The 72,089-nt window shown below is 39.1% G+C and overlaps 2 protein-coding genes and 1 pseudogene across 2 annotated transcripts; 2 read left to right on the forward strand and 1 right to left on the reverse strand.

The window, feature by feature from the left end:
• The first annotated feature begins 6,934 nt into the window (after window positions 1-6,934).
• Window positions 6,935-23,563, forward strand: LOC107813713 (uncharacterized). The gene is made up of 6 exons (XM_075243345.1): window positions 6,935-7,018; window positions 10,426-10,490; window positions 19,150-19,224; window positions 22,448-22,577; window positions 22,662-22,784; window positions 22,929-23,563. The coding sequence occupies exons 1-6, from the start codon at window positions 6,935-6,937 to the stop codon at window positions 23,070-23,072; spliced, it is 621 nt and encodes a 206-aa protein (XP_075099446.1). The 3' UTR covers window positions 23,073-23,563.
• Window positions 23,564-23,713: 150 nt separating this feature from the next.
• LOC142176223 (protein BPS1, chloroplastic-like) lies at window positions 23,714-27,686 on the reverse strand (annotated as a pseudogene).
• On the forward strand, window positions 24,426-26,329 carry LOC142176225 (uncharacterized). The gene is made up of 5 exons (XM_075243346.1): window positions 24,426-24,504; window positions 25,221-25,412; window positions 25,495-25,616; window positions 25,771-26,051; window positions 26,107-26,329. The coding sequence occupies exons 1-5, from the start codon at window positions 24,426-24,428 to the stop codon at window positions 26,327-26,329; spliced, it is 897 nt and encodes a 298-aa protein (XP_075099447.1).
• Window positions 27,687-72,089: the final 44,403 nt, after the last annotated feature.

Genomic DNA, 72,089 nt, shown 5'->3' on the forward strand with positions numbered 1-72,089 from the left:
AACCAGGATCCAAGGATAGATTTTGACTACCCCTAACCTCACACGTCCATATATGTATTTTGTTCTCAAATCCGAGTCCAACTTGACTCTCAAAATCTCAAATTTCAAAATATAAAAAAAATCCCTAAAATTTTTTTTAGATTCTCATAAATTTGATGTTAAATCTTATATATAATCGTGAAATATAGTTGGAAATTGATTAAAATCACTTCCCCAATAATTTGGTATGAAAATCCCTCCACAAAATTGCCTCCCACCGAGTCTAGGGCTCAAAAAAGTGATAAAATGAGACTAAGCCCCGAAATACAAAACTTATAACCAGCCTCGGATGTCGCATTTGCTACCTGAGGTTCGCAAATGTGAACCCCGCAATTTTGGAAAAAGGATCGCAAAAGCGAACCCAGTTATACATGCTAATGTCGCATTTGTGACAATAAACTTTGCAAATGCGAAGTAGTTTCCCCAACGACTCGTCGCGAAAGTGAGCCTCCAATCTCCGCAATTGCTATACAAATCCTCACAAAATGCAAGGACCCTGACAGCCCATGATTCGCAAAAGCAAGAATGACCTCGCAAATGCGATTGTAGTATTTGCGACCAAAACATCGCAAATGCGATGGAACCAGCACCAACATACAAAATTCTACAAAACCAGTCCGAAACCGATCCGAAACTCAGTGGAGCCTTCAGGGCCCCACACTAAACATCCACACAAGTCTAAAAATATCATATGAACTCGTTCGCGCGATCAAAACACCAAAATAACATCTTGAACCATGAATCGGGCGCCAAAACACATGATTTCCAAAAGAAAACTCAAAAACCTCTAGAATTGCGACCAAGCATCTGAATCCTATCAAACCAACTCCAAATGGCACCAAATTTTGCAGACAAGTTTCAAATAGCAAAACGGACCTATTCTGAATCATAAAACTAATTTCTGAACTCGATAGCCAAAAAGTCAACCTACGGTCAAACTTAGGAAAACTTCTAAAACTCAAATTGCCAACTTTCGGCAAAATAATTCAAATCATCCTAGGGACCTCCAAATTAAATTTTGGGCATACGCTCAAGTCCAAAATCACAATCCAGGCCTAACAACACCTTCAAAACTCCTATCCGAGATCAAATACGCAAAAGTCAAACTTGGTCAACTCTTCCAACTTAAAGCTTCTAAAATGAGAATCATTCTTCCAAATAAGCTTTGAATCTCTCGAAAACCAAAACCAACGATACAAGCAAGTCCTAATACACCATATAAAGCTACTCGAGACCTTATACCACCGAATTGCATTCAAATGCTCAAAACGACTGATCGGATCGTTACGTATATGTTTGTTGTACACAAGTTATATATGTTATTACCTAAATACATAAAATTACTATTAAATTATATCATAGAAGATTTTTTTTTTTCAAGAATTCCCTAATATATGACAATAAAATTATTAGAAAATTATAAATTGGTTAATATGAAATCTTTTTTGTTGACGATGATTAGGCTAAGAAACTTATTATGGAAAAAAAGGAACCAAAATAGGATGAGAGCGTAATATCTCAAACTATAAAGGAGGTTAATATTATAGAAAAAGGAAGGCCTTTAAAGTTTTTCTAGTAATACTTTATACTTAAAATAATTAGGTAAACGCATAATGCATTCGATTTCATACTCTAATAAAATAGTATATTATGTATGGTCAGGAAATATTAGAGTTTGAAGGCCAGAGAGAGGAAAGATAATTTATCTAGAAGGGTAATCTAGTCTCTATGCTTTGATTAACCACTAGTATTAGCACCCGCGCGGATGCGCGGACACTAATTATATTAAATATTTATTTATTTAAATTATGTGTCAATAGTCTTAGAATTTAAACCTTCTTGATAAATATAGATAATTATTGGATACTCCTATAAATTAAGAAACACTACATGAAAAAGACTAACCATTTCTCAAATTTCCTAGTTATAATTCTATTTTCTTTTTTGGTATCATTTTCAGCGGTGTCATTGGATCCTGAAAATAGTCAGGAAGCAAAATAATAACTCATATCTATGGCAAAACAATCAAAGGTTGATACTAAGAAGGATTCTTTGGATACGGCTTGACTCTTATATTACTACTTGAACTCTTATTTGGTGTGTTGATATCTTTCAAAAAATATTTCTATTTAATATTTCAGTTTCTAAAATTTTATTTTTCAATAATAATTATGTTTATAATAATGGAAGTAAAAATATTATCCTTAATTCAAAAACTCAGTTTAGTCGGGTATCTAAAAATTTAAATAATTCTTTAGCTAGTGAATTTATTTTTTCCACTATGACTTCATTTTGATATTTGACACTGACCATATTAAACATCTGAGTTATTTGAATTATATCTAAATAACCTTAAAATTTAAACCTTCTATATAATTATAGATAATCGTTAGATATTAATTAAGAAATACTACATGGAAAAAAAACTAATATTTTTTCAAATCTCGTAGTGATTTTTTTTTGCACCATTCTTATTGGAGTCATTGGAACCTAAAAATAGTCACGAAGCGAAATAATAACTCGTATTTATGGCAAAGCACAAAGGCTGACACAATATGAACGACTTTTTAGTTACGACATGACTCTTTTACTATGACTTGAATTCTTCTTTGGTATGTTGTTATCTTTCAAAGAAATATTTTATTTTGAAATTCTAATTTTATCTTGGTATGTTGTTATCTTTCAATAATGATTAGCTTTATAATGATGCAAGTGAAGATATCATCCTTAATTTAAAATTCACTTTAATAGACTATCTAAAAATTTAAATAATTTTTTAGCCGGCGAAACTTTATTTCAGTATGGCTCTATTTTGAGTTTATTGATATCTTTAGCCACAGATTTTAAATTTTGAATACCCTATATATACAATTTTTTTTCTTTGAATCATTAAATGTTAAATTAGTTGATTGTTATTATATAACATTGCACATATTGTCTTAAAATTATCAAGTAGCTTTTTTTCGACACTATACATGGCTTAACATCAATGCAAACTACTCAAATTGCATCTAAATTCACATTCGAATATCATATCAGTTTGTTAGTAATAGTAATTTTTTGAAAACGACACACAATGTAAATTAGAAAAAAATATATTCTAAGATATCCTTATCTTATAATCTATGTATTTGAGTTGAAAAAAATATTTTAAATCGATGAGATCAGCTTCCAAATTTTTTATACTCAACAGAGATAAAGAGAAGAAGAAATTCGTTGTCATCTCTATTTTCTGGTTCTTAGATTTTCCATATATTTTTTCTATATTTATTTTCTTTTATCTTATTTTTTATGTCTTTCTTTCTTTTGTAACAAAAAATTAATTTATTTCGCTATAAAAAGATGATTTTTAATAGAAATTTTCTACATAAGAAATTTATTTATATTTTTAGTCTTTGGTTAAAATTATTTTATATTTTTCTTTTGGCTTTATCTAATCAACCTAAATATGTGCTCATCTAACCACTTAAATAAAAAAATTAAATAATGTGTAATTTAGATATAATCCATATATAATACGTGTATAATCATGTATCGTCAGTATATCATCTATGTATATCAGCTATAAAAGATCAACGATAAATCTGGCCGGATATTTATATAAATATTCCATAAGATTTCGGTTACTTGATATAGATACTTAGATCTATACTAAGAATTTCAAATTCTTCAAATTCTATTAATAATAAATATTATCTAATTTCTAATTAGTAATTAGAATTCAAATTCTTAATTTAATTATAATTATTACAAGATATCTTTATTTATATAATAACATAATAACAGATACAAATAGTAAATCGAGGTACCCCTTCTATGACAAATTTGAACCTTCCATCTATTTTTGTGCCATTAGTAGGCCTAGTCTTTCCGGCAATTGCAATGGCTTCTTTATTTCTTCATGTTCAAAAAAATAAGATTGTTTAGATCCGCTGGGACCCAATCTCATCCATTTTTTTTTGAAAACGTGGACTTGTATCATCCATGATATGATTTCTATTATAATAATTTAAAAATTCTCTATTAAAATTTAAAAATATCTTATCCTTTTATTTTTAAAATTACATTATATTTTAAAAAATAATCACATTTTGAAATAATCTTTTTACATTTTAAAAATAAATATTTGGTGTCATATCATTTATTTTCAAAATATACTTTTTGTTATACTTGAAAATCGATATAGAAACTACCAATTAGAAATCAATATTCTTCTTGTTGAAATTCGAGAAACCTTTCACATAATTTAATGATTCAAAACTAATATTCTTCAACGAAAAAAATATTATACCCCTGCAATTTTGGCTTGACTGCAGCTAAATGAAAAGGTTTCAGCTTATACCCTTTAATTTCTAAAAGATGCTAAATTAAAAGTAATGATAGCAATTGTATAACCAATATTTTGTTATTTTTTTATGTACATTTATACAATTTGACTCTTCAAACAAACATTCTTCAAAAAAAGAAAGAAAAACAACTTTTTCTTTTGAATATTAACACATAATTGTGATGTTTCTTTCTATACCATGTAGCTTTACTTCATTATATATGTAAGTAAACTTTTATTTGATTTTTAAACTCTTTTTTGTTATTTGAATAAACATAGACATGTACTCTATATATTATATTTATTTTAAAAGAAATCGGCTTTATTCAAATCTAACTATAGTGTTTTAAAGAACTATAATTATAGGGTTTTAGATGTGACAGAGTTTAGAATTATATGGAGATTTTTTTTTCTTTTTTGCCCAAGGCAAAGTAATATTTAAATAATTATTAAAAATTAACAAAAGTTCTTAACATGATTGCATATGATCATTAACTGAATTAAGCATGATAACATGATAACAAAAGATAAATTTCTTTTTATTTTTATTTTAAGTCAAATTTTAAAACTTTATATATAAAATTCAAAATTATCTTTTAATTCAAATTCAATTATATATATTTGTATTTGACTAACATAAACAAATATAGAATAAAGTTACCATACATTATTAGTATTTATTAGTAATATTTAAATAATTATAAAAAATTAACAAAAGTTCTTAACATGATTGCATATGATCATTAACTGAATTAAGCATGATAACATGATAACAAAAGACAAATTTCTTTTTATTTTTATTTTAATTCAAATTCAATTATATATATATATATTTGTATTTGACTAACATAATCAAATATAGAATAAAGTTACCATACATTATTAACATTTATTAGCTTGCCACTTGGCTTAACCACAATGCTAATTATATTTGGTAACTTTATTCCTTTAATATATATATATATATTGATTTATTGTATAATCAATTAAGGAGACTCGTTATAATCATTCGAAACTTGGGAGGTATAAAATAAATTTTGCACTGTCAACTTATCCCAAAGATAATCATAAGTCCATAGTAAATGAAAGTAGGCACTTGAACAATAAGACAAATAACCTACATGGATAGCTTAAAAAATATTTACTCTTATGAATAGTTTAAATGTAATTACTTATTTGTAGTTGGTGTTTGTACCAATTCAAACAATTTAATTGTAAGAGTTACACATTAAAATGAAACACATCACTAAACCATAATTAAGAGATTTAAAGTAATTTTTAGGCATAAAAACAATGGAATTCTAATTATTTTTTTCGAGTCATTTTGTATAATCGGTTTTTTCTTTAAGATGCGTTTTGAAAAAAATAAAATAAAAGTTAGGGAGTAGCTAATGAGAGAAAGAGCAAAGCAGCTCCTACACTTTATTTTTTAGTTATCTTGTTAGGAGATTGATGGAAAAGTATAGGGAAAGGAAGAATGACTTATATATCGTGTTCATCGATATAGAAAACACATACGACAAAGTTCTAATGGAGTTAGAGGTATACCTATCGCATATACCAAGACAATTAAAAATATGTACGATGGAGCCAAAAACCGGATAAGAACAATGGGAGGGGACTCAGGATACTTTCTAGCGGAGATAGGGTTACATGAGGGATCAACGCTTGGCCCGTTCTTATTTGCTTAGTGATGGATGAGTTGACTCGACATAATTCAAGGGGAGGCATCTTGGTGCATGTTATTTGCAGATGACATTAGGGTTGTGCACGGATCAGATCGGATCAGATTTAGTACATTTCAGATTCGAATTTCAGATTTCGGATTCTAGAAAATGCAATCCGAATCCGATCCGATTATATCGAATTGGATCGGATTTTAAAGTTTGGATGAGATCGGATTTCGGATCGTATTATTATGCCTCAAAGTTAAACTAATATATATATTTCTTTTGTAAAAGAGGCAATACATTAGAAAAAATTCATTTTTATGCAATTATGAGAGTACCATGGCTAGCAATTGTAAATGTAATAACTTGGAGGTTGATGTAAATAAAGTACTGACTATCCGAAATTAAAGTGTAGTATTTATACATGCCCTAATAATTTCGGATTTCAGATCGGATTAAAATATACCAATCCGAATTCGATATCCGAAATTTTAATAAACACAATCCGAAATCCGATCCAATCCGAAAATTGAAATCCGAAATTGAATGGATTGGTTCGGATTCCGGATATCCGATCCGAATGAACAGCCCTAGATGACATAGTACTTATTGACGAGAGGAGATGTGGTGTTAACGGCAGGTCTGGAGGCAGACCCTGGAGTCTAAAAGTTATGAGTTGAGCATGACTCAAACAGGATGTTTGAAGTGCAAGTTTAGTGACGTGACTTGAGAGGCTGACATTGAAGTGAGGCTGGACGTACCAGTCATACCCAAGAGAGAAAGTTTTAAGTAGCTTTGGTCTATAATTTGCGAAAATGTGAATGATGAGATGGATGTGTGGGCATACTAGGAAGGATAGGATTAGGAATGAAGATATTCGGGATAAGGTGAGAGTGATATGTGTGGTGGACAAGACACGGAAAGTGAGGCTGAAATGGTTCGAGCACGTGAAGATGAGATGCAGAGATATCTCAGTGAGCAGGTGTGATATGTTAGTTATGGCGGGTCTAAGAAGAGGTAGAGGTAGGCGAAAAAATTATTGGGTAGAGGTGATTAGGCAGGACATAGCACATCTTCAGCTTATCGAGGATATAACCCCTTGATAGGAGGGTGTGGAGATCGAAAATTAGGGTAGTAGGTTAGTAAGTAGTCGAGCCTATCTCTTTCCCAAACCTACACTTACTTTCATAACTGTAGTACTAGTGTTATTCCCGTGTTCCCTATTTTTAGATCGATATTATTACCTGATATTCCCTTTGCTTCGATTTTTTTATTTTTTCTAACCGTTGTTACATTTTTGCTTTCCGCAGTTCTTTATCATAACTGTTGTGAGTTTGTTTTATTGAGCCAAGTGTATTCTAGAAATAGTCTCTCTACCTTTATAAGGTAAGAGTAAGGTGTGTACATATTATGCTCCCAAACCCCACTTATGGGAATACACATGCTATATTGTTGTTTATAGCATGTTTGACCAAGCTTGTCCAAATTTAAAAGCACTTTTTTTTTTAAAGTTAAAGTGTTTGGCCAAACTTTTGGAAGGAAAAAAAAGTATTTTTGAGGAGAAGTAGAAAAAAATAGCTTCTTCCCAGAAGTACTTTTTTAAAAAGTAATTTTGAGAAAAATATATTTGAAGTACATTTTAAAAGCTTGGCAAACACTAATTACTATTTAAAAATATTTTTTAAATTAATTAGCCAAACATAAATTATTATTTACCAAAAGTAATTTTAAAAAAACCACCTTTGAGAGCTTCTCTAAATAACCTTGTTTTTGAAGCTTCGCCAAACAGTTTCCGCTGTTTCCGCTGAACATATTTTCCGCTGTATCAGCTCCTCACTCTTCCTGTTTTCAGTCGAATCAAACACGGTTGAAGGGCAAAATTACACCCCTCATCATTCTCTCCTCGTTTCACCTCACCTTCTTTCTAAAGGAAAACCTAGTTGGACATTTCCTAATTCACTTTTACTGAGCTTACACACAGTCACAGAGAAGACTTTAATTACTGTATTTACCTGATAACATTCTGAAGAGCTGTGAAATTTGCGATTTAGGGTTGTGAAAATGCATAGGTGTTGTACGTCTGCGGGTCGATCGGTGATAGGTAAACGATGGTTTTCTTCATTGAACAACGATAAGATTGTGGCGTCCGTGCTTTTCGAGAGATTACCAGTTGTTGTGCCCAAAATCGATCCAACTGTATATGCTTTTCAAGAATTCTCGTGAGCTTTCCTTTCCCCTGCGTGTGTGTGTTTTTTTCTCTCGAAATGTTTTATATTCATTGTCTACAAGAGTTCAGATTTTTCCCTTCTGAATGATGATTTATTTTGAGAGCAACAAACAATGGATTCTAACAGCTTGTTTGGATGATTGTTACATGTTGTATTGTATCTTATTGTTACTTTAAATATAATATTTGTTTTGATTGTTATTTAAATTTTATTATATCGTATCACTGATTTGGTGTGGCCGCACCGTTTCCTTATGTTTTCTCTTATTTGCTCTTTTTTATTATTAAAAAAATCCTATTTTATTCTTTACCCTACTTTTTTATATAACAATATTACCTCGTAACTTACTTTTTCTTTATAATATTGTTAGTTTATTCTTTGTATTGTTGGTGTATGACATCATGAAACGACGACAAACAATACAAACTATAAACATTGTATACATCAAAACAATATAGTATGATACTATATGATATATTATGAAACAATACATAACAACCATCCAAACACGCTATAAATCATGTCATGCTGAAAAAAGTAAGGCCTCATTTGTTTGCACTTAATGGAGGTCTGAATCTTAATCATTCAGATCTCAGACATTAAGTGCGTTTGTTTTTAAAGTCTGAATCTTTATTATTTAGATCTTAATCATTAAGTGTGTTTGTTTTTTTACTTTACAATCACTTAATGAGTTTGAATAGGTCTGTATGATTAAGATCTATAACAGAGACTTAATTTCATTAAGATGCTATCACATATTCATTATTAACTGCCGCCACCGCCTACCATTATCAACTACCACCATGCCACCACCACCTCCAACACCACCACACCACCATCATCCTCAATCATAGTTGCCACTATTATCGACCATCACCACTCACTATCCCCACCACTCCGACCACCATCATTCTCACCCACAATCAACACTCATCCACCTCAACTACCACAGCTGGCCACCCCATCACCATCAACAACCACAACCAGCACTGTCCATCATTATAACCTACCTCCACCCACCTACCACCTTCCTTAGTCACAACTACTACCACCACCCGCCAGTATTAACTATCACCACCCACCACCACCATCCTCAATCATAATCGCCACCACTACCAATCACTACTAGCTACTAGCATGAACCACCATCATCAACCAAAACTACCACCAACCAGCGTCTCTACTCGGCATTTACCCGTTAGCCATCACCACTAACGATTATCATATTTTTAAAAACTAAATATTTATCGATAGAACATTAGATTAGTTAGTATTTCATTTGAATTTTATATTTATTAATTTTCAAATAAAGATAAATTTTATACATTCGGATGTTAAAAATCAAACAGTCTTAATTATTTAGTATTCAGATCTTAATATACATCTTAATATATTCAGATGTGTATTCAGATTCAGATGTCTTAATCTTAATGCACATCTTGATATTCAGATGTGTATTCAGATTCAGACGTCTTAATCTTAAAAAAAACAAATGAAGCCTAAGTCTTTCAAGTTGGTAAATTTACTGTTTTTGATAAATAGAATGACCAAAATAAAGATTAATGTAGAATTTCTTTTCATTTTCCGAATAATTTTGTGACAACCTGAAGTAGAAAATATAATGGTTAATTTGGGACTTGGGGGAGTTAAGTATATGTGCTTCGCATATGTAGTGCTAATAACAATAACGACAATTAGGTCCTCAATTATAAACAAGTCAGGTGAACTACATGAATCTTGTATAATGGTTATAGTGCTAACCGAAAGTGAAAATATGGCCTTCATGCTGTTTCATTCTTTTGATTTGTAAGTGTGATGAAGTACACTCAAGAGAGAATAGAGTGTGGGAATTGGGAAAGATATTCAAATTTTTAGAGCCCTCTAATGGTAAAAGATAATCTAATAATAAAGTTGAGAATAATGAGGTCATAGATTTGGTTGGTAATGAAGATGTCAGCAACATGTGAAAATGAGAAGGCAAAAAAGAGCAAAGTTTCCTGTCAAAGAGTTGGTGAATGACATATAGATACATTATTAAAACCCGCTAACAAATATTATTGCAGTATTATTATTATTATTATTATTATTATTATTATTATTATTATTATTATTATTATTATTATTATTATTATTATTATTATTATTATTAACTGGGATCGAGTTGCGTTGGAGGCAGCAGTATCAGCGGGAGTATCCAGAAAGTTTTCTGAAGAAGTCTGATACCAGGTATAGTTTTTGTTGCATTGATTGAATTACACATTGTCATTTTATTTTTTTCTTGTAGATTATGTATGTTCGTATGTAGATTTTCTCATAGGTGAATATTATACCAACAAATGGTACCAAGCTTCTACGTGAGACTGCTTGAGGGCCTTCGAGAGCTTTCGAGGTTTTCCATATTTTACTAATGTTTTTTTCTTGATTATCTGGCTTTTTCAAGTCTGAAATTTACTGCTGAAACTAGTTTTCTCAATTTCTGATTCGTCCTGCAATACCAATCCTTCCTTTCTTCCCAATTTTTGGACTTTTCCATAGTTAATCCACACAATGCTGTCAAGCATCCTAAGCCTAATTAGGACCTTAGGTTGTCGGCTGTACCTTACTCTGCAGGAAGACATGAATAATTGTTGCATCCTGTATTGGCAAAGATAAAGAACAAAAATTTGGCATTCTTGCCTTATGAATTTTCCTGTGTTTGAAGCTTCGTTAATAAATGTTTTGGGAATTCCTTGTGTTCAAGAAGCATATGAGTAAAAAAAAAGAACAATTTGTCACAAATTGTTCATACATTTATACATGTTGAAGCATCATGTTTACTCCAGAAAAAGATTATAGGGCATAGTACTCTTAGGTGCTAGGTGCTGGTTCGGTTCTCTCTTCCTTCAAATGTGTGATGATTCATTTCGTGGCAGATGTAGCTCATCAAAGCATGAGGAGTTAGGGACCGTAATAATTCACTGACCACTGATTTTCTGGATGGTTATAGAACCTTTATGATGCCTTTAAATTATTTGGTTCGCGACCCCTAAAATATTCATAAATCTTATTATCTACTATTGTTTCCTTGCACTGGTTCAATATGCTGCCTTTGATGATGTTGTTGAGTCCCACATCGACAATGAAGGGGATGAGTGGTCTCCTTGTATGGACTTGGCAATCCTCATTTCATGAGCTAGCTTTTGGGGTTGAGTTAGGCCTAAGGTCCATTTATCATGGTATCAGGGCAGGACCCATCCTAATTTTCCGATGTTCGGCTCCCATAATTGTCCATGCTCTAGATGTCCAGTCCGGGGCGTGATAGGAGGTGTTGAGTCCCACATCGACAAATGAAGGGGATGGGTGGTCTCCTTGTATGGACTTGGGCAATCCTAACTTCATGAGCTGCTTTCGGGATTGCGTTAGGCCTAAGATCCATTTATCAGATATCATAATGTCCAACGTGTATAATGATCTTGCGGGAATCTCCAGAAGCATTTCTAAAATAAATTTGATTCTGGAGTAAGCAAATCCTATTACCTAAACATCCCATTTGCATTGATATCTCTAGTAATTTACAAGGTGATACTTAAGCTGGATTACCCGCCCTATATGAATGAATGTCTGGTCTTTTCCAATTGCTTCTTCCATGACATTGGCCAAATAATGTATAACGGTGGTGTCCGGTCCAGTTTGCTTGTACCTCGACCATTCCACAGGGTACTTGCACTAGTATAGGTACCGGGTAACTTTGCTCACCAAAACTAAAGCAGACGGGATGAAATCACCGACTATTTTTTGTCTCTACGGAGATTTGAATTTTGGTCTCTATGGTTTGTACCTACTTCATTGACTGCCAGGCCACACCCTTGGGTGCGATAGCGGCCAAATGATTTGAAAGATAATAAAGTAGACACCAGTATGCATTAATACTGCTATGCATGCTTATTACAGGAGTGGGTTTTCCCCTTTTGTAGATATACCTCTTCCATATTGTCAGTTCTTTTCCCATCTTTCAAGTATTTTCTTCTATAATAATGGACATACACCCTATCTTAAGTGGTAGTCTGATCGAGAATCAATATAGCTCACAGCTAAATCCAATAGCGTGCTAGATACTTGTGAAGATCCAATAAATCGATGAGCGAGGTTTGCTCATTATTGTTTCTTTTAGGTGCTGCTGATCCTTTCTTCTTTTTTGGGTATTTGTTTGAATTAGTGGATATGCAACAAATGGGAACTTGCTGGATTGAGTATGATAAATGCATCAATTCAAGGAAAGACACAACTAAAGAACTTATCTGCTTGATTTCAATATCCATGATCTAAAGCCAAAAGAAAATTGTAAAGGGATCACGATTAGGCCTCAGTTTAGCCTCCCTGCATTTATTTATTTTGTTTTACTCTATTTCTTATGACCCTGAATTAACTGAATCTGTGTATCCCGTGAAGATCAAGGGTTTAGCTCTTACAGCCATTTTAATCCTTTTTAGCTCTTACAGCCATTTTAATCCTATCTTTGCTGCTTCTGAGCCATTCAGAATTTCTGGTAGCCTCATTTGTGAGTGAATGAGATTTCCGATTAACCTGTGGAAACTGTTGGCATTCTTCAATAGTATGAGGCCCAAAAGATTTTGTAGTAGATGCCACTGAGTGGCCTTTTGTTATCAATTAAATAAGATAAACTACATAAGAAGGATACCGTGATATATTTTGTCAGTTCCATCCATCAAGAAGAATACCCTTTTGTACCGAGCACTATCTTAGCGCTTGCGGCTTGGCATTTTACAATTTGTATAGTTTTACTTCTTTATTTAATAGAGTAGTCAGAACTCAAAAGCGAAAAGTGCAAAAAGCGCTAAAGTGCACTGGGGCTTTAAGCAACAACAACAACAACAACAACAACAACGACCCAGTATAATCCCACAAGTGAAGTCTGGGGAGGGTAATATGTACGCAGACCTTACCCCTACCTCGAAGGGTAGAGAGGCTGTTTCCAGGAGACCCTCGGCTCAAAAAAGCAACAGGAGCCGATATATTAGTACCATACAAATGCATAATAAATAACAACAATATATAAGAGATATGAAATACAGAATACGAAATACGAAATAGATGGCTGGTATAGTAAAACTAGAAGGTAAAGCCCTGCATCAATAGACGACCAATGACATTCTTAGTCTAACTCCTAACTGGCTAGTCTCACTCTATTGTGCTGTAGAAATATTCCCAACTCTCCCCTAACCTACAACCTTAATGCTCGACCTCCATAATTCCCTGTCAAGGGCCATGTCCTCAGTAATCCTAAGTCGCGCCATGTCCTGTCTGATCACCTCTCCCCAATACTTCTTAGGTCGTCCTCTACCTCTCCGCGTGCCCACTATAGCCAGTCGCTCACACCTCCTCACCGGTGCATCAGTGCTCCTCCTCTGAATGTGCCCGAACCATCTGAGTCTTACTTCCCGCATCTTGTCCTCCATGGGGGCCACACCCACCTTCTCTCGAATATCTTCATTCCTAATCTTATCCATCCTTGTATGCCCGCACATCCACCTCGACATCCTCATCTCTGCTACTTTCATCTTCTGGATGTGTGAGTTCTTTACCGGCCAACATTCAGTTCCATATAACATGGCAGGCCTAACCACTGCCCTATAAAACTTACCTTTTAGTAACGGTGGCACTTTCTTGTCACACAAGACTCCCGACGCTAACTTCCACTTCATCCACCCCACCCCTATACGGTGTGTGACATCCTCGTCAATCTCCCTGATCCCCTGAATAACCGATCCAAGGTACTTGAAACTACCTCTCTTGGGAATGACTTGAGACTCAAGCCTCACTTCAACTCCCGCTTCCGTCGGCTCAACTCCAAATTTGCACTCGAGGTATTCTGTCTTCGTCCTGCTCAACTTGAAACCTTTAGACTCAAGAGCATGTCTCCAAATCTCTAGCCTCTCGTTGACGCCGCCTCTTGTCTCGTCAATTAGAATAATGTCATCAGCAAATAGCATGCACCATGGCACCTCCCCTTGAATATGATGAGTCAGTGCATCCATCACCAGGGCAAATAGGAATGGGCTGAGTGCAGACCCTTGGTGCAACCCCGTAATAACTGGAAAGTGTTCAGAGTCGCCTCCTACTGTCCTAACCCGAGTCTTAGCTCCATCATACATGTCTTTAATCACCCTAATATAGTCAATCGGGACCCCTTTATCCTCTAAGCAGCTCCATAAGACCTCCCTAAGAACCTTATCGTACGCTTTCTCCAGATCAATAAACATCATGTGGAGATCCTTCTTCCTATCTCTGTACTGTTCCACCATCCTCCTAATAAGGTGGATAGCTTCTGTGGTAGATCGTCCCGGCATGAACCCGAACTGGTTGTCTGAAATAGACACCGTCCTTCGCACTCTCATTTCTACCACTCTCTCCCAAACTTTCATGGTATGACTTAGTAATTTGATACCCCTATAGTTGTTACAGCTCTGGACATCACCTTTTTTCTTATACAACGGGACCATTGTACTCCACCTCCACTCCTCAGACATCCTATTAGTCTTGAATATAACATTAAACAATGCAGTAAGCCATTCCAAGCCTGCTCTACCCACACACCTCCACAATTCAACCGGAATTTCGTCTGGCCCGGTAGCTCTGCCCTTTCTCATCTTACGCATTGCCTCCATGACTTCATCGATCTCAATGTCCCTACAATTACTTAATTCATGGTGACTGTCGGCATTCCTCGATTCCCCAAGTATAATATCCTGATCTCCTTCTTCACTTAGAAGTTTATGAAAGTAGGTCTGCCACCTCCTCTTAATCTGGTCATCTCCCATTAAAACTTTGCCGTCATCATCTTTTATGCACCTTACTTGGTCCAGATCCTGAGTTGTCCTCTCTCTCGCCTTATCGAGTCGGAATAACTTCTTCTCCCCACCTTTGTTCCTTAGTTCCTCATATAGACGAGCAAAAGCTGTCGTCTTAGCCTCCGTCACTGCCATCTTCGCCTCCTTCCTAGCTACCTTATACCTTTGACTGTTCTCTCTCTTCTCCTCCTCGTCAGTGCTCCCTACTAACCGCAGGTAAGCCGCCTTCTTTGCTTCCACTTTACCTTGGACAACTGCATTCCACCACCAATCTCCTTTGTGGCCACCATTGTGGCCCGTAGATATCCCTAACACCTCTCTCGCCGCCTTTCTTATACAGTCCGCCGTCGTCGACCACATTGTGTTTGCGTCCCCACTACTTCTCCAAGCTCCCATTGCCGATAACCTTCCTTCCAACTCCTTAGCTTTATCCTTAGTTAAGGCGCCCCACCTAATCCTGGGGCGTCCTTGTACTGACCTCTTCTTCCTCCTTATCCTAATACAAATGTCCATCACCAAAAGCCTATGCTGCGTCGAGAGGGTCTTACCTGGGATAACCTTGCAGTCCTCGCACAACCTTCTGTCACATCTCTTGAGGAGAAGATAGTCAATCTGAGTCTTTGCCACCGAACTTTGGTAAGTAACCAAATGTTCATCCCGCTTCGTAAAACTCGAGTTTGCAATGACTAGATCGAAAGCCTTGGCAAAGTCCAACAGCGCAATGCCCCCTCCGTTCCGCTCTCCGAAACCAAATCCGCCATGCACCTCAGTGTACCCACCTGCAGATGACCCAATATGACCATTGAAATCTCCTCCTATGAATAACCTCTCAGAAGGCGGTATACTACGAACAATCTCATCCAACCCCTCCCAAAAGCGCCTTTTAATATCCTCATCCAAGCCTGCTTGCGGTGCGTACGCGCTAACGACATTTAAAATACCCTCACCCACCACCAACTTAATAGTCATTAGTCTATCATTCACCCGCCTGACCTCTACCACGGACTCTCTAAGATGGCTATCTACCAGGATACCCACTCCATTCTTACCCCTCTGGACACCAGAGTAACACAACTTATACCCATCCACGTTTTTCGCCCTCGATCCGACCCACCTAGTCTCCTGAATACACGCTATATTAATCTTCCTCTTCTGCAGGATTTTCGCCAACTCTATGGATTTACTCGTTAGTGAACCTATGTTCCATGACCTGATTCTCAACCTATAGGCTCCCTTGCCCCCTCTACCTCCCCTGCTACCCGACCCACCCCCTGAACCCAGCCCCACACTCTGCCCCACCCGAGGACATGCCCTTATTCTATATCATCCCAGACTGCAGCCACTACACCTACAACAATCTAGAGAAGACTCGCTAGTGCACAACGTACACAAATCAAACTAGAAGGAAACACGTGGTAACTAGTATCCTAGTTGAAAGGTTTAACTATTGCGAAGTAAAGTAACAGTAATTTAGCTAACACCAAAAGGGAAATAGTAAAACAGGAGGTACCAACTCCCGATAACAAAACCTGTGGCTGATTTGCTGTGCTCGATGTAGTTGTACGCTCACGCACCACTTCCTACCGCCCTTGCTGACACTCGCCCAGGTTGCTCTCCTTTGCCAGTGCTCGTGCGCCCAACTTGTCTCCAATACTCCGAGAATTCCTGAAAACACAGAAAATACCACGACCCAAAAACTAGAAGGAGCTATCACCGCTACCACTGGTATAGCCCCAACAATATAAAATGTACACTATATGAAATGGAGTAACTAATGCAAGAAATTGTCTAGGCGATGTTTGTGAGTACGTCAGTCGATATTTAGGCGTAATTGGAGAAGAGAATTTGACTGAGAGATTGAAGGATGGCCAATAGTGAAAAAGGCGTACGTTGCTGTGAAAGATTTTCTACGTGTGAAGTGGTGATTGCTTGAATTTTCTCTAAGAAGAACAACGAAGGAAAGTGATTCTCCGTGGGAAGGGCCTATTGTATTGTCTTGATGCTGTAAAATGGATGTTACGTAGGTGTTTGCGGAAATGTCAACGAGAGCCGCTGGAATTTACTTGCTGGGGTTGATCGAATCTTAGAATAAAGAGGAATGGAGACCCAAGTGAATCGATTATATGAAATTAGAGAGATTAAGGAAGAGCTTCTAAAGAGGGAAAACTTGAGAAGAAAATGGCGAGAGAAAAGAGTTTGGCAAATTGTTAGATAAAAAATCAAAAGACGGAACAATCACCGAACATGAGTTCAGCAAATCCTCAGTGGAGGAGTAGATCGAAAGAGAGAGTATAAGAGATAGGGAAAATGAACTACCTGGGCCGCTGCTCAAAGAGGCCGGCACCGACTTGCTTGTGGAGGGCGTTTGTCGGAGAGAGAGGGAGATGGTCGTTAGTCGAAGAGAGAGAAAATTATCAACACAAATTTTGAAGGAATTTTCTGAACATTAACAACAACAACAACAACAACAACAACAACAACCCAGTAAAATCCTACAAGTGGGGTCTGGGGAGGGTAGTGTACACAGACCATTACCCCTACCTCGGGGGATGGAGAGGCTATTTTCGAAAGACCCTCAGCTCGAGAACAAGAAAAATAAACAATAGACAAAAGACAATAGATCAGTAACAACAATAGAAGATAAAAAATAGTAACAACATCATAAGAAATAGAAAAATAGATGTAAAAGCAATAACTATAAACAACAATACTACCATAGGAAATAGTGCGGAAACCACATAAACCACTAACAACCCACAGCGAAACATCAACAGGCCAGCCCCGCCCCCGGGACAGAAAAAAAAAACGCTCAACTCCCTCCTAACCTACAACCCTAATGCTCGACCTCCACCCCTTCATATCCGGAGCCATGTCTTCGGAAATCTATAGTCGCGCCATGTCCTGCCTGATCACCTCACCCCAATACTTCTTAGGTCGTCCTCTACCTCTGCTCGTACCTGCCAATGCTAGCTGCTCACACCTCCTAACCGGAGCATCTATGCTTCTCCTCCGCATGTGCCCGAACTATTTAAGTCTCGCTTCCCTCATCTTGTCGTCCATGGGAGCCATGCACACCTTCTCCCGAGTATCTACATTCCTAATCTTATCCAGCCTAGTTTGCCCGCACATCCATCTCAACATCCTTATTTTTGTCACTTTCATCTTCTGGGTATGAGAATTCTTGGCTGCCCACCACTCAGTCCCATACAACATGGCCGGTCTAACCACCGCTCTAAAGAACTTGCCTTTGAGTTTCGGTGGCACTTTCTTGTCACACAGGACTCCAGATGCTAACCTCCATTTCATTCACCCCACTCCTATACGGTGCGTGACTTCCTCGTCTATCTCCCCATCACACAACATTGGGGCTTTAAGCGCAAAGCAAAAAAGTAAAGCGTGAGCTTTAGCGAAGAAAACCCCAATGAGAAAAAAAATAGAAATGTAATGCAAGAAAATGTAGCTACAAATACAAATAGCGGTTTCTTAACGACCAATGTATCACTTTGACAACTATATTTATTGTCTAGTTTTGTATTCTTAAAGACATAGTCAACTGTGATGATGACACTTAAAGCGCCAACTAAGCGAGGCGAAGCGCATAACCTGGACTTCATCAAGCTTCAGGGCTTGAGCATGCTTTAAGCTAGCATTTAATGATGCTGTTACTTAAAAAAATATGTGGTGCTGTAGAAATGGCCTAATTTCATTAAAATATTTCTTAACTTTTCCGGTTCTAAGGAATTGAGTTCTCTTCATGCAAACATTGAACATCTTGGACGACAAACATTGCCCCTCTTTTATACATAAGAGCATTATGACCTATCTGATTTATACTCCTTGACTAGTGTAGTATTACTGCCTTTTCCTTTCATGCACTGTTTCTGGTTAGTCATTAATTATTGTACATGGTTCTTTTTGAAATATCATGGGCGTGTGTGCTAATCACAACCTTTTGTCTAGTTTTTGATCATTGGCCTTTCTGTCTACTATCAAATGCCACGTGGTCAACTGCGAGTGATATCTATATTCATATGCAGGGGAAAAGGTGATTACCAAATTGATTATAAGCCAGCTCCTCGAATCACTGAAGCTAATAAAACTAATGATCGAAGGTAACCAATCTTGGATTTCTAACTTTATGTGAAACATTAGACGAAATTTAAAATAAGAACATTATACTAGATTTTTTTTTTAAAATTTTATATTCAAGTGTTGATTTACTTATGCAGACTCGACATTTCGTGACAGTAGGCAATTATTGACTTCTAAATTGTTTGCCAATAAATTCTTGACGTTGACGTGCCTTAGTTTTTTTATTTTAAGTAATTGATGTAATAGTTACTTCGGACTTGTCTAATGGAACATTAATATTTTAATTTTAGAATGGAGAGCCATTGTCCTTTATCTTTTTCCTTTCTCCTTGAATGCCTTCTTCACCCCCCCTTCCCCCCTCTCCCCCCCACACACTAAGCTTGCCTCTGTTCTTCAACTCATCACTAAGTCTAACTTCGCCAAAAAGTTCTAATCCTCGCTTCACTTTCATTTTTTGGTTTAATCAGCTTAGGGCCTTGGGCTCCAATATGGCATATGCAAAATGTTTGCAGTTGCGTGAATGTGAATAGTATACAATAACAACAACAACAACAACTCAGTATAATCCCACAAGTGGGGTCTGGGGAGGGTAATATGTACGCAGACCTTACCTCTACCCCGAGGGGCAGAGAGGCTGTTTCCAGGAGACCCTCGGCTCAAGAAAGCAACAAGAGACGCTATATAAGTACTATCAATAGACTCATAATAAAATAACATAAATTCCATAACATAACATAAAATACCATAAAATAACAAAACAACAGCAATATAAGAAATATAGGAAATACGAGAAAGATGTAAAGTATACTAATAACCAATAGATAAAGCCCATCATCAGTAGCTGATCAGTAGCATCCTAAGACTAACTCCTAACTGGCTAGTCTCACCCTAGTGCGCTGTAGAAATATTCACAATTCCCCCCTAACCTACAACCTTAATACTCGACCTCCACAATTCCCTGTTAAGGGCCATGTCCTCAGTAACCCTAAGTCGCGCCATGTCCTGCCTGATCACCTCTCCCCAATACTTCTTAGGTCTCTCTCTACCTCTCCTCATACCCACCACAGCCAGTCGCTCACACCTCCTCACCGGTGCATCAGTGTTCCTCCTCTGAATATGCCCGAACCATCTGAGTCTTGCTTCCCGCATCTTGTCCTCCATGGGGGCCACACCCACCTTCTCTCGAATATCTTCATTCCTAATCTTATCCCTCCTTGTATGCCCGCACATCCACCTCAACATCCTCATCTCTGCAACTTTCATCTTCTGGATGTGTGAGTTCTTAACCGGCCAACACTCGGTCCCATACAACATGGCAGGCCTAACCACTGCTCTATAAAATTTACCTTTCAGTAACGGTGGCACTTTCTTGTCACATAGGACTCCCGTCGCTAACCTCCACTTCATCCACCCCACCCCTATACGGTGTGTGACATCCTCGTCGATCTCCCCGGTCCCCTGAATAACTGACCTAAGGTACTTGAAACTACCCCTCTTAGGGATGACTTGAGAATCAAGCCTCACTTCCACTCCCGCTTCCGTCGGCTCGGCCTCAAATTTGCACTCGAGGTCCGTCTTTGTCCTGCTCAACCTGAAACCTTTTGACTCAAGGGCATGTCTCCAAACCTCTAGCCTCTCACTGACGCCGCGTCGTGTCTCGTCAATTAGGACTATGTCATCAGCAAATAACATGCACCATGGCACCTCCCCTTGAATATGATGCGTTATGGCATCTATCACCAAGGCAAATAGGAAAGGGCTGAACGCAGACCCTTGGTGCAACCCCGTAACAACCGGAAAATGCTCGGAGTCGCCTCCTGCTGTCCTAACCCGAGTCTTAGCTCCATCATACATGTCCTTAATCACCCTAATGTAGGCAACCGGGACCCCTTTAGCCTCTAAGCATCTCCATAAGACCTCCCTAGGAACCCTGTCGTACGCTTTCTCTAGATCGATAAACACCATGTGGAGATCCTTCTTCTTATCCCTGTATTGTTCCACCATCCTCCTAATAAGGTGGATAGCTTCTGTGGTAGATCGCCCCGGCATGAACCCGAACTGGTTGTCTGAAATAGACACCGTCCTTCGCACTCTCATTTCTACCACTCTCTCCCAGACTTTCATGGTATGACTTAGTAATTTGATACCCCTATAGTTGTTACAGCTCTGGATATCGCCTTTGTTCTTATACAACGGAACTATTGTACTTCACCTCCACTCTTCAGGCATCCTATTAGTCTTGAATATAACATTAAACAACCTAGTAAGCCATTCCAAGCCTGCTCTACCCACACACCTCCAAAGTTCAGCCGGAATTTCATCTGGCCCGGTAGCTCTGCCCCTTCTCATCTTACGCATTGCCTCCATGACCTCATCGACCTCAATGTCCCTACAATCACTTAATTCATGGGGGCTGTCGGTATTCCTCAATTCACCTAGTACAATATCCTGATCCCCTTCCTCATTTAGAAGTTTATGAAGTAGGTCTGCCATCTCCTCTTAATCTGGTTTTCCCCCATCAAAACTTTGCCGTCATCATCTTTTATGCACCTCACTTGGTCCAAATCCCGAGCCGTCCTCTCTCTCACCTTAGCGAGTCGGAGTAACTTCTTCTCCCCGCCTTTGTTCCCTAATTCCTCGTACAAATGAGCAAAAGCTGTCGTCTTAGCCTCCGTCACTGCCATCTTCGCCTCCTTCCTAGCTACCTTATATGTCGCAATGTTCGCTCTCTTCTCCTCCTCGCTAGTGCTCCCTACTAACCGCAGGTAAGCCACCTTCTTCGCTTCCACTTTACCTTGGACAACTGCATTCCACCACCAGTCTCCTTTGTGGCCACCGGTGCGGCCCCAAGATATCCCTAACACCTCTCTCGCCGCCTTCCTTATATAGTCCGCCGTCGTCGACCACATAGTGTTTGCGGCCCCACTACTTCTCCAAACTCCCATTGCCGACAACCTTCCTTCCAACTCCTTAGCTTTATCCTCAGTCAAGGCGGCCCCACCTAATCCTCGGGCGGCCTCGTACTGACCTCTGCTTCCTCCTTATCATAATACTAATGTCCATCACCAAAAGCCTATGTTGCGTTGCAAGGGTCTCACCTGGGATAACTTTGCAATCCTCGCACAACCTTCTGTCGCATCTCCTGAACGTGAATAGTATGTAAATGGATATTCACAGCATTTATATCCTTCTGCTGGCTACTGTTTCATGTTACTGATTGTGAAATTTGTTCATATGCATAAGGTCATTACAACGAGCACTAGACAAGAGACTCTATCTTCTTGTTCATGGTACCACACATGGCTCTCCTAGTGAAAAGCCTGTCTGGCATTTTCCAGAAAAAGTTTATGATTCCGAAGAGACCCTGCGAAAGGTTAGTGGTATTTATTCAATATTTCCTGTCAAAATTAGGGATTTTAATATTTGAAAAATAAATATAAGTTGCAACCATTTGCAGTGTGCTGAATCTGCCCTAAAATCTGTAATTGGGGATCTTTCACATACATATTTTGTTGGAAATGCCCCTATGGGACATATCGCCGTACAACCCACTGAAGATAAGGAAAAGACATCATTTAAGGTATGGATATTTTTATTTGTCAAAGAAGTGAGAAAAGAACAGTCAGAAATTCTTACCCAAAAAAAAAGCAGAGAAATTCTCTGATAGTTTCTGCCTGCAAAGTGTAGGTGCCACTAATGTGTTTATTTATATTTATTGTGGCAGCGCTTCTTCTTCAAATCCCAAGTTATTGCGACCAATAAATTTAATATTAGGAAGTGTGATGATTTTGTCTGGGTGACGAAAGATGAATTGTTGGTATACTTTCCTGAGCAAGCTGAATTTTTGAACAAGATGATCATCAGCTGATGTTGGTTTCCATTCCAACTTTAGCTTGGTAGCTGAGTTAACTTTGATTATAGGCTGATGTTAAAATCCATTTGTTTCCACCAATGTAACGGGTTTTGACAACTGGAAATGATATTAGATCCTAACTGTAAGATCTGGCTTCAAGTTGCCAGTGCGCCAGGCCCTCCGACAGGGTTTGGACTCATCAAGTTTTGTAGAATTTTGAATATAGGACACTTAAGATTGTGACGGCCTTCTGCGTCCGGGTTCTCCATACTCCTCTTTGTGAGAAGATGTGCTCAAAACTCTGAATTGTCCATGCAATTTGCTAGTATATGCTTGTAGATGCATGATTTCATCTCATGTGATGAAGTAAACAAAATAAATTACGTGTTTGTTGTAGTAGATGTGAGCTTTAGTCCAATTGTCTCATAGCTGCATTGTGCATTGAGAATATTCTGATTATCAAGGTGATTGCGCCTTTAATAGTTAAGTGCATGGTCTAAGTTTGAGGAGTTGTTGATGGATCTTGTGCTTTTCTGGCTTCTTGCTACACGAATAAGCTCTTCTTTGTGGGTTAAGGTGATGTATTGGTATTACATCATATTGACACACACGCCCTGTTTATACACAGAAGAGTTCCTCTTTCCTAAGCTTTCACCTCAGCATTTGTCTTTATTGTTGTTTGGTTGCACTGGTTTAATGACTGCACTACCAACTCTAAGGTTACAAAGCAAAGCATCACGTCCGGTTAGAAGGATCTGAAAGAACTTATCCGTCTCCTTTGTTAGGGGATCTAGTCATTTCTAAAGACTTTCTGCTTGTTTAGTTGGTCTGAAGTTCGAAGTTCAAAGTTCACTGCCTAGCATAAGCAGGGTTTACTCAATCTTGCGGGAGTGGATGTAACTTCTTAGCACTTGTATACACCACCACAAGCTCCTAGTATGCTGTGAACCTTCCTATAGGATATCTGCTAATAACATCGGAAAGGTCAATAAAAGCTTCTGTCCACAAGTAAGTAATGTCCTTTAAATTTCTTTGCAGACATTGGTAATCAGACAGCAAAAGATGGTACCCGTAAAAGTTGTCATCCTCACTCTATTTATTGCCAGCATCTGAGCCTTCCCTTTTGGAATATTCTTGTTCATAGGTAGGTCCAATGATTCAGTGGGATGTTCAAGATGGCAAAGCAATTCTCCAGTCTTGGCTTTGCTAAGGCTGGAAATCTCATAACTGAGGGTGTTATGGTCTATTGTAAGGTATAAGACTCGAGTCCCACGGTATTGCATTGTGCTCATGTGGGGGTTACATAGCCTTTGACTCTCCCTCCTTAATAGCTAGCTTTTGGGGTGTGTCTTTTCCTGAGTTGTATCAATGGTATCAGATCCACCCACCACCCTCTGTGCCCACTGTGCTATGGATGGTGACATCGTTATTGCAATGTTCTCAGGAGGTTAGAAAGGTCTAGTGCACAACTGTCTGAACGATGTATGCGGAGCGTGGTCGGGGCTCTCCCACTTCAATAGCTAGCTTTTGGTGTGTGGTTCTTCTACTTCAATAGCTAGCTTTTGGTGTAGGTTCTTCTTGGGTTATATCAGAGGGCAATGCATTTACCCCCCTCATTCTATAATCCAAGTAGGCATGTCAATCAACGCGACGTTCAAGTTAGATAAGGTAATTGTCCAAGTTAGATAAGGTAAGTTAAGGATCATAGAATGTTTCTCATCGGTATGAATTGCATGAAATGTTGTTAGAAATATGCTTTAGAAGCTACTCTTAGTAAAATTATTTTACTGTTTCAGCTTAAGAGTTATTTACTGCAGTAATTTAGTTTGAATTTGAAATAATTTTGAACTAGTCTTTAGGAGTGAACTAGTCGCTAAGAGTTAGTTATTTTTAGTAGATTTTGTGCTGATTTTTAGGTCTTTTAAGTTAGTATTTCTCTTATAAATTGTAGTCCAAATGCAGTAAAATAACATAGAATTTTCAGCTTCAGTTCCTTTTACATCTATTCTAGCATACTCCTTTTATTTTCTTGTCATCTTCCCCAGTTATTTCCCTTAATTTCTTTTATCAAGAACCAACAATTGGTATCAGAACCATCTTCTTAAGGGACCTAAGTAAAATCTTTTTCGACTGAAATGAGTTTTTCTCAATTGGCTCCTCCAGTCTTTAATGGTGAAAATTACCAATTGTGGGCAGTGAGGATGAAGGCTTACTTGGAGGTTTTAGATCTTTGGGAGGCCGTGGAAGAGGATTATGATGTTTTTCCGCTGCCTAACAATCCCACGGTAGCCCAGATCAAGAGTCATAAGGAAAAGAAAACCAGGAAATCAAAGGCGAAAGCAACTTTGTTTGCTGGTGTGTGCAACAATTTTCACGAAAGTTATGGCTCTCAAATCAACAAAAGAAATATGGGATTATTTGAAGGGAGAATATACAGGAGATGAAAAAATTCGAGGCATGAAGTTGCTGAATTTAATAAGGGAATTCGAGTTGCAGAAAATGAAAGAATCTGAGACCGTCAAAGAATACTCAAATCAGTTGCTTGGCATTGTTAATAAGGTAAGGTTGCTTGGCACTAAATTTAAAGATTCAAGAATTGTTGAAAAATATTCTTGTTACGGTGCCTGAAAAATATGAAGTATCCATAACTACCTTGGAAAATACAAAGGATCTATCCAAGATTACCTTGGCAGAATTGTTAAATACATTGCAGGCACAAGAGCAAAGAAGGCTTATGAGGCAAGATGGTATGGTTGAAGGAGCCTTGGCAACCAACCACAAAACTCAAAGCAAGGGTAATAATGTAAAGAAAAATTACCCACCTTGTCAGTACTGTGGCAAAAAAGGTCATTCACCATTCAAATGTTGGAAGAGGCCAGATGCAAAGTGCAAAGTTTGCAACCAACTTGGTCATGAAGCTGTAATTTGCAAAGGCAAATATCAAAAGCATGAAGCAGATGCCCAAGTCGCCAATGAAGAAGAAGAAGATCACTTGTTTGTGGCAACTATTCTTTCAACCAAAATAATCTGATTTTTGGTTGATTGACAGTGGTTGTACAAACCACATGACATATGACAGAAATCTTTTCAAAGAGTTCACGTCTATAGCAAATAAGAAAGTCAGAATTGGAAATGGTGATTATATTCTTGCTAAAGGAAAAGGAACTGTTGCAATCCCAACAAATTCATGTACTAAGAAAATTTCAGACGTTCTTTATGTTTTTGATATTGATCAAAATTTATTAACTGTTGGACAACTAATGGAAAAATGATTTAAAGTATCCTTTGAAGATAAATATTGTTTCATTTATGATGCAACTGGACTTGAGATTTTAAGGGTTAAAATGAGAGGTAAAAACTTCTCATTTGATCCAACCGAAGATGAAGAATGGAGCCAAAAGAATCTACTAAGTGCAGGTAATTTTCCAACTGAGGACATATGTGAAAACGAGGCAAGGAAGAAGTTTTCAATATTTCAGAAAATGCAAATCTGGAAGAAAGTTGGCAAGTCTCAAGGCAAGATGCAAATGGAGCTGAAAAACGAGCCAACTTATTTCATTGACAATCATGAGATGCAGCAAAATACAGAAGTGCACTCGATTCACTGCAAGTCCAAAGATCAGTTGGCAGATTTACGTACAAAGGCGCTTCCAGTTAAAGGTTTACAAGACACAAATTCAGAATTTGCAGCTTCAAAAGCAAGGGGGAGTGTTAGAAATATGCTTTAGAAGCCGCTCTCAGTAAAATTATTTTACTGTTTCAGCTTAAGAGTTATTTACTACAGTAATTTAGTTTGAATTTGAAATAATTTTGAACTAGTCTTTAGGAGTGAACTAGTCTCTAGGAGTTAGTTATTTTCAGTAGATTTTGTGCTGATTTTTAGGTCTTTTAAGTTAGTATTTCTCTTATAAATTATAGTCTAAATGCAATAAAATAACATAGAATTTTCAGCTTCAGTTCCTTTTACATCTATTCCAGTATACTCTTTTTATTTTTTTGTCATCTTTCCCAGTTATTTCCCTTAATTTCTTTTATCAAGAACCAACAAATGTGCTTTATGCTAGTCTCATCCACAACAGATTGGTGATGTTTAGAGCCGTCAATATGGGCTTGGCCCGTTGGGCCAGCCCAGCCCAGCCCAGCCCGTGATTTAGCAGGGCTGGGCTAGAATTTTTGGAGCCTGTTTAAAAATGAGGCTTTTAAGCCCGACCCGAGTAAGCTCGTGGCCCGTAAGGCTTGACTGAGGCTGGGCCGGCCCGGCCCGTGAGCCTAATAAAATATTTATTTAAAATATGTAAAAATAAAAAGTATACTGCCTTTAGAGATAAAAAGTCAGAATTGAATCTTTACTAAGAGGAACCAAAACTTGATCTTGAGAAGTTTCAAGAGATGATGTTGTCATGTATTGGAAGGATCATTCTAGAAAATATCCCGATCTTTCAATAATGGTGCGTGATGTACTTAGCATTCTTATTACCATTGTACCATCGGAATCACCATTTAGCATTGGTGGCGTGTTCTTACAAAGTACAGAAGTTGCATTTATTATGAAAATGTCCAAACACTTGTTACTACTTGAAATTGGCTGTACAGGTTTTCCCGAACTCAAACTGGTAATATTTTTTTATGTGAATTTAAATATTATTAATTTTTAAAATTTAATTATTTTTAATATTTAACTAATTAATATTGTAGATGAAAGTGAAGATGTTAGACAACCTTGTCACAAGCGGATTCAAATGTGTTTGATGAAGATGGATGTGTTGGATATCTCATAAGCATCATGAGCGTTCTCTTGAATAGTTTGTTTTAAGTTTTGACTTTTAGTGAATGAAATATAGTCATGTCTTTTACTTTTTTTAGTATTTATTGTGATATATTGGAACAATATAAAAAGTTATTAAGTTTTGCGATTTTTTTCCAATAAGATATTTTTTAACTTTTAAATAATTATCTTTTTTTAGGTCAGAACTTAAAGAAAAAATATAAAATTATATTTTTAAAAATGATGGGCCGGCCCGTGAGGGCCCGTAGACCACATAAGGCTGGGGTGGGCTTACCATTATAAGGCCCATCAAAATGGTAGGCTAGCCCAGCCTACTACGGGCTGGGCTAGCCCGGCCCAGCCCATATTGATAGCTCTAGTGATGTACCGGCCCATATTGACAGCTCTAGTGATGTAACAACCCATATTGACAGCTTTAGTGATGTTATCCTTATCTCGGCGCTTAAGGATCTCTAAGGCTCTGCTAATGACTCCTCAAAAGCATTCAAGAGAGCAAGAAGCCTTGGAGCCTTAAAAAAGAACGAACGTAGTCATTCTGCGAGCTTGCCATTGTGCTTTCCTTTACCGTTCTCTTATCAGCAGTCCTTTTCTGCTCGTGAGAGTCGGTGTGCCTCTTTGATTGTCGACCGATTAGCTTTATATCTAAATATCTTACTTTCAGGTTTTCTACGTCCAAATGCTTGTAGAAAGTAACCAAACCACCCTTGACACTTCCCAAGGCTTCATACTTGTCTCCAATGCTTTCTGCTCCGTGGAATGCTTTTGAGTCCTCTGTAGAAAGAGGCTTAAAATGCTGGAAATAAGGGAAATTATCCCCGATCTATCAAGGGAAAAGCAATAAGCACAATGTTGCGCGATTCAAACATTTGTCTCGCACAAAGACTGTTTGACATTCAAACGGTGTAAGGAAACAAGAGAAGTCTGGAGAATGCTTAAATCAGTTGATGCTTATGAAATACAATATATACCTATCCAAAGATTGGAAATATACCACACATTATATTTCTTATACATGGAAAGATACACCTAATATTTCCTAACACACCACACTAACATCTTAATGCGCCCCTAAAAGTCATGCTGAGGAACTTTTTCTTTTCCAGAAAAAAAAAAATAGCTTCTACAAATTAAAGAAAGGCAGAATATTGGAAACTTGACATAGATTATTAGTTGTACACTTGGACTATGAGGAATCTTAATTACCTCCTTGCACTTGGATATTTGATATCTTTTGCACCCTAGAACTATCTCATCTCAAGGATTGATATATACTATCTGTCACATGAAACTTTTTTGTCCGCTTGGCTTTTATATATATGTAAAAAACTTGGCTGGAACTCATTATTTAAGCTAAATCTTTTGTTTGGCTCCAATGATGAAGTTTCAGTCAAATATTTTTACAGGTTTGGCTCGAAAAAAGGAATATATAGTTCAAAAAATAATAATAATCGTTGTATCCAAATTCCAACGAAGATATAAAAAGAAATATGTAGTCGGGACTTCATTATCCTGGCTAAAGCTTTTTTATTTGGTAAAAATAAATAAATAATGGAGCTCTAGCCAAGTATCTTTTTACGGATTTGGTCCAAAAAGAAAAAAAAATTGCACAATTGGAATAAATAGTTATTGCATCTAAAAAAGAAATAAAAAAGTACACTGTTGCAACTCCATTATTTTGACAAAACTTTTTTTATTTGGCAAAAATAATAGAACTCTAGTGGACTTTTTTTTTCCGGATGATTTGCAGAAATAGGATATTTTGGTGCTATATTAATTTTCTTTTACTCCGTTTGCCCCACGGACGGAACTTTAAGTATAACATGTCCCTCTATGGGCAATACCTTTGGCTTTTGACCTTAAAGATTTGCCTATGGAACCAGCGGTGGTAAAAAATTCAAGATCATCAATTTTAAAGGTCATTAGGTGTAATTTTCTTTTTTTCCTTCAACAAGAAAAAATACACGATGGAATTAAATAGTCATTGATCACGCCCAACTATGCCTTATAAAAAGGACAAAGCGGTCATTGCAAATATAATCCGGTTTACAAGTCCGGAGTCGAATCCAACAGAGAACTAAGGCTTAGCTACAACTGTTCAATATTGCTAAGAAGACAAGCTCGAACAGTTCCTATGTTATAAATATTAAAATTCTTGTATCTAATTAACTAACAAATTAAATTAGTAGATTAACAACTAGGGATACTAAGGGTTGGAGAAAAGATTAAGGAGGTCTAGGGTTATGATTTTCCCTATTATCGGAATTCTTCCCGCTACGTTTTCTATAAATTCGCCTAAGTATTCTCTAACGATCATGAGCGCTCTGACTGTTGTAACTCTCTCCCGAGTAATTACCACAATTTATTAGACATATTCTCCCGAATTACGCTAGTTGGCATTAATTACGGCTCACTTGGATTGCACCCAAGGTTTCGTTATCCCTAATCCCACCTTTAAACCCTTGGTTATTGATTCCTCACATACGTCTGGAGTGATGTTGTTCAACAACTACCTAAATATGCACTCTCTCCCGAGTAATACATACTAAATATGCACAGCTAATTGAGGGCCCTTCAATCAACCACAAGAATAATATAGTTGAATAAATAGAAAAAATACTACGGCAAATCTTTATTAACGTAACAGGAAAATCATCCTCCAATAGGTTCCATCAAAACCCTAGATAACAAATTAGCTATTCATAATAGTATGCATAACTACAATACTAGAATTCATAACCAATAATGGAAATAGGAAGAAGGAAGTGAAAAATTCGTGGAAGAATTCTCCGCCTTGCTCCTAGTGTGTTCTTGCCTCCTTAGGTCGAATCTCCGATCTCCACGACGGCTCCGTGCTCTTCCTAGGTCTAAAGTGTGTCCAGAGTCACCAAAATAACGTTTTCCCATGTATATATACCAAGTAGGGTTGGTCCCAAACAATTATACCTTTTCCTACACTAGAAAGGACGCTTTTCCAGGTCAGGACGTCCGCGGCCGCGGATTCGACCGCGGACCTGACCGCGGATTTTGCATAGTGTTCTGTCCGTGGCCGCAGATTCGACCGCGTACCTAATCGCGGATTGTTTGGAATTTGGAAAAACGTAAAACATGAAAGTTGTAGCTCTTTGAATTACCTTTTCCAACCATATATTGTGGAGCCCAAATGGAGTTCTGAACAAATATTTATGTGCATTTTACTAGACAGTGCACAATATGCCTACTCGATTCTTCGTTCATTCTTAACTATCATCCGTTGATCCTTGAACACGATCCCGACTTAATTCCTTGGGCTTTTACTCTGATTTCAAAGCTCCAAATCACTTGAATTCATTCCATAACATCTACATAGCTCGGAATCACTCCTACAAGGCACAAAACACACAATTAGTGCAAAATACTAGCGATTAAAGCGCAAACTCAACTGAAGTGCAGTGAATTGGAATGTAATAATCGACTAAAATACGTAATTATAGCCTATCATCAACACCCCACACTTAAACCATTGCTCGTTCTCGAGCAATCAAACTACACTTTATATAGAGACGATCCTTTTAAACAATTCTCCTAACTCATCACACCAAGAATATTTAAAATAGACTAAGCACAAAAGCGTAACATCTTCACCTCAAGATTTGACTCACAAGTACCACACATTATTCACAACTCACCCACTTATTCTAACATAGAGGTCACTGAAATTACTTTTCCTTCATGAATCAAGTGCTTTCACATAACAAAAGAGAGTAGTTCCACACAATAAAATTTAAGAACAATTAGGAACTCAAGATATAAAGAATTCACTCACTCTCAGAAATAACATTCATATACCACAAAAGATGCAACATAGGCTTTCCCGTATTGTACTCCTCTACTAATCGATGTCATTCAGTTTAGGATTAAGTAGGACTTTATTTGGTTGTAATGTAAGCTGCGGGATAGGTAGGATACATTTAGATATAAGAGTGACTACACCTCCCTAAGCACTTTAATACATATACTTTAACATTTAAAATCCCACACTTATGTCAAACCATGACTCCACCTTCACATCAATATACGTCAACTCCCAAATTACTTAAGCGCAATTACATCAAGAGTTACCACTATCAAAGAATATTTTTCACAGCAATACAACTAATTTTTTCCTTTCTTTTCTTTTTCTTTTCCAATTCAAGTGGCTCTTACTTATTCTAAACTGTGCACCTTTCTCCTTATTTCATTAGTTCCATTCAAAATTCAAACCACCCCACACTTTAACTTTTACAAAGTTCATAACAATTAAAGTGCTCATGAGAGGTGAAAAGGTTCAAAAGATGGTTAATTCAAACAAATGGGTAAGGCTTGTAATGTGGTTGCCAAAGAAACAGGATTACAGGCTCAAAGGGGTTAACTACGATACATAACAATTAGGCGGGTAAAATATAGATATCTGGCTCAACAAAGAAATGCCTATATCACTTCCAAGACTGAACAAAACTACTATTTCGCTTTGCAAACACACAGGGCTCAACAAAGAAACGCCTATATCACTTCCAAGACTGAACAAAACTACTATTTCGATTTTCAAACACACGAGGCAAGTTCTAGGCATCAAATGCAATGCACATAATAACACCCAAACCTCTCACACACATGACACTCAGGATTGGACTCATCAAGACACTCTAGTCAAAGCAGTTAAGTAAAGTTAAGCTTATACAATTTAAGGTGCTTATACAAGAGTCAAAAAATGAGCCTAAGCGTCACATCCAATGTACTCACTATTCTCAAGGCATAACAAAGTCAAGAGATATTGCTTCAATTAAATTCATATCACAATGGATCCTACTCTAAAAAAAAAACTAACTACACCCGGTTCAAACAAAACCCTTGGAAAAGAACCACAACACAAAGAAAAATCAAGGGGGAATTACTACACTACCTACATAGAAAATCTTTTTTTTTCTTTAGACTTAAATCCCTCAAGAAAATTATCTAGGATATCCATCGTCGGGAAAAGTCTACTCTTTTTTTTCTTTTATCTAAAAAAATAAAAAAAATTATTCAATTAAACTAACACAACTAGAATAGCATAAAAAGTCACCTAGACAATCTCCTCACCCTGCACTTAAAATTGTGCATTGTCCCCAATGCACACCATACTAATAATAGGGTAAAAGAAACTCCCTGGTAGGCCAAAGGCCGAAGCACTAGCAGCTCATGGGGTACTCAGACTTCTCCAAGGCCTGGTCCTTCGTGCGGGTACCTCACACTTAGTCAATCATTTGGTTTGCTGTTGCATCCTTCCAATAGCTTTGCTTTCCATGCTCCTAGAAAATCAAAAATCGACACTACAAAAATAATACAATTAAAAAAATTTATAAAAAAATAAAAAATGAAAGAAAGCAGTAAAGCTGGGTTGCCTCCAACAAGCGCTTGATTAACGTCGCGGCACAACGCGAATCACTTTCTGCCTCCACTTTGAACTTATCAATTGGATCCAAGTTTTGATTCTGCTCTATGATCATGCTCCTGGGGTGGTAGAATGAATCTGACTGGCCCAATAAAACAATGTAGTATTCTGCACTTCTTGGCCTTTGGATGAGATGTGTATTCCCGACTTTCAACAAGAAGAATTCCAGAATGTAGGCATCTTGTTCTTTACTCCTTGACTCCTCAAGTGGCTCGGACTACTCTATTTCCATATCATCATCCAAACACAATGTGGAAAAATGCTTGAAATGTGGACCAATGCGCTCAACTATGTAAATATTGGGATTGTCAACATCCTCAACACTAATGACACTAAAGTCAACTAAATATACATGCTCAATATCCTTGGTTGACTCTAGTATCTCTTCTACGACACCGACATCCTCAAAATCTAGTTCGATTGATTGTTGTTGTTCTACTCTAACCTTCTCCTCTAGCTCATCCCCGTATTTTTTTAACTCATCCAGTATAATGGCAATTTCTGTAGCCAATTCATACTCATATTGGTTACTATCCACAATGTCAACTTGTTGTGCTTTACAAGGTTCAATTAATTTATTCGCTTGAGCCTCCAAGTTGTGAATAGTTGCCTCTTACCTTTGTATCTGCCGTGGTTTCTCATCATATTGTTCCACATGGCACTTTAATATATCTTTGATCTCCTTTAGGTCAGCTTCGCTAGGTTCTTTATTCCTATTATCCTCACAAGAAAAAGTAGAACCATCATAGTAAGGGGTTGGGGGAAGATAATAAATATAAGCACAACCATGAAAGTAACCATCTTGACCACCACACATAACACACACATTCCACACATAAGATTGAGTTGGTGCACATAACTCGCTCTCGGGAATATTTTGATAATTTTACCCTGGGTGGTTTCCTCCACAATATACATAAGGAGGATCAAAAGTAGAATTACCAACATCAAAATTCTCATAATTCCAAGATGCCATGTTTTTAAAATCAACAAATAAAACAAAATAAAAAAAATCAAATACAAAAAAGAAATAATAGTTCAAACTTGCAACCTAGAAATATGTACACCTACAGCTACACTGTTAGTTCCCCAGCAACTGCGCCAAAATTTGATCATGCCCAACTATGCCTTATAAAAAGGACAACGCGGTCGTTGCAAATATAATCCGGTTTACAAGTCCGGAGTCGAATCCCACAGAGAACTAAGACTTAGCTACAACTGTTCAATATTGCTAAAAAGACAAGCTCGAACAATTCCTATGTTATAAATATTAAGATTCTTATATCTAATTAACTAACAAGTTAAAGTAGTAGATTAATAACTAGGGATACTAAGGGTTTGAGAAAAGATTAAGGAGGTCTAGGGTTATGATTGCCCTATTATCGGAATTTTTTCCGCTACATTTTTTATAAATTTGCCTAAGTATTCTCTACCGATCATAGGCGATCTGACTGTCGTAAGTCTCTCCTGAGTAATTACCACAATTTACTAGACATATTCTCCTGAATTACGCTAGTTGGTATTAATTACGGCTCACTCGGATCGCACCCAAGGTTTCGTTATCCCTAATCCCACCTTTAAACCCCCCGTATTGATCCCTCATATATGTTAGGAGTGATATTGTCCAACAACTACCTAAATATGCACTCTCTCCTGAGTAATACACACTAAATAGGTACAGTCGATTGAGAGCTCTTCAACCAACCACAATAATAATATAGTTGAACAAATAGAGAAAATACTACAGCAAAACTATATTAACGTAACAGGAAAATCATCCTCCAATAGGTTCCATCAAAACCCTAGATAACAAATTAACTATTCATAATAGTATGCATAACTACAAACTAGAATTCATAACCAATAATGAAAATAGGAAGAAGGAAGTGAAAAACTAGTGGAAGAATTCTCCGCCTTGCTCCTAGTGTATTCTTGCCTCCTTAGGTCGAATCTCCGATCTCCACGACGGCTCTGTGCTCTTCCTAGGTCTAAAGTGTGTCCAAAGTCACCAAAATAACATTTTTCCATGTATATATACCAAGTAGGGTTGGACCCAAACAATTATACCTTCTCCTACGCTAAAAAGGACATTTTTCTTGGTCAGGACGTTCGCGGCCGCGGATTCGACCGCGTACCTGACTGTGGACCGTTTGGAATTTGGAAAAACGTAAAACACGAAAGCTGTAACTCTTTGAATTAGCTTTCCAAACGTATATTGTGAAGCCCAAATGGAGTTCTGAGCAAAAACATATGTGCATTTTACTAGACACTGTATAATATGCCTACTCGATTCTTCGTTCATTCTTAACAATCATCCGTTGATCCCCGAACCCGATCCCGACTTAATTCCTTAGGCTTTTACTCAGATTTCAAAGCTCCAAATCACTTGAATTCATTCCATAACATCTACATAGCTCGTAATCACTCCTACAAGGCACAAAACACACAATTAGTGCAAAACACTAGCGATTAAAGCGCAAACTCAACTGAAGTGCAGTGAATTGGAATGTAATAATCGACTAAAATACGTAATTATAACCTATCATCAGTCATTACATCTAAAAAATAAATAAAAAGAAATACACTGTTGGTATCCATTATTTTTGGCTAAAATTAATTTTATTTGGTTAATTAAATGATGGAGTTTCAGCCAAGTCTTTAACAAAGTTGTCCGAAAAAGAAGAAAATAAATGGTTGAACAAATAGACATTAAATCTGGAGAAATAAATTTATAAATTGAAAAGTTGGCATAAAATATGCATAGTATATTTAAGATAAACCAATGAGAAATAACTTAATTTAAATAACTATTATTGTTAGGATGCGCCTAGACACAAAAGGTGGATGAATTGTATCTTACCAAATGTTTCGCCTGTTGAATAACCCGATTCTTTAACCTAAGTAATTCAGACACAAATAGAAAATAAAGTGCGAAAATTAAACTACTTAATAAGTTTAAGTGAAAAACCTCCTTACTCAAGGGCGTAAAAACCATGGCCTACCCTTGTAGGATTTGTCTAAAAATCTCACTAGCTTCAAATAGCGATTTTAGGTTACAACTCAACAACCAAAGGAACTAACTCTAGTACCTAGCCCTTACAATCAAGCCAATTGTAGCTACCCCTTTCTAACCTAACTCTAACTTAAACATCGAAATAAATTCTCAAGAATTATTCATCTATAATTACATTTTTCAATAAGTAGAATAAGTTACAATTAAAGAACAATTGACTCAACCCTAAACAATTGAAGAACTGGAGCAACTTTGTCTTCGGGAACATGTTCTTCATTTGAGCAGTTTGAATCCTTGAAAACACCTCTTGCTATGAATTGCTATTTTCCTTGAGTGAGTTCTTGAAACTATGTTGTTGTTCTTCAACAACAATAATATGATGCTTTATGTACGAGTGAGGCTGGCCGAATTCTATTTCAATTTTAGTTCCAAGACCTAAAATATATATTATTTCAATTGGAATAAACCTCCTATTAAGTTTTTAACCAGTGGTAAAGTAGTTGGTAATCCTAAGGAGCAGTGGAATCAAGTTACAGACAATAGAGTTTTCAACAAAGGTAATGGGGATGGAGAACAAATAAAATTTGGAAATGAAATTGGTTCAGCTAATAATGGAGAAGGTCAACATGTGAAAACAACCAACAAATATGCAGTTTTGGAGGTGGATAATGAACGGAAGGAATCAAGGAAGCAACTAGAACTAGTTGAGAAGGAAACAACTTTGCGGAATACAAACCCTAGCCCTAGTAAAACTTGGAAAGCTTTGAACCCTCATGTGCCAGTTTTTGTCAAGCCCCGACCTTGGGGAGCATGACCGGTGCTCAACTGAGATACGCAGCCAAGCAAGCCTATTAAATGCCTTCTACCCAAACTTACCCATGAATAAGGTGAAGGTGCATATCCATTAATTAGGCAATAAAAAGATCATGTGAACAACACAATTTCATTACCATTAGTTACTTCATTTATAAGTCTCAAAATACATTACACATTCATAGTTTGAAGTTGAACATGTGATACAAATACAACATTACTAGTTTGACTTTCCAAACACCAATATACAACCCACACTATGTCCACAGAGCCTCTAACAAAAACAAAAGAGTATTACGATAGTGCCAGCAACAAGGCTCCGATTATACCTCAAAACACTATACATAGAGGACAAGAGATACAAGACTCCGAAATGAAGCAGCGCTCACCAAGTCAGCTGAGGAGAGGGTGTACTGCTATCACTGATCAATACCGCCTGTTGTGGAACCACCTGCATCTATTAAAGTGTCACGACCCCAGTTCGCCCTCCGTGAACTATCGTGACGGCACCTAGTCGCTACGACTAGGTAGGCCTAACAAATGCGGAAAAGAAACAATTGCCAAAAAAAATAATTTAAAAACTGAGTTAGAAAAATGAAACAGTATTTAAGATGCCTCCTGGCATATAACAGTACAAAATATCAACCTAACACTCCCAAAATTCGGAACCCCGTGAATCACAAGCTAGGAGATATATAAAAAGCTCTAACTCTAGAAATGTTTAACAACAGGAAAATACAAAAGGACTATACTATTACAGAAAGATAGAAAGGGAGTCCTCGGTTTGCGGATGTAGCAGATATACCTCGAAGTCTCTACAAAAGCGTCTCACCTCAAGGATGATAAGACTGAGTGGAAGTACCTAGATCTGCACATGAAAAACATGCGCAGAAAGGGCATGAATATACCACAGCGGTACTTAATAAGTGCTAAGCCTAATCTCGGTCGGGTAGTGACAAGGAAGGTGAGGGCCCTATTGAGGTTAAATGAAATACAAGGTTTAAAAGTATAGAACAAGACAATATAAATAAGTGCAACAGTAAAAGTAACACATGATAGAAAGAACATCAACAACTACTATAGAGGCAAGGTAAATACGGAAAGAAAATACAGCTCAACACTGAGATAATAACCGGGGATCTCCCAGGATACCATCCTCTAGTCCCAAATATAAATATCCAGTGGATCTCCCGGAATACCATCCCGTAGTCCAACTCAAAATGTGAGGGGATCTCCCGAAATACCGATCCGTAGTCCCAAATGTAAATACTCAGTACATGGGGAATCTACCAGGTGCAGTCCCGTAGTTCCAATGTAAATGTACAGAGGGATATCGTGGAATACCATTCCGTAGTCCCAAAGTAAACATACAGGAGGAGCTCCCGGGATACCGTCTCGTAGTCCCAAAGTAAACACATAGCAACAGCAAGAAGAATACACAGTTCAATTCAAATTCCATACCAAGGTAAAACAGGTATTTCTAGCCTAGCATGCTGCACGTGATCCAAATAGGGTAGTTTGATCAAGTAATGCAATTAAGTCAATTAGACATGCTTCCCTAAGCTAACAACATGCTTAAATTGCAAGTAGTATAAATAGGAAAAGAAAACACAATTGTAATTTCTTAATGAAAATCAGATTTTCAACAATTAGCAAAAGTATGCACTCGTCACCTCACGTACAAGGCATTTCAAATATCAATAATACCAAATCCCAAGGGGGGTTCCCCCACACAAGGTTAGGCAAGCCACTTACCTCGAACCGACTCAAAGTCAACCCGAAACTACATTCTAGCCACGAGTACTCGACTCCAAATGGCCCAAATCTATTCAATTCAATTGAATAATGTAAATAACACTTCAAGTAACTGATTCTACAAATAAATTCTAAGCTAATACGCGAAATTAGGTAAAATGACCAAAACGCCCCTCTGGCCCACGTCTTGGAATCGGGTAAAATTTATATTTTCAGAATCCTCACACTCTCATGAGTTCAGTCATACCAAGAGTACCAAAATCAGACCTCAAATGATCCCTCAAATCATCACTCAAAGCTCTCTAATTAACCAAGCCCTAACCCCTAATTTACCACAGATTTTGCCTCAAATTTCATGCTTACAATGATAAAAATCACCTCAATAACGATTTTAAGGACCAAAGACCTTATCCCAATGAGTTCCTATGAAAATCTCCCTTGAAAATACTCCCCAAAGCTTCTTCCCGTTTGAAAAGAGGTGAAAAATAACTCAAATTCGCGAAGACAACTATTTATATGTTTTACCTAGCGAATCCACTTCTGCGGTCATGGGACCGCACCTGCGGTCCCGCTTTTGCGGAACTAAAGTTGCATCTGCGACAATTCACTAAAACCCAGCTTCTGCACCTGCGACCATATTTACGCAGATGCGGTGCCACTTTTGCGATGAAGCGCCCGCTTTTGCGGCTCCGCACCTGCGGGACCCAACCGCATGTGCGGTTATGACAGAGATCAACAACTTCAGCTGCTTCAAACCACTTCCAATTCTTTCGACAACCCTCCGAAATCACCCCAAGGCCCCCGGGACCTCAACCAAAAATACGAACAAGTCCTATACCACTATCCAAACTTATACCGATCCTCAAAACACCTAAAATAACATCGAAACATCGAATTAACCATGGATTCAAACCTAAGAACTCCAAAAACTCTCAATTTACGCTTTCAATCAAAAAGTCTGTCAAACCTCATCTGAATGACCTGGAATTTTTGCACACATGTCACATTCAACACTACGGAGATACTCCAACTTCCAGAATCCCATTCCGACCTTTAGATCAAAATCTCACTATCGAACTGGAAACTTCAAAAATTTAACTTTCGGCATTTCAAGCCTAAATTAGCTACAGACCTCCAAAACACAATTCGAACATGCCCCTAAGCCCGAAATCACCCAACGAAGCTAATGGGACCAACAAAATTCCATTCCGAGGCCGTCTTCACACTACTCCAACTACGATCCAATTTCTAAAACTTACATCCTCATTTAGGGACTAAATGTCCCAAAACTCTCCGAAACTTAAAATCAAACATCCCGGCAAATCAAAATAGTAGAAACAAACACGAGGAAAGCAGTTAAAAGGGGATCAGGGCATTAATTCTTAAAACAACCGACCTGGTCGTTACATTATCCACACTTAAACATTCATTCGTCCTCGAACGAGCATAGAGACATACCTGAAGTAGTGAAAAGATGAGGGTAACGGCTGCGCATATCCTGCTCGGTCTCCTAGGTCACCTCCTAGACCGGCTGACCCCGCTACTGAACCTTTACTAATGCAACATTCTTTGACCTTAGCTTTCCAACCTGCCTATCCAATATCGCCACTGGCTCCTCAACATAAGATAGATCCTTGTCCAACCGGACTGAACTAAAATCCAATACGTGCGACGGATCACCGTGATTCTTCCGGAGCATCGAAACATGAAATACCGGATGAACTCCTGCCAAGCTGGGAGGTAAGGCAAGCTTATAAGCAACCTCCCCAACACGCCTCAATATCTCAAACAGACCAATGAACCTCGGACTCAACTTTTCTTTCTTTCCAAATCTCATAACGCCCTTCATAGGCGAAACTCAAAGCAGAACCCATTCTCCAACCATATAGGAAACATCACGAACCTTTCGGTCTGTGTAACTCTTCTATCTGGACTGGGCTGTACGGAGTCTATCCTGAATCACCTTAACCTTCTCCAAAGCATCCTGAACCAAGTCTGTGCCCAATAATTTGGCCTCACCCGGCTCAAACCAACCCACCGAGGATCTACACCGTCTACCATATAAAGCCTTATACGGTGCCATCTAAATGCTGGATTGATAACTGTTGTTGTAGGCAAACTCCGCCAATGGAAAGAACTGATCCCAAGACCCTCCAAACTCAATCACAGACACACAGAGCATATCCTCGAGAATCTAAATAGTGCGCTCGGACTGTCCATCTGTCTGAGGGTGAAATGTTGTACTCAACTCCACCCGAGTACCCAACTCATGCTGAACGACCCTCCAGAACTGTGATGTGAACTGAGTACCTCTATCTGAAATGATGGAAACTGGAATACCATGAAGACGAACAATCTCCCGGATATAAATCTCCGCCAACTGCTTCGAAGAAGTAGTAGTACACACAGGAATGAAGTGCGCAGACTTGGTCAGTCGATCCACAATCACCCAAATGGCATCGAACTTCTTCTGACAATTGAGGCACCGGGCTACAAATCCAATTATATCTTTCTTCATCTGCCTCCACCAATAGTGCTGTCTCAAATTCTGATACATCTTCGCGGCACCCAGATGAATGGAATACTGCAAGCTCTGGGCCTCCTCTAAAATCAACTCCCGAAGCCCATCAACATTGGGTACACAGACCCGACCTTGCATCCTCAATACCCCATCATCACCAATAGTCACATCTCTGGCATCACCGTGCTGCACGTTGTCCTTGAGGAAAAGCAAATGAGGTTCATTAAACTGACGCTCCCTGATACGATCAAATAATGAAGATCGAGAAACCACGCAAGCTAGAAGCCGACTGGGCTCCGAAAGATCCAATCCTACAAACTGGATGGCTAAGGCCTGAACATCCATCGCCATAGGCCTCTCCGATGCTGGTAAATAAGCCAAACTCCCCAAACTCTCTACCTGGTGACTCAAAGCATCGACCACCATATTGGCCTTGCCCGAGTGATATAAAATAGTGATATCATAGTCCTTCAGCAGCTCCAACCACCTCCTCTGACGCAAATTAAGATCCTTCTACTTGAATAGAAGCTACAAATAATCTCAAAAGGCACACCGTACAAATAATGACGCCAGATTTTCAAGGCATGAATAATAGAAGCTAACTCGAGATCGTGGATAGGATAGTTATTCTCATGTACCTTCAACTGTCTGGACGTGTAGGCGATCACCCTACCGTCCTACATCAATACTGATCCAAGGCCAATCCTCGAGGCATCACAATAGGCAGTGTAAGACCCCAAACCTGTAGGCAATACCAAAATTGGGGCTGTAGTCAAAGCTTCTTGATCTTCGGAAAGCTCGCCTCACACTCTTCCATCCACTGGAACGGATCATCCTTCTGTGTCAGCCTGGTCATAGGGGCTGCAATCGATGAAAATCGCTCCACAAAACAACAGTAGTAACCCACCAAGCCAAGAAAACTACGGATATCTGTAGTTGAGTATGGTCTGGGCCAACTCTGCACTACCTCCACTTTCTTCGGATCCACTTGAATACCCTCACTCGATACCACGTGGCCCAAGAATGCCACGGAATCCAACCAAAACTCACATTTTGAGAACATTGCATATTACTTCTTTTCTCTCAAGGTCTAAAGCGTTGTCCTCAGGTGTTGCTCATGATCTTTCCGACTTCAGGAATACACCAGAATATCATCAATAAAGAGAATGACGAACAAGTCAAGATACGGCCAGAACACACTGTGCATCAAATGCATAAAAGCTGCTGGGGCATTGGTCAACCCAAATGACATAACAAGGAACTCGTAATGACCATACCGAGTCTTGAAAGCAGTCTTTGGGATACCTGACTCCCGAATCTTCAACTGATGGTAACCTGAATGCAAGTCAATCTTAGAAATCATTTGTGCACCCTGAAGCTGGTCAAACAAATCATCAATACGAGGCAAAGGATAGCGGTTCTTCACTATAACTTTGTTCAACTAGCGATAATCAATGCACATGCGCATAAAACCATCCCTTTTCTTCACAAACAAGACAGGAGCACCCCAAGGTGATACACTAGGCCAAATAAAACCCTTATCAAGCAATTCCTGTAACTGATCCTTCAACTCCTTCAATTTAGGAGGGATCATACGATACAGAGGAATAGAAATGGGCTGACTGCCTGACAACAGATCAATGCCAAAGTCAATATCTCTATCGAGCGGCATGCCTGGAAGGTCAGCTGGAAACACATCAGAAAAATCCCGTACTACTGGGACTGAATCAACTGAAGGGGTATCAATACTGACATCTCTCACATAAGCTAGATACACGTCACACCCCTTCTCAACCATTTGCTAAGCCTTAAGGAAATAAATAACTCTATTTGGAGTGTGATCTAAAGCACCCTCCACTCAACACGCGGTACACTTGGCATAGCCAGCGTCACTATTTTGGCATGACAATAGCATAATGGGGCGACAACCAATCCATGCCCAAGATAACATCAAAATCTACCATGTTGAGCAATAACAAATCGGCTCTAGTCTCAAAACCACTAAGAGCAATCAAACACTACCGATAAACGCGGTCCACAACAAAAAAATCTCCCGTAGGAGTAGAAACATAAATATGGGAACTCAAAGAATCCCGAGATACAACCAAAAGCAGAGCAAAATAAGAAGACACATAAGAATAGGTGGAGCTTGGATCGAATAAAACCGATGCATCTCTATGACAAACCATGATAATACCTGTGATGATAGAATCGGAGGCGACAACCTCGGTACAAGCAGGAAGGGCATAATATCTGGCATGGCCTCCCCCTCTAGGGCGACCTCTACCTCCCCGACCTCCACCTCTAACTGGCTGAGCCGGTAGGGTAGCAACTGGTGCTGTAATCATAGCCTGAGAACTCTGTGGGGCACGCTGTGGCTGAGAAGTCTGTAGAGGTGCACCCCTCCTAAGTCTGGGGCAATCCCTCACCATATGGCATGTGTCACCACACTCAAAAAAATCTCTGGGAGGACGTGGTGGCTGTGACTGTCTTATGCCAGGTCTGCTGGACTAACCATTGAAAGCACCCCGCGCAGGAGGCGCACTAGATACTGGAGGTGCGTAATAAGGCTCATGAGGCCTAGAAGGAGCTGGAATACCACTGGCTGCTGGAAGAGCTGAATGAATGGGGCGACTCATATAACCCCTACCATGACGAACTGCAGCTGGCGCACGGGCACCAGAAAAATGGCCCGACTCTCTAGACCTCTTGGCCTCCCTCTCCTCTCTCTCTCTCCCTAGCATGCATACCCTCTATCCTCTTAGCAATGCTCACCACCTGCTGATAAGAAATATCCATCTCCAACTCACAAGCCATGCTGGACCTGATGTTGGGAATGAGTCCCCCAATAAACCAGCGAACCCTTTCGCGAACAGTAGAAACCAAGGCTGGGGCATGTCTATCCAAGCTAGTGTAGCAGATATCATACCCCGAGATAGTCATAGTACCCTGGCGTAAATGCTCAAACTCTGCGCGCCATGTGTCCCTAAGGCTCTGAGGAACAAACTCTCTTAGGAACATATTTGAAAACTGAGTCCAAGTCAGTAAAGCTGCCTCATACGGACTATCTAACTCATAGGTATGCCACCACTCATAGGCGGCTCCTCGAAGCTGGAAGGAGGTAAAAGAAACCCCACTCGATCCTAATATTCCCATAGTGTTGAGGATACGGTGGCACTCCTCCAGAAATCCCAAGGCATCATCTGATGCTAACCCACTGAATATAGGAGGATCATATTTCTTGAACCTCTCAAGCCTCCGCTGCTCATCCTCTGAAGCCGCTGCCCTATCCTCGGGCTGATCTGGGACTGTAGGTGGTACCAGAATAATCTCTGGAACCTGATCAACATGCAATCCCTGCTCCGGAGTACGTGCGGCGAGAGTCTGTGCTCCTCCCCCGGCCTGACATGTAGCTACAACAAGGGGAGGCAACCCTGCTTGAACCAGAGTGGTGTACATACTCATGAACTGCACAAGAGTCTCTTGAATAGTTGGCGCAGTAGTAGCAATAGGCGTATCTAGTGTCTGGACTCCAGCTGGAACTACTGGTGGAACCTCGGTGGCAGCTCACGCGGGTGCTCTGGCTGCACCACGTGCGCGTCCTCGGCCTCTACCCTGGTCCCCGCCTCTGGAGGCTCTAGTAAGGGGCGCGAGTGCCTGATCATCTCTGGTAGCACGTGTCCTCACCATCTGTGAGAGAATAGAAGACAAAAGTTTAGAATTATGATGTCAAAATCTCGCACGACAAGGAAATCAAATGAAGTGGAATTTTCCTAATAGTTACATAGCCTCTCGCAGATAAGTACAGACGTCTCCATACCGATCCACGAGAATCTAATGAACCGGCTTGTGATTCATGACTCCTATGAACCTAGAGCTCTAATACCAACTTGTCACGACCCCAGTTCACCCTCCGTGAACTATCGTGATGGCATCTAGTCGCTACGACTAGGTATGCCTAACAAAAGCGAAAAAAAATAATTTAAAAACTGATATAGCCAAATGAAACAGTGTTTAATATGTCGTCTGACATATAACAGCACAAAATCTCAACCTAATACTCCCAAAATCCAGAACCCCATGAATTACAAGCTAAGAGATACATAAGAATCTCTAACTCTAGAACTGTCCAACAACAGGAAAATATAGAAGGGCTATACTATTACAGAAAGATAGAAAGGGACTCCTCGGTCTGCGGACGCGACAGATATACCTCGAAGTCTCTACAAAAGCGCCTGGCCTAAAAAATGATAAGACTGAGTGAAAGTACCTGGATCTGCACATGAAAAACATGCGCAGAAAGGGCATGACTATACCACAGCGGTACTCAGTAAGTGCCAAGCCTAACCTCGGTCGGGTAGTGACGAGAAAGGTCAGGGCCCTACTGAGGTTAAATGAAATACAAGGTTTAATAGTGTAGAACAAGACAATATAAATAAGTGCAATAGTAAAAGTAACACATGATAGAAAGAACAACAACAACTACTACAGAGGCAAGGTAAACACGGAAAGAAAATATAGCTCAACACAGAGATAATAACCGGGGATCTCCTAGGATACCATCCTGTAGTCCCAAATATAAATATCCCGTGGATCTCTCGGGATACCGTCCCGTAGTCCAACTCAAAATGTGAGGGGATCTCCCGAAATACCGATCCGTAGTCCCAAATGTAAATGCTTAGTACATGGAGAATCTACCAGGTACAGTCCTGTAGTTCCAATGTAAATGTACAGGGGGATCTCCCGAAATACCGTTCCGTAGTCCTAGAGTAAACATGCAGGGGGAACTCCCAAGATACCGTCCCGTAGTCCCAAAGTAAACACACATCAACAACAACAAGAGTACACAGTTCAATTCAAATTCCATACCAAGGTAAAACAGGTATTTCTAGCCTAACATGCTGCACGTGATCCAAATAAGGCAGTTTGAGCAGGTAATGCAATTAAGTCAATTAGACATGCTTCCCTAAGCTAACAACAGACTTAAATTGCAAGTAGTATAAATAGGAAAAGAAAACACAATTGTAATTTCTTAATAAAAACCGAGTTTTCAACAATTAGCACAAGTACGCACTCATCACCTCATGTACAAGGCATTTTAAATATCAATAATACAAAATCCTAAGGGGGAGGGGGGGTTTCCCCTACACAAGGTTAGGCAAGCCACTTACCTCGAACCGACTCAAAGTCAACCCGAAACTACATTTTTCCCACGAGTACTCGACTCCAAATGGCCCAAATCTATTCAATTCAATTGCATAATGTAAATAACACTTCAAGTAACTGATTCTACAAATAAATTCTAAGCTAATATGCGAAATTAGGTAAAAATGACCAAAATGCCCCTCGGGCCCACGTCTTGAAATGATCACACTCTCATGAGTTCAGTCATACCAAAAGTACCAAAATCGGACCTCGAGTGGTCCCTTAAATCATCACTCAAAGCTCTCTAATTAACCAAGCCCTAACCCCTAATTTACCACTGATTTTCCCTCAAATTTCATGCTTACAATGATAAAAATCACCTCAATAACGAGTTTAAAGACCAAAGACCTTATCCCAATGAGTTCCTCTAAAATTCTCTCTTGAAAATGCTCCCCAAAGCTTCTTCCCGTTTGAAAAAAGGTGAAAAATAACTCAAATTCGCGAAGGCAACTATTTATATGTTCTGCCCAGCGAATCCGCTTCTGCAGTCATGGGACCGTACCCGTGGTCCCACTTTTGTGGAACTAAATTCGTATCTGCGACAATTCACTAAAACCCAGCTTCCGCACCTGCGACCATCTTTACGCAGATGCGGTGCTGTTTCTACGATGAAGCGCCCAATTCTGCGGCTCTGCACCTGCGGGACCCAACCGCAGGTACGGTTATGATAGAGATCAGCAGCTTCAGCTGCTTCAAACCACTTCCAATTCTTCCGACAACCCTCCGAAATCACCCCGAGGTCCCCGCGACCTCAACCAAAAATACGAACAAGTCCTATACCACTATCCAAACTTATACCAATCCTCAAAACACCTAAAAAACATCGAAACATCGAATTAACCATTGATTCAAGCCTAATTCTAAAAACTCTCAATTTACGCTTCCAATCAAAAAGTCTATCAAACCTCGTCCGGATGAGCTGGAATTTTTGCACACACGTCACACTCAACACTATGGATCTATTCCAACTTCCATAATACCATTCCGACCCTTAGATCAAAATCTCAGTATCGAACCGGAAACTTCAAAAATTCAACTTTCAGCATGTCAAACCTAAATTAGCTATGAAGCTCCAAAACACAATTTGAACGTCCCTAAGCCCGAAATCACCCAACGGAGCTAACAGAACCAACATAATTCCATTCAGAGGCCGTCTTCACACTGCTCCGACTACGGTCCAATTTCTAAAACTGAAACCCTCATTTAGGGACTAAATGTCCCAAAACTCTCTGAAACTCTAAACCAAACATCCCAGCAAATCAAAATAGCAAAAACAAACATGGGGAAAGCAGTTAATAGGGGATTGGGGCATTAATTCTTAAAATGACCGGCTGGGTCGTTACAAAAAGATGCAGTGACCCCGATAAAAGGGATGTTAATACATATGGAATAGTACTAGTGTGTAAAACTAAACACCCTCTCAATAGAACGAGTAATAGTAAAATGAGAAAGAAGCATGGAATCAATGAGGGCCTCAAAAACATTAAAGTATCAAGAAGGAGAAAGATTAATTTCAAGTGATTTTCAATACTTTTAAGTTGGGAGATCTTTAGTACCGATGCACCATTGTGCTTTTAGCCTAGAGTATGATCTCAACCTGATCGACTAAGCCATCTCATCCTGAGGCATCCAATCACAACACCACCATGTGCGCAACATGGTGTCCGATCTCAGCCCGATCGGCTAAGCCATCTCACCACAATGCCGTGTGAGTCGACATCACATCACATCCCGCTAGCAATCATCTCATCCTATTTAAGGGAAAATATCTCAACACATCAATCTCATCCCATATAAGGGAAAACAATCTCATCACATCAATATAGGGATTTACCCCTCAATCACTCCTACACCGACACGTGTAGTTTCGGGGTTATGTTATTTCAACCTACCCTTCCTCGGTGACTAAATGATACTCTCAAAACATTTATTATTTAAAGGATTTTCAGATCATTTCATAATGTTTTACATATCTTTTCATTTCATTGGCACTAGTGGCCACAAATATAATATCATCCTTGGCACGTCGACCGTATTTCATATTTCCTACTCTCTTCTTTCACTTTCAAACATCATTATGGATTATCAACAATAAGGGCATTTATGATCGAAACTTTAAGTACACATGTGAGTAAACATAAGTCTTAAGCACATTGAGTTTTTCTTCCACAATTAGGCATACTATCTTGCAATTGAAACATGATTTTTGTATCACAATACCTTTGATACGTTGGTTATGCTAGATTACATTCTCGGAGGGAATCATGATAAGATGGGAACATTTGGAACATATTTTGGGTACATACGTCTTTCAGCACAATACTTTTTTTAGAATGATCCAGTTCATTAGAAAGGACTTGGAACATGAGAAATAAGAAATTGAGCCAATCATAATCTCCACTTACGAGGACATCATGAAAATCGATTCTACAAGAGGAGTTTAGCCAACATACCTCGCTTGAGCTTTCCATAATTTACTACAACATTCTGATACTCCTAGCGAATTCAATCTAATTAAAGACACAAAATTGAACCATAATTAGGGAGAGGTTTATATGTTTAGCCCATATAGGCATTGAATCGAGCACTAGGTGTGCAATTTGATCACAAGGATCTTTTATAGGACCTCTCTCACCCCACAACCCATCCAACACCAAGAGTTTACCTTTACTAGCTCAATGACCTTCACACCATCTTTATTAGCACATGCATGCATCATTAACCAATCTCGATTCTCAAGAATCATTTCCCCTATTACCTATTCCCAACCCAAATTTTGAAATTTAAGGCTAGAGCTAGAATCTTACCTCTTTAGTAGAAAGTTTTGCAAACTTTCCTTGTGAATTCTTCAAGGCTTGTGCAAGGGATCAAAGTGGAAGGTGTTGGATCTCCTATTTCTCTCTCTATCTCCTCCCTTCTCTCTGAAAATATCAGAATTTTCCTTAAAAAATGGTCCATTAAGTCTATTTATTAAAACATGGGTGGGTTATAAAAATTGAAAAATGGACCCTTCGAATTCAACTCTGTGGTCGCAGAGTGGACTGCAGAATAGGCATACGGTCCACATAAAGGACTGCAAAATCACCCTCCAAAACTAGGCTGCTTGAGTTAGGTCTACGGTAGATCTACGGTTCGTAGATCAGTCCTGCGGCCGCGTAATGGATCGCAGAACCTCCTTTCGAAGTTTCTCCTATTGGTTCTACGACGGATGTGCGGCCCGTGAAACTATTATGTGGTCGCATAGTTGACCGCAAAACGACCTCCAAAAATTGGCTTTTTCTTCTGCTTCACTCGCGGCAGATCTGCGATCAACAGAGTAGTTCTGCAGTCTCATAATGGACCACAAAAATGCCCTGTTCTGCAATAATTTTTCTTCAACTCTCCAACACACTGTGGATCTCGAAAAGTCTGTATACGGCGAGCTTCTATAATCCTCAAACACATTAGTCTGCCTCGGCACCATGAAACCCAAGGTTCCGACAGGGCCTTACTGTTTTTGATCCCTATACTACCGGGAATGAGATGAATGGTTAAAAGGCTAGTGCTAATAAAGTACATGGTATTGGCGAAGTTTAGCAACAGGCTACAACTAATCAGTCCATCCAAGATGGGCCATCACTAAACCAAAGAAGAGGAAATATTGAATTGCTTGAGAAATTATGTAGTGATCAGGTGGAAGAAGACTCTGAAGAAGGGGAGATTCACTCGGAAGGACATGGAGACAATGTGAAAATAATTAGTAATGAGTTTGAGTCAGTAGATGAGGAACAACCAATTATAGACGAGGAAGAAAATGATGATCAACTAGGAAGCAACAACTCACAAGCAACAACATAAAAAAAGGATGGTGTGGGTGGTATACCTAACAATAAAAAGGGGATGGATGGGCATCCCAAGAAGACTGACTAGGAGACGTGCCAACTACCAAACCCTAGTCCTACAAAGAGTAGTATCTCTACAGTAAATCCTAACCTCAGATAAACAGTAAGGAGGGCAATGATCTTTCAAACAATCAGCCTGGAGGAATTTTAAGGGTGATTACCAACTATTAGGAGATAATCAAATGATGAAGAAGCCACCATAAACATCTAATAAATTCCTAATCCGTAAACCAGTGAAGAACTAACTAGTGAATTAACAAATTGGGCAGTAGGAGGAGGACAAATTAGAACAAAAGCAATAGACATGGATGAGGAGTCTACAACTCAGAACTTCCTCAATATATCAAGACAATGTGATCTTTCCAAGACATATTGAGATAGACAAGCCAACAAGAAATAACAAAAAGAAAAACAGTCCAAAGATGCATCCAATTTTGTATCGGGAGTTCAAACTAGAAGAACCTTATCCAAATCTAGTTATTAGCTATGAGTGCTTTTATTTGGAATATAAGATTTGTAAATACAAAAAAAAATGCTTTTGAAAGGCTAATTACAATGCATAAAAAATTCCTTTTTGATTGGGTTGGTTTGATAGAACCAATGCAAAATGCTAACAAACTAGAGAGATATAGGAGGAAGCTTGGTCTTCACCATGCTTTTGTCAATGTATCTAACAAAATCTGAGCCTTTGTTTAGAAAGATTGTGAGGTTCAGGTGTTATTTTACATGGACCAAGAACTCACCCTCAAGCTCTCCAATCCAGAATCTCAGAAGGAGATCATTGTCACCTTTGTCTATGCAAAGTGTGATACTGTGGAGAGAATTGAGTTATGGGATTACTCTATGCCTTAGCCAGTGACATGAGAGTACCTTGGCTAGTTGGAGGTGATTTCAATGTCATTGTACATGAAGAGGAGAAGTTTGGAGGTTTACTAGTGTCAATGGATGAAGTTGAGGATTTTAGACATTGTACCAATACATATAATCTGTTTGATTTAGGGTTTATAGGGAGAATCTAAACTTGGTGGAATAGAAAAAGTGATGAAGCTTGTATCTTTAAAAGATTGGATAGATGTTTGGCACCTTGGAATTTCAGCAAACGTGGCCAGGTTTGGAGATCACACACTTGTACAAAACTAGCTAAGACCACTGTCCAATGGATTGCCTATCAAGAAGACTTTTAAGTTCTTAAACTTCTAGACAAAGCATGACACATTCCTGGATGTGGTGAAGGAGAATTTGATTGTTGATTTTGGTGCCAATTACTTCATCTTTGTTCAATCATAAGTTTAAGAAATTGAAGAGGGTAATATTAATATGCAGTAAAGTTACATATGGTGATATAATTCAAAAGATTGCAAGCCTATATTGTCACAACCCAAAACCACGTGACCGGCACCCGACACACTACCCGACACGAGCGAACCAAACCATGTGATGCACCCAAATCATATGCATGAAAACCAATTTAACTGCGGAAGCTCCTTGAAAATATTATACATTTTCAAGTTAAATGATAAAATATTTTCCCATTTCAAAATCACACATGATGCCCTTTTATGATAATATAACAATGAGACTAAGTAAAATATACTTTCATGAATATCGTGTACAATCTCGTTACTACAACCTTTCATAAATATCTATAGAGCCTATATACCAAAGAATAGAACCAACAGTTGGAGTAATTCCAACAAAATAAAATAAGGAAGAACATGATAGCTACCACGAAAAAAAGTGGTGCTTCATAATACCTCGGAAAGAGAGTCATCCTGGCCTGACCGCATGCCACGTATCATACATCATCCTGAAATTTGTAAAGTAAGTAGGGCCCTGGAGGAGGGCCCTAAAGATTGAGTACACCACAGCGGTACTCAATAAGTATCATAGACTCTCTCTAACTTAAGTTCTTGGGACAAACTTTATAAAAAAAATAAAGCACCAATATTTGATATAAAACGATAAGAAATTTTATCAATTCATGACCCTTATTATTTTAAATAACAAGAAAGTGAAATATAACCCACAATATAAACTTTTAAAACATTTACATCCATCCAAAATTTCGGATAAATCATATAAAATTATTTCAATTGCATTAAGTCACTGAAATCACTTCCGGCTCTTTAGGCTTAAACATAAGAAAAATAACTTTTTATCTTTTCACTGCGAGTACTATACCATCACCGACACAAGAAAGTCAACTAGGTTATGTACCTAGCGGCAAGTATCATATACCTTACTTGCTCAGGTCATCTCATCGTAGTGTTGTACGAATCGACTCAGCCATGCTAAAAATAGAATAAAATAGTACTCTTTCGAAGGAGAGCACTCTGTCGTAGTCTATACCACTAAGTGGCCATCTACACCTATGTTGACACCTGTAGTTTCATGACAACGGACACAATATATCTGAAGCCAATCTTGGTGAACACAAGTAACTCCCAAAACATTTGATACTTCAAAAATAGATTCATAGCATAGTAGCTTCAAAGGATCTATTTTTATCAAATCATAGCATTTATAGTAAATCTAAATCATTTGAACAAAATTTAAATAAACAACCTTTTACATGCTAAATCCTTTGGCAATTTAACATCAATCTTTAAAAGATATCACAAGGGCTATTATGCACATCAATTTCCAAAAGAAATACTTTCCATGAAAACTTTTCTTTAGCACTCAAATATGTATACTCTTGTCAATACATAAGTTTTGATAAAAACTTATAATATTTACCTTGAGTTTCATTTATCCAACAAGATTTAAAATAAAATTTGTACAAAACGGCATGACACTACGTACGCAACATAGTATTTTGGTACATGGAGACATCCATACTTGTTTGTCCCCACAAGTACAAAATCACATTTGCAAACAACTTAAGTATTAACTTGAAACATGCTTTTAGAGAAAGTCCCTCAAGAAGAGCAAGTTTTAATCAACTTGCCTCGCTTTCGCTTTATTAACATTCACAAGCTTTCAATCCTCTTCCATCATTCCAACATTGATTAAAAAGCTCAACATCACCAACAAGTCGATATCTACAATTAGATATCCTAATTATATTAAAATATGGCCTAAGATATTAAGCAATATCCATATATGACTCATAAATTGGCTACAAGCCTCCAACAACTCAAATCGCCAAATAGATTTACAAGCTAGACCATTCAACTTCATCCTTATATTTTAATACCCATTCGAAGTCATTAATGATACTACATCAATTTTGCAATGCTGCCAAGTTACTATTCATCATCTTCCATAATCAAAACTTGCACAATATACAATTCGGATGATTACTTAGTTGATCACTTACATCTTTTGCTAATAAATAATTCCATAGGTTCATTGTATTCAATCAATTTCATCACCAAGATTCACCATTCATCTTCTCTCTTATTTTCTCAAAAGTACTATTCATGCCATGAACTAGAGTTTTATAATCCAATCTTTCAACCAATATAACTTGTAACAAATACTTCTAACTACTCATAGTAAACGAGTTTGAAGCATTGAAATTACCTCTAGTAGATCAATCTTGAAAAATTACAACTTTGGTGATTTTTGTGTTCTTGAGTATTTGATGATGAAATCTAGAATTTGGATGTTAAAATAATGTTAGAACTCATTTATATTGAGTAAGATGAGCCCAAAATATCATTAACAACTTACCTCGGTTGATTGGACTTGATTTGAGCTCAAAATCGTCCCTTCACCTCAAGAACCCTAACCCCCAAATACTCAAAATACTCCCCTCCCCCGACCTTAACTTTATATGCCTAGATTTCTGGGTTTCAGATACAGCCTCGGAGGCTTTACATCCCCAATTCACTCCTCTTCGATGCTCGGATGCAGACCTGGATGCTATGGCAGCACTTCACTGCCAGCCCTCTTTTCGGACGCGACCTCGGATGCTTCGCATCCGTACCCTCCTCTACCAGCCTTTGATAATTTGGTCATACCTTCTTGTAGGAATATCCAAATGATAAAAGGTTTGAAGCGTTAGAAACTAGACTTAAAGACCTTTCATTTGTAGGTTGTCCATCATATAACTCTTTATACATATGTAGATATGCTCGTCCAAAATTAGGTCTTGTGCATACTTATTTGGAACTTTAGTCTACTATGTAATTTCCAACTTGACTTGGACTTAGGGATATCCTTAAACCCCACATCACTTATAATATACCTCTTACACTTATTATCATATTTAATTAATATCCATCATATTAATAGTCCTCGTCTGCATACAAAATAATATAATTAGCACACATCAACTTTCTTAATAGCACTTAAGTACTTCGAAATTTTTTGGGGTGCTACATAGATGAGGTGGTCATTGTTCATGAAACACAATTTGAGCTCAATCCTACTAAACATAATAGGAAAAGTCTCTTAAAGGTGCAAGCTGATATGATTAGATACCTACATCTAGAGGAAGAATTATGAAAATAGAAAGTTGTGATGACTTGGTTCCAAGATGGGGACAAAAATATAAAACTTTTCATGCTCTAGTTAATGGTATAAGAAGAAACTGCAAGTGAGAAGAATTCAAAATAGTGAGGGACAATGGTTAGAAGATGATGCAACTATGACTGAGGAAGCTATGAAGTTCTTTCAAGCGCAGTTTCATGAAGATAAGGTTCCTATTAACTTTGATATCATTAAGCATGTTCCTGATAATATGATAACCACTTAGCAGAATCATTCTCTTGAGAAGTTGCCAACTGAAGAAGAAGTTAAGCATGGTGCTTTTAAATGGAACAAGGAAAGTGCAGGAGGTCCTGATGACTTCAATGGATGCTTTTTCCAATCATCTTGGGAGATTATAGGGGATGATGTTCATGCCATGGTTAGAGACTTCTTTCTTTGGCAGGAGTTACCAAAAATTATTAGTCATACGAATCTAGTATTATTGCCTAAGAAGAAGAAGTTACAATGTTTTCAAATATGAGTCCAACTAGTCTTAGTAAATTCATTAATAAAGTCTTCTCAAGGGTGATACATGAAAGAGTTATAGGTATTCTACCTAATCTCATCTCTGATCATCAAGCATGCATTAAGGGCAGAAACATTGTAGAAAATATCCTACTAACAGAAGAGATAATCACTAGTATTAGACTAAGAATTAAGGCTGGTCCTAATATTGTGATTAAGCTGAATGTGAAAATGGCATATGATAGATTATCTTAGATATTTCTGACTAAAGTTATGAGGAATATACATTTTAGTGAGAGAATTATTAGTTTAATCTTTGGAATTATCTCGAACAATTGGTTCTCAGTTCTTTTCAATGAGCAGCCCTATGATTTCTTCAAATCTGCTAGGGGAGTGAAACAAGCGGATCCCTTATCATTTACTCTTTTTATTTTGGCTGCTGAAGCATTTTCAAGGGGGATGGAAGCACTTCAAAAGAACTAGTATTTCAAAGGCTTTGGTATGCCAAAATGGAGTCCTAAAATTGTGCATCTTGCTTATGCAGATGGTAATCTCATATTCTTATCTTCTGATGCTATCTCCCTACAGTTGGTGATGGAAATGTTGTATGGCTAAGAAGCAACTTCTGTCCTGCTGATAAACAAGGCTAAGAGTGTTGTGTATATGTACCATTTTACTAGTATGCAAGTGGTGAACACAGTTCAAAATGTGACTGCATTGGTAGACAAAACTTTCTACCTACCTTGGATGTCCTATTTTCTACATTACAAAGAGGATGAATTATTATCAACATTTGTCAGTAGGTTAGTGTTGATCTCCCATGTACTTCAAAGCATGCCTATCCATCTCTTATTTGCTGTGAATCCTCCTGTATCTGTGATCAACCAATTGCATAGAATGTTTGCTCAATTCTTCTGGAGCAATACAGTTGGAGGAAAGAGTAGGCACTAGGCTTCTTGAAACACTTTATGCTTACCTAAAGAGGAAGGGGGAGTTGGTTTTATATCTCTACATGATGTATCCAAAGCCTTTTCAGTAAGATTTGGTAGAATTTTAGAACTAAACATTCTCTTTGGAGTGCAATCATGTGCCATAAATATTGCAAGAAGATGAATCATGTAGTTGTACCATGGAGAGGCAGATCACAAATATAGAAGAAAATGTTGGAAGCTAGGGAAGCGATGGAACATCAAATTCTGTGGCAGTATGGGATCAACCCTTTTTGGTATGAAAATAGGACAGGTCTGGGTGCTTTAAACTAATGCCACTCCTCCAAACTTTTATTGTGATGAAAATATACATAAGGTGAAGGTTGTGGTACATAATGGAGTGTGGGATGAGGATAGAGTAAATAAAAACCTACCAGAAGACTTGGCAAGTCACATTCTGGAATGTGTTCCTTCTCCAACAACATATGGTGTTATTGATAGACCTTTGTGGATATAACATACAAAGGGTGAGTTTAGTGTTAAGATAGCATGGGATTTCATAATAATAAGAAGGGATATTAACATTGCTTACAAGAACACGTGGGTGAAGGGATTGCCATTCACGATTTTATTCTTTATTTGGAAGATTTAGAAATACAAACTACAACTAGATGTGTATGCGGTCGAGATCGTATGCCTTCGATTTATAGGCTTGAGAGGTTGTCCAAAACCCGAATTCAGCTAAGATCGAGTTCGAGCTCGATAGATTAGACCCGAGCCCGAGGATGGAATGCAATGCCCGTAGATAGAAGTGTGAGGTGTACCAAAACTAAGTGTGCTCGACCCCGAAATTGTACCGTTATGGATTTGTAATAGAATGAGCTAGATTTCTGCCATGTCCCCAAGATCATGGCGCAAATCCTGGAATAGGATTGTATGATTCCGTACTAGGCGGTTAGACAGTTGTATCAGGAATATCCCTTACTAAAAATAGAAATATACCTTATTTAGGGTTCCCCTATTATATAAAGAGGACCCCAATCATTTGTAAGGCCATCTAATCATTGAGAAAAGAATATACTCTCTACTTTTCCTCCTACTATTCATCAGAATTGTCTGCTAGCTCTGCTGCTCTTGCTTTACTTTTCTTGCTTAATTGTTCTTATTGCTCTGAACTTACCTTGAGGTCACTAAGCTCGAGGCCACCACTGCTGAGTAACACTAGTTTGATACACTTATTTCTTTCATTTATACTCCATCTTTCTTGATTATTAATTGGTATTGAACTAAATTACATAGCTTTAAAACCACAAATCAAATTTAATTGTTACTCATAATTTTGAGGTAAACAGTTTGGCGCCCACCGTGGGGCTAAAGATAATAGTGATTATTTCTTTACTAATTCTCATTACACACGTTGCTTTTACACTTTTTCTTGTCAAGAATTTTTTATTCTCAGGCTGAAACATGTCTAGCTTACAAAACACACCCATTCATGACAATGAAGGTCTTGGAGAAAATAGCAACGCAGGGGTCGGTTTACCATCGATAAACCCAGGGGAAGTGCCAAATGTGGAACCTGTTGATATTAGTTCGCACATTACTTTGAATGTGGATCTAGGCGCGGACCCCGAAGGAAACATACGCAGGGAAGCCCGATCTGGAGGCCAAAGAACATAAGGAATGGGAGATGGGGGAGTCAGCATCCAAGTGATAATAGAGATGTTGCAATCTCAGCAAATTGCCATCGCTCAACTTCAGAGTCAGAATAAAACTCCAAATACAATCGAACAAATAAACACTCGATGTGCTAAACCGGCGCTGGAAAGGCCAGATAAAAGTGGCTCAGGGACTGACCCCACGATTATGAGAATACTCGAAGAGCTTACTAAGAGGATCAAGTCTGGAGAAAAGAAAATTGAAGACAATGATAAGAAGATGGAAACTTATAACTCCCGTGTAGACCAGATACCGGGGGCACCTCCAATTTTGAAAGGTTTAGACGCCAAAACATTCATACAAAACCATTCCCTCAGAGCACAACTCCAATGCCCATCTCTAAGAAATTTCGCATGACCGATATACCCGAGGATAACAGAACAACCGACCCCAATGAGCATATTACTTCACACACTTGCGGGATCAAAGGGAATGATTTGATTGACGATGAGATTGAATCGGTCTTGTTAAAAAAGTTTGGAGAAACGTTGTCGAAAGGAGCTATGATTTGATATCATAACTTAGCTCCTAACTCTATTGACTCGTTTGCTATGTTAGCAGATGCCTTCGTGAAAGCACACGCCGGGGCCATAAAGGTGGCCACGAGGAAATCAGTCATCTTCAATATAAAATAAAGGAGCGACAAAATGTTAAGGGAGTTTGTGTCCAGATTTTAGATAGGAAGAATGAAATTACCGCTGGTCTCCGATGACTGGGCAGTGCAGGCCTTTATGTAGGGTTTGTATGAGCGGAGCTCGATTTCATCTCGGTAGGTAAAGTAGAACTTGATCGAATATCCAGCTGTGACATGGTCAGATGTGCACAATCGTTACCAATCAAAAATCAGGGTCGAAAACGACCAGTTGGGAGCCCCATTAGGTTCAGTTCATCCTAAAAAATTCGCAGCCAAGCCCTCGAGGGATGAAGATAAGGAATTAAGATTCAACAAACAACGGTATCAGCCATATGTTGTTCGAAGAAATAACGGCTCGAGTCATAACGCCCCTCAAAATGATCGGAGAAAAGATTGAGGCCAAAGTTCTCGGAGACTCATGAGTAAAAGCGGATTCAATAAGCATGCCGATCCCGTAGAGGCACCTCGATTATCGGAGTACAACTTCAACATAGATGCATCAGGGATTGTGTCAGCTATTGGGAGAATCAAAGACACCAAGTGGCCCAGGCCTATACAGATCCATCCTTCTCAAAGAAACTTGAACTTAATGTGCAAGTATCATGGCACACATGGTCATAGAACATAAGATTGCAGGCAACTAAGGGAAGAAGTGGCTCGGTTGTTCAATGAGGGCCACCTTCGAGAATTCCTAAGTGATCGGGCTAAGAATCACTTCAGGGAGAGATACAAGGAAAAATGAACAAGAAGAACCACAACACGTAATCTACATGAACATTGGCGGATTCGCTGTCCCTCAACAACCTGTATTCAAGTGCACCAAAGAATCAATCACCAGAGAAAAACGGATTCGAAGCTATGTGCTTGAGGACGTCTTATCATTCTGTGACGATGAAGCAGAAGGCATATCTCAGCCTCACAATGACGCCCTGGTAATCTCTATCCTTTTAAATAAAATTCAAGTTAAACATGTTTTAGTGGATCCATGTAGCTCAGCAAACATAATCAGATCGAGGGTCGTGGAGCAACTCGGCCTACAAGATCGGATTATACCTAGATCTCGGGTCCTAAATGGCTTCAACATGGCAAGCGAAACAACAAAGAGAGAGATTATCTTGCTAGTAAATGTAGCCGGGACCATACAAGACACTAGATTCCATGTCATCAAAGGTTACATGAGGGATAACGCACTCCTCAGGAGACCATTGTTACACAATATGAGGGCAGTGCCTTCAACTCTTCACCAGATGATGAAATTCCCAACAAAAGAAGGGGTGAAAACAATCTACAGAGAGCAACATTCTGCAAAAGAGATGTTTGCAATCGATGAAGTGGTGCCGATACCAGAGCCTTTGACCACAGAGAAATCGAGCACCAAAAGTAAGCAGACGGCCAAATAGCAATCACAGCCCCCAACCTCGATGGAGTCGGAGCAATAGGTAATCGAAGACGAAGAAGAGGATTTCCTTACTCCTCAAACCTTTGTCGTTCCCGAGGATTTCGATGCAACCAAGTCAACTGTCGAGGAACTAGAGCAGGTCATACTTATCGAATACTTGTCCGAGAGAAAGGTATACCTGGGAACGGGATTGACCCACGAACTCAGGAAAAAACTCATTCAATTTCTTTTTGATAATATGGATTGCTTTGCTTGGTCCCATTTAGATATGACAGGGATACCACCAGAAATCACCACACATCGGCTAAGCACCGACCCCAAGTTCAAACCAGTGAAGCAAAAAAGGAGGCCTCAGTCCGAGGTAAAACATGCTTTCATAAAAGACGAGGTAACCAAACTTCTTAAAACATGATCTATTCAGGAGGTAAAGTACCCCGAGTGCTTAGCCAACGTAGTTGTAGTCACTAAAAAAGGAAACACTTAGAATGTGCATAGGTTATAAGGACTTGAACAAAGCATGTCCAAAAGATTCTTTCCTCTTGCCAAACATCGATTGTATGATCGATGCCACTGCTGGCCATGAGACCCTAACTTTTCTCGATGCCTACTCCAAGTACAATAAGATTCAGATGAACCCAGAGGACTAGGAAAAGACTTCGTTTATTACAAAATTTGGAACTTATTGTTACAATGTAATGCCCTTCGGGCTAAAAAATGCAGGAGCTACATACCAATGCCTAGTTAACAAAATGTTCGAAGAACAAATAGGTAATACAATGGGAGTCTATATTGATAATATGTTGGTTAATCCTTGCGCAGAGGACCATTTAGTTCATTTGCAGGAAACATTTGCAATTTTGAGGAAATACAACATGAAGCTTAACAGGAGAAATGTGCCTTCGGAGTTGGCTCGGGTAAGTTCCTCAGCTTCATGGTGTCAAATCGGGGTATCGAAATCAACCCCGATAAGATCAAGGATATCAAAGATATCACAATCGTGGATAGTGTAAAGGTCGTGCAAAGGCTAACAGAGAGAATAGCTGCTTTGGGTCGATTCATTTCGAGGTCGTCGGATCGGAGTCACCAGTTCTTTCCTTGCTCAAAAAGAAAAAGGATTTTGCATGGACCCTAGAATACCAACAAGCCTTAGAAGAATTGAAGCGATATTTATCGATCCCGCCTTTGCTTCACACCCCAAAGGTAGATGAAAAACTTTACCTATATTTGGCAGTATCCGAGATAGCGGTAAGTGGGGTACTGGTTCGAGAAGAGCAAAGTACGCAATTCCCTGTTTATTACGTAAGCCGAACTCTAGGAGATGTTGAGACTAGGTACCCTCACTTAGAAAAATTAGCACTTGCATTGATAAGTGCATCTAGAAAGCTAAAACCATATTTTCAATGCCATCCTATATATGTATTAACCACTTACCCTCTTCGAAATGTTGTGCATAAGCCCGAGCTATCAGGCCGATTGGCCAAATGGGCCGTCGAGCTTAATGGGTACAATATCGAATATCAACACCGAACGGCCATCAAGTCTCAAATCTTAGCTGACTTCGTGGCCGATTTTACGCTGACCCTTGTGCCCGAAGTGGAAAAAGAACTCTTGCTGAGTTCGGGTACATCATCGAGGGTATGGACCCTTTTCACGGACGTTCCTCGAATGTAAAAGGGTCTAAGCTTGGCACTATCTTAAAACCACCCACAGGTGATACTATTAGGAAATATATCAAAACTTCTAGATTGACTAACAATGAGGTCGAGTATGAGGCCATGATTACAGGTATCGAACTAGCTAAAAGCTTGGGAGCCGAAGTCATCAAAGCCAAGTGCGATTCTCTACTGGTGGTGAACCAAGTAAACTAAAGCTTCGAAGTTTAAGAGGATAAAATACAAAGATACTTAGATAAACTACAGGTAACATTGCATCGCTTCAAGGAATGGACCCTCGATCATGTGCCTCGAGAGCAAAATAGTGAAGCCGATGCGCTTGCCAATTTTCGATCCTCGGTTAAAGAAGATGATATCGTCCCAGGGACTGTCATCTAGTTATTGTGGTCTGTGGTTGAAGAGGGTCATGCTGAGATAAATTCAACAAGATTGACTTGGGACTGGAGGAATAAGTACATCGACTATTTGAAAAATGGAAAGCCCTATCAAATCACAAAGAATCGAGAGCTCTACGAACCAAGGCTGCTAGGTTCGCCCTAGATGGAGATGGAACGTTGTACCGAAGAACGTTTGATGGGCCATTGGTTGTATGTTTAGGGCCGGAAGACACCGATTATATTCTATGAGAGGTCCACAAAGGTACTTGTGGAAATCATTCCGGTGCCGAGTCTTTGGTTCGCAAAATTATTAGAGTAGGGTATTACTGGGATAGCATGGAAAAATATACTAAGGAATTTGTCAAAAAATGTGATAAGTGTCAACGATTTGCACCGATGATCCATCAGCCCGGAGAACAACTCCATTCGGTCCTATCTCCGTGGCCTTTCATGAAATGGGGAATGGATATAGTCGGCCTTCTACCAACGGCCCCAGGTAAAGTTAAATTTATTTTATTTATGACTGATTATTTTTCTAGGTGGGTGAAAGCACAGGACTTCGTGAAGGTCAGAGAAAAAGAAGTTATTGACTTCATCTGGGACCACATCATATGTCAGTTCGGGATACCTGCCGAGATTGTATGTGACAATGGAAAACAATTCATCGGCAGCAAGGTGACAGAGTTCCTTGAAGCACATAAAATAAAGAGGATTTTATTGACACCGTACCACCCAACTGGAAATGGACAGGCCGAGTCAACAAACAAAACTATCATTCAAAACCTAAAGAAAAGGTTAGATGATGCAAACGAAAAATGGAGAGAAGTTATACCCGAGGTTCTTTGGGCATATCGAACAACATCAAAGACAAGCACGGGAGCTACCCCATTTTCTTTAGTATACAGCTCTGAGGCCCTTATTCTTGTCGAGGTCGAAAAACCCAGTGCCAGGTTTCGACATACATCAGAGGAGTCCAATTGCGAGGTTATGAATATTAGACTCGAGCTACTAGATGAAAAACGAGAAGCACCGCTTGTCCGAATAGTTGCGCAAAAGCAAATGATCAAAAGATACTACAGTAGAAGGACCAACCTTCGACACTTTGGAATCGGGGACTTAGTTCTACAAAAGGTCACCCTTAATACTTGAGACCCTAATGAAGGGAAACTAGGACAGAATTGGGAAGGACCGTACCGAGTCCTCGGAGTTATCGGTAAAGGATCTTACAAAATTAGCATAATGTAAGGTGAACAACTGCCAAACAATTGGAACATATCATTACTCAAACGATACTACGGCTAAGGTATGACTTTATCCTTTTGTCCATTTGAGTTTAAAACTAACTCATTGCAGATTTTCGGTCGAAGCTATCAAAGGAATACGATCTCGAAGGCCCCCTTTTTACACGAAGGCCTTAGGTTTTAAAACATGTGTTACACTCTTTTTCCCTTAGATCGTATTTTGTCCCAAATGGGTTTTACCAACAAGATTTTTAACGAGGCAACAACTATGTGCTACCTAAGGAAAGCTCACCAGTATCCAAGGCTTCTTTTCAATCAACCTCAAATATTGGAGGTCATCACCCTCGGAGGTCATATTTCGAGGAAAATACTTCACGCCTAAGAGGGCCTTGATAGGAAAACTTTGTAATGGACCGAACGGTCAGATGAACCGTGTCCATATAGAATAGTTGAACCTCGACGACAAAACATGTACACATGTATCGATTATTTGAAGAAATATTTTGTTTACACTTTGTGTCTCAAAGAAGTTTACTATAATACGAGCTCTACACTTACAATCCCACGGGAAGCGGCTCAAGAGCCAAAACGCAAATGCACCCCGAAATACTCAGGGACTATCATCGATAGTTAGCACATCTGAGTCATCAAAAACTCGGACTCATAAGACCTCAAAGAGGCATCCCTTTAAAACAAAGGCCAAGTCCAATATACTACGGGACTAACTTTTCGAACAAATTCGAAAAGTTACCGAGAAACAAGTCCAAGTGACATACCCGAAGGCTACGACCACATTAAAGACTAGGGTCATGTAAAAAGGCTACAACCAAAATAATGCTACTCAGAGACGTCTGACTTCAGCTATAAATTAAAGGCCTTCAAACACTTTGAAAAAACTGGTTAAATTAGGCTACCCTCGGCAAAAGCAAATATAAAGGGCTTCGATAAATTCAGGCCTCGAATAATTTAAAGGCTTCGATAACATCAACCTTCAAAAAAACCTCAAGAGGTATTCGATTATGTTTATGCAAACTAATTACTAATAAGGTTCTGATACATCGAACCTTCAAAAAACCCAAACGGGTACAAGAAACACATGTTAAGGCATACAAAAATTTTCACTAAGTCTTTTAGCAAAAAAGAGGGAAAAATTATAGCCACTTTAGAGGACGAAACGGCCCAACTTAAAGAGCCTAAGGGCCGATATATAAAGCCTAAGGGCCAACTTAAAAAGGCTTAAGGGCCAAAACATATAGAGGTCGAGACCCCGTTCTCACTCAACTCAGACTCGAGAATTCCGACATCTCGAGCTCACATCAAATCAATTTAAACTTAACTCGAGGATTAACAAAACCTTAAGAGGTATTATATTGATCAATAAAAACCTAAGGGTTTATTATGTTCTAAGTCCGAACCAATACTCGAACTGATTATTTGAATTATACAAACAAAATATTCCACAAATGAGAACAAAGTAAAATTCAACACAAGTTGAGGATAGAGCAAAAAGATACTTTTATTCATAAGGGATGTTTTACAAAACATATTTACAACGCCCACAAAGGGCCCTTACAAAAAGAACCTAATCTATTTTGAGGTTACATCCCCGGAAGCAGCTTTCTCGGAAACTACACCCTCGGAAGCTCTATCTTCGGGAGCCTTCTCTCCATCGGGAACATCTTCTTCACCTTTCCCATCCCCGGAGCCACTCACAACATCCTCATCATTGGAAGAGACAAGAAATATAGCATCGATTTTCCGCGCCTTTGCTTCGGCTATCTCCTCAGCAAGGTCGAACCCTCGGGCGTGGATTTCTTCGAGTGTCTCCCTCCGGGATTGGCACTTGGCCAAATAATTACTTCGTTTTTCCCAGTCGGAGGCCTCCCTCAACTCCGCTTGAACAACCATGGCATCTCTTAAGTACATGGTGATGGTCTTATCAGCCATGGCCTTTGTCTTCTCAACTTCAGCATTGGCTTGTGCAGCTTTGGCCGAGGCTCTAGCAATCTCTGCCTCTAACTCCTCGATTTTCTTGGCCTGGGCCAGAACCTTCACTTTAAGGCCTCGAAGTTGAGTTTCATCCGTGGTCAGTTGGTCTATAACGACCTCCTTATTGGCAGCGAGCTGATCCATATTCTTTTTCCATCTATGGCAGTCAGCCTTAACTTGATCAACCTCGGCCCGGAGTTGCCCAATCATATCCAACTTTTGCTGCAGCTGAGATATCGAAGTGTTAGCCTCTGAAGTAGGGCCAATAAGACCATACTCTGTTAAAATCACAGTTACCTACTCATCTAGCTCGGCCTCGTTTTTTCGAGCTTTAGCCAATTCAGCCCGGAGGTCCTTAAGCTCCTATTCCTTTTGGCTACAGAGGAGCCTCAGGGCCTTCTCTTCGCCCAAAACTTTCCTGAGCTTGGCCTCACATTGGCTCAGGTCAGCACTAAACTTGATGATGGCCTATACATGAAATGAAGATATGTAAGTCAAAGGAAAGGAAAGAAAGAAAAAATTACAATAATGAAAGTTATTTACCCAAGAGAGGAGATGTTGAGCCTCTTCGACGCTGGTGGATACATCATTAAGGTCGGTGGTATGCTCGACCCCAGAAAAGCAACCCTGAAAGGGATCTTCCTCGAGGACCTTGCTTGGATTGGGCGTACACAAAGTGTTAGCATCTTCGATTGCCTCCTCGGAATAAGATGGTAAAGAAAGGGAGTGACCTGTTGTCATGGCCTCGAGCTCTTCATTCGGGGTGTTCTGATTAGCTTCGAGGGTTTCCGCACTCGCCCCTTCTGGTATATTTGTTGACGGCAGAGGAACGATCTTAACCTCCGGGAATGCTGGGGCCTTGCCCGAATTTTTCTTTGGGGTTCCCTCACCACAGGATGAGGTCTCTACTTCGGGAGTCTTGGCGGCCTTGGTTAGTTTCTTGGTTCAAGGCATCAACGCCGACTCTTCACCATCATTTTCTTCGTCATTCAGGGAATCTTGGGCCGAATCTGCGTCCACATGAGCAAATCTCTTCCATAGCCTTCGAGCAGGGGTTTTCTTGTCTTGAGGGTCTTTAGGCTTCAAAATCCTCTTTCTTTTGTTGTCCTTCCCCAATTTCGGAATCGAAGACTTGGTCCCTTCCCCAGGCGGGGCTGGCCTCATTTTAGAGATATCTCCGATGCCTGCACTCGCTACCAATATATGAAAAGTATTGAAACTTGGGAAACACACTTACCATGATTCTTGACCTCCCATTTGCCCCTCGATAGATCACGCTATTTGCGCTCATCATACGAGGAGGTCGCGACCAACTTTTGGACCCAGTCCTCGAGGTCGGGGACAACGTGAGGTGTCCAATCAACAGTTGCAGAAAAGATAAAAATATTGTTATGGGATGCGGAAGTTGACTATATATAGATATTGGGAATAAGGACTCCACTTACGATTAAAATTCCATCTATCTCGAAATGGCATTTTTTCCCGGGGAATGACATCTGAAGTCCTCACTCTGATGAATCGGCTCATACAGCCTCAATATTTGTCTTCATCGTTGCTAGCAAAGAAGGCTTTCTTTGTCCGAAATTGCAGCTTGATGAGCCCTCGGAACAGTTGGGGCCGGTGCAATCAAATAAGATGGTTGAGGGTGAATTCCAATCCATCGGCCTTTCCGGAAAAATAGCACAGCATGGCCATGATGCGCCAAAAGGAGGGGTGGATCTGACCAAGGGTGACCTCATATGTTTTAAAGAAGTTGATCACTACCTAATCGAGGGGACCCAGTGTGAAAGGATAAGTGCAAACACTTAAAAATCCCTCCACGTGGGTAGTGATGCTTTCCTTGAGGCCCGGGATCTGAACCAGGACCTCGTCTCCCCAGCCACAGTCCTTCTTCATATCTTTGAGGTACTTCTCTGATATCAAACTAATGTATCGAGATGCATGCTCGCATCGGCCTAGGACATCAAGGGGATTTTCAATATTGAAGTCCTTCTTAATCATGCAAGGGCCGGGGGTGATTTCCTCATGGGTCGGAGGCACCACCAGTTTGGCTGGCCGGAATGTAGAAGAAGATAACGCTTTATCTTTTTTGGGAACTGATTTGGATGTTTTAGCCATGACTCTAAGCTAAAGAACACGGACAGTGGCAGAACATGGTGTTTTACAAGAACTTGGCGTTTTCCGGTGCTTAAAGGGGCGGTGGAAATAGATGATTACAAGAAGAGATGAAGAAGTAAAAGATGAGATGAACGAGTAAAGTTCTTTATTCAAAGGAATAGCCTCATATTTATAGAAGGGCGACGATGGTTCGGCGGCGCTAGTGGTCGACCAGTACTAACGTGCATTTAATGTTTTGGGTAAGCAAACTAACGGGACGTTTCAGTCACTTCGAGTGCCTATGTCACGGGAATGACATCATCATTATGGACTTCGGAGGATCGAGGTTCAAATCGTTTCTTATCATCTCACTCTAAGAAAAGTGAGGACTATCTATATACGGTCGAGATCGTATGCCTTCGATCTATAGGCTCAAGAGGTTGTCCAAAACCCGAGTTCAGGTAAGATCAAGTTCGAGCTCGACAGATTAGACCCGAGCCCGAAGATGTAATGCAATGCCCGAAGATAGGAGTGCGAGGTGTACTGAAGCTAAGTATGCTCGACCCAGAAATTGTACCATTATGGATTTGTAACAGAATGAGCTAGATTTCTTCCACATCCCCAAGATCATGGCGCAAATCCCGGAATAGGATTGTACGATTCCGTACTAGGTGGTTAGACAGCTGTATCAGGAATATTCCTTATTGTAAATAGAAATATACCTTATTTAGGGTTCCCCTATTATATAAAGGGGACCCTAATTATTTGTAAAATCATCTAATCATTGAGAAAAGAATATACTCTCTACTTTTTTGCCTACTGTTCATCAGAATTATCGTCTACTGCTCTTACTTTACTTTTCTTGCTTAATTGTTCTTATTGCTCTAAACTTACCTTGAGGTTACTAAGCTCGAGGTCACCACTATTGAGTAACACTGGTTTGATATACTTGTTTCTTTCATTTATACTTTATCTCTCTTGATTATTAATTGGTATTGAACTAAATCACATATCTTTAAAATCACAAATCAAATTTAATTGTTACTCGTATTCTCGAGGTAAACAAGATGATGTTTTTAGGAGGTGGGATATAATATGTACCATCTCGGTGCTGGTGTTGTGTGCATCCAAGTGAAGAAACTATGTCTCATGTCTTCTTAAAGTCTCCTGCAGCTACTAGGGGTTGGCATTATTTTTTATCTTGTACAGGTTTCCATGGAGGGTTCAACATTACATCAAGTGATTGTGAAGTGCTGGACTACACAAGTAGTTCCTAGACTCAAACCTATATTCCAAGCATTGCCAACCATTATTTTATGGGAGTTAGTGGTGAGCGTTTGGTACTTCGGTATGGTTCGGTATTTCGGTATTTGGTATATCAATTGTGCATACCAAATACTGTACCAAAATAGTTCGATACAGTTCAGTATTTTCTTATTTGGTTCGGTATGGTTTCGGTACGATTTCAGTATCATACCAAAATCTTTCAAATCTCCCAAGATTTTGCCTAACGTCTCTTCTACTAAGAATTCAACCTCTTTATGCACATATAAGTATTTTCTCTTTTGCTTTGATTTCATTAAGAGCTGCTTTGACTCAAAGACAAACTTAGAAAAAGATATACAAAAAGGAAAGAAAACTGAAAGTGCCTACTGCCGTAAGTCTCTAAGCCTAAGAGAGGCCGCTAGGCCCTAAGAGATTAGGGAATTAGGAGGCTTGAGGTGTTGGGCTTAGGCATATTGGGCTGAAAAAATAGAAATGGAGGTGGGTTGGACTTAAAAATTTTGGTATACCGAAATATTAAAAACTCAATACTGAATACCGTACCGAAATACCGCAATATCGCAATATCTGTACCGAAGAATACCGAAATACCTAAAAAAACCGATACCAAAATACCAAATTAATTCGAGTCGGTTCGGAATTCGATTTTTTGGATTTTATGCCCACCCCTAATGGAAGTTATGGAAGAGGAGAAACAGTTATAAACACGGGGATACAATATTTGTGAATAGGATGGTATATCATGTCTTATCAACCATTGAATCACTTGTTAACTAAGAAAGCCGAGCTTGCAAAATGTGCCTCACAAATGGCCTGATCTACTGGAAATGATGGAAAAGTATACTCCCAGGTTGAAGATCACAAAGGTGTTATGGGAGCTACCTAATAAGGAATGGATAAAAGCTAACACTAATGGAGCTTCTAGAGGTAATCCAAGTAGGAGTTCTATTGGTTTCTACTTGAGGGATGGAAGAAGAGATGTGTTGTATGCATTTGGTGAAGAGACCCAGGAGGCTACAAATACAGAAGTTGGGACATTAGCAATTTTGGAAGCTTAGAGCACTACCAGAAAATGAGCCTATTGCAACAGTGTTTTAGTAACGGTTATAGAACCGTTGCTATAGAGCACATATAGCAACAGTTATAACCGTTCCCGTAGAATGTGGATGATATCAACACACTTTTGATATAAAACCATTACTATTGGCATTAAACTGTTGCCATAGCACATTTTAACCGGACGGTTTAGGATGGAATTTTGGGAAAACTGATAACGGAACGATTTTTGTTCTCCTCATTAGATTCCAATAGATCTTGCAAACCGTTCCAATAGATCTTACAAATCGTTCTAAAATGTGCAAAAACCTGATACAACAGGTAGTTAAAACCGTCGCAAAAGAAATAAAACCGTTACAGTAGCGCAATGAAACCGTTAGAATATCTGTAAATAAACATTGCAATAGCTTACACAACCGTTGCAAAAAATTGTATGGTAACGGCTGCCAATCGTTACTGTAAACGCTATGGTAACGGTTTTTAACCGTTGCAACTAGAAAGAAATACTCGTTGCTTCAGGCAGAGGAAAAACCATTGCGATAGATCGCCCTCCAACAACGGTTTGGATAACCGTTGCAAGAACCGTTACTCTAGAACTATTAGCACAACAGCGTATGTAACGGTCGCCAAACCGTTCCAATAACTCTATGGCAACGGTTCACCTGTCTATTGCAACTGTTTCCGGCTATTGCCATAGGCTCATTTTCCAGTAGTCGAGGTACTGCATTGAGCATCATTTCTATTATATTAAACATTAGATTGATTCAATGCTGCTTAAGAATGTAATAGAAGGGGTTTGGACCACTCCTTGGTCGATTAATGCTAGCTGGAAAAGTGAGGAGACACAGAAGCTGATGGAGAGACGTACTGTTAGGTTTTCACATATACTTAGGGAAGGGAATAAATTGGATGATCACTTAGCCAACTATGCATTACACACTGACCCTATTGTGAGTGATAATTTTACACAATTTGATATACAAGGGAGGAGGATAGTGAACAATGATAAAATGCAATGCCCTTACCTTAGGGTTAGGGTTTCAAGAAATTGATGTCTGATGATGTAGTTGAAACAAATGGTGAGGGAGCTGGAGGACAGACTGGTGGAGTTGATATGGAAAGGGAGAATATGCCACCATGTTCAAGTCCTAAAGGAAGAGAGCATGGAGGTACTGCTCATCACTAACACAGTTTTTTTTTTTGCAGGAAAGGACATGCCCTTATTTGTGATTGAATATCAAGGTGTGGTATTAGCACTTAGTGTCGATTCTCTTGATGGAAGATGACAGTAAGGCACAAGCATGTCAAGGACTAACATGGATAGGCAGTTGTGCTTTGGTGGCACTACACTGGAAGTTTTGGCTAGTTTTGCATGTATAAGTTTGGCCTATGTAATTTTTCAAATGCAAGTCATATGGATGGCCACAACTTCATTACTTGAGCACATATTGAGGCTAAACAACTTGCCCGAAATTATAATGGAATGTGCTAGATCTCCATATGCAAGCTGGAGGAGTTGGCTTATAATACGGATGAACATAATTCCCTACATGGAGCATTGGAGGTGTGTTGGACATCATTGCAATTCTTGTTTGAAAGATTATCGAGCTTAAAGTTCTTGGAAATTGGGGAAGTTTTGGTGGCCCAACGTTGATTCTCAGTACATCGTTCATGTACACTCACATTGGCTTGAGAGATTTATGATGTGGAAATGGCCAAAATCTACACGTTTATGCCCAGATTTGGTTATGTTTAGAAACTCCTTTTAAAAGGCAATTTAAAAGGCAATTTTGGGAGGGGTTGGATGAGATTGTTCGTAGTATACCGCCTTCTGAGAGGTTATTCATAGGAGGAGATTTCAATGGTCATATTGGGTATCTGTAGGTGGGTACACTGAGGTGCATGGCGGATTTGGTTTCGCAGAGCGGAACGGAGGGGGTATTGCGCTGTTGGACTTTGCCAAGGCTTTCGATCTAGTCATTGCAAACTTGAGTTTTACGAAGTGGGATGAACATTTGGTTACTTACCAAAGTTCGGTGCGAAGACTCAGATTGACTATCTCCTCCTCAGGAGAGGCGACAGAAGGTTGTGCGAGGACTGCAAGGTTATCCCAGGTGAGACCCTCTCAACGCAGCATAGGCTTTTGGTGATGGACATTTGTATTAGGATAAGGAGGAAGTAGAGGTCAGTACAAGGACGCCCCAGGATTAGGTGGGGCGCCTTAACTAAGGATAAAGCTAAAGAGTTGGAAGGAAGGTTATCGGCAA

The sequence above is a fragment of the Nicotiana tabacum genome, chromosome 22 (genome assembly GCF_000715075.1).
Source record: "Nicotiana tabacum cultivar K326 chromosome 22, ASM71507v2, whole genome shotgun sequence".
Lineage (NCBI taxonomy): Eukaryota > Viridiplantae > Streptophyta > Magnoliopsida > Solanales > Solanaceae > Nicotiana > Nicotiana tabacum.

Excerpts from the sequence above, each read along its gene's own strand:
- LOC142176225 (XM_075243346.1), top strand. The coding sequence starts at position 24,426 with ATGGTATCAGATCCACCCACCACCCTCTGTGCCCACTGTGCTATGGAT. Across the intron at positions 24,505-25,220 it reads TATTGCAATGTTCTCAGGAG|TCTTTAATGGTGAAAATTAC; the intron begins GTTAGAAAGGTC and ends TGGCTCCTCCAG. Across the intron at positions 26,052-26,106 it reads GAAGAAGAAGAAGATCACTT|TGGTTGTACAAACCACATGA; the intron begins GTTTGTGGCAAC and ends GTTGATTGACAG.
- LOC107813713 (XM_075243345.1), top strand. The coding sequence starts at position 6,935 with ATGTGTGGTGGACAAGACACGGAAAGTGAGGCTGAAATGGTTCGAGCA. Across the intron at positions 7,019-10,425 it reads AGAGATATCTCAGTGAGCAG|TTGCGTTGGAGGCAGCAGTA; the intron begins GTGTGATATGTT and ends ACTGGGATCGAG. Across the intron at positions 22,578-22,661 it reads CCGAAGAGACCCTGCGAAAG|TGTGCTGAATCTGCCCTAAA; the intron begins GTTAGTGGTATT and ends AACCATTTGCAG.